This window comes from Amborella trichopoda, chromosome 11, assembly GCF_054954075.1.
Source record: "Amborella trichopoda isolate Santa Cruz 75 chromosome 11, AtrichopodaSantaCruz75HAP2 v2.0, whole genome shotgun sequence".
In the NCBI taxonomy this organism is placed as follows: Eukaryota; Viridiplantae; Streptophyta; class Magnoliopsida; order Amborellales; family Amborellaceae; genus Amborella; species Amborella trichopoda.
Window position 1 is genome coordinate 47061668 of NC_142346.1, and position 72089 is coordinate 47133756.

General features: G+C 35.0%; 6 protein-coding genes across 10 annotated transcripts in view; 3 read left to right on the plus strand and 3 right to left on the minus strand.

The window, feature by feature from the left end:
* The window catches only part of LOC18427734 (endoglucanase 9), an 8014-nt gene extending 7842 nt beyond the window's left edge, over positions 1-172 (minus strand). Inside the window, exon 1 of the mRNA XM_011622677.3 lies at positions 1-172. This exon is cut by the window's left edge and continues 224 nt beyond it. The gene's annotated coding sequence lies outside the window, so the exon portion shown is untranslated.
* A 7008-nt stretch (positions 173-7180) lies between these two features.
* On the plus strand, positions 7181-14986 carry LOC148779965 (pentatricopeptide repeat-containing protein At5g66520-like). 2 transcript variants are annotated; one of them, XM_088851126.1, is made up of 3 exons: positions 7181-7477; positions 9597-9784; positions 12912-14986. In XM_088851126.1, exon 3 carries the CDS (start codon positions 13059-13061, stop codon positions 14460-14462), a length of 1404 nt encoding a protein of 467 aa, XP_088707252.1. In that variant the 5' UTR covers positions 7181-7477; positions 9597-9784; positions 12912-13058; the 3' UTR covers positions 14463-14986. The 2 variants fall into 2 exon arrangements, with proteins under 2 accessions (XP_088707252.1, XP_088707251.1); XM_088851125.1 differs by lacking the exon at positions 7181-7477 and adding an exon at positions 8976-9018.
* Positions 14987-18494: 3508 nt separating this feature from the next.
* Positions 18495-32620, plus strand: LOC18427736 (uncharacterized protein At5g08430). Of its 3 annotated transcripts, none has more exons than XM_011622678.3 (11): positions 18495-18713; positions 19729-19808; positions 20476-20663; positions 24318-24954; positions 25061-25300; positions 25540-25661; positions 27087-27146; positions 30073-30123; positions 30480-30550; positions 30829-30959; positions 32057-32620. In XM_011622678.3, the coding sequence occupies exons 1-11, from the start codon at positions 18622-18624 to the stop codon at positions 32476-32478; spliced, it is 2094 nt and encodes a 697-aa protein (XP_011620980.1). In that variant the 5' UTR covers positions 18495-18621; the 3' UTR covers positions 32479-32620. The 3 variants fall into 3 exon arrangements, with proteins under 3 accessions (XP_011620980.1, XP_088707248.1, XP_020518982.1); XM_088851122.1 differs by having other exon boundaries at positions 24318-24933; XM_020663323.2 differs by lacking the exon at positions 18495-18713 and adding an exon at positions 19378-19610.
* Positions 32621-32876: 256 nt separating this feature from the next.
* Positions 32877-36470, plus strand: LOC18427738 (Tetratricopeptide repeat (TPR)-like superfamily protein). The gene has a single exon (XM_006836784.4). It carries the CDS (start codon positions 33922-33924, stop codon positions 36067-36069), a length of 2148 nt encoding a protein of 715 aa, XP_006836847.1. The 5' UTR covers positions 32877-33921; the 3' UTR covers positions 36070-36470.
* A 4431-nt stretch (positions 36471-40901) lies between these two features.
* Positions 40902-41748, minus strand: LOC18427739 (uncharacterized). The gene has a single exon (XM_006836785.4). It carries the CDS (start codon positions 41544-41546, stop codon positions 41085-41087), a length of 462 nt encoding a protein of 153 aa, XP_006836848.1. The 5' UTR covers positions 41547-41748; the 3' UTR covers positions 40902-41084.
* Positions 41749-46613: 4865 nt separating this feature from the next.
* Positions 46614-55302, minus strand: CLC-C (chloride channel C). Of its 2 annotated transcripts, XM_020663330.2 has the most exons (7): positions 54767-55302; positions 53785-53985; positions 52370-52547; positions 51411-51673; positions 49533-49802; positions 47720-48851; positions 46614-46948 (listed from the first exon to the last, which is right to left on the minus strand). In XM_020663330.2, exons 1-7 carry the CDS (start codon positions 54949-54951, stop codon positions 46859-46861), a joined length of 2319 nt encoding a protein of 772 aa, XP_020518989.1. In that variant the 5' UTR covers positions 54952-55302; the 3' UTR covers positions 46614-46858. The 2 variants fall into 2 exon arrangements, with proteins under 2 accessions (XP_020518989.1, XP_088707253.1); XM_088851127.1 differs by lacking the exon at positions 47720-48851.
* Between the last annotated feature and the right edge of the window lie 16787 nt (positions 55303-72089).

A 72089-nucleotide genomic window follows, 5' to 3' on the forward strand; every position in this document is an offset into this window, starting at 1 on the left:
ATGTTAGAGAGAGAGAGGGGGATATTTCCTTGGCTATAGAAGGTGCAGAGAGAGAGAAAGGGATATGAAAATGTAGAGAGAGAAAGGGATATTTAGAGAGAGAAGGAGTTGTAGAGAGAGAAAATGATAATTTCTTGGGTATGGAAGGCCAAGTCGGTTGCATGCATGCGATATGGTTGAAGATGGGAAGGTATTTTATAGGCAACGAGAAGGAAATAAAGAATTTAAGAAGGATTAAATGGATTTTATAAAGCAACGCAAATTGTGGCTTTTCTCTATTGCTTTTTTTTTGACCTTTACTCTTTTTTATTTTTATTTGCTTTTGGCGGTCTAAGTGGGGGACTGCGGCGCTGATTGCTTGGCGCAGTTCTGCGCGCCGAATGGGAAAAAGCCTAAAATGAGTGGTCTGGTTTTGAGAGAGAGAGAGATGGTTTAGAGAGAGAGAGAGATACTTTGAGAGAGAGAGAGAGAGAAGGGGGGTGCAGTGCCACAGGTAATTTATTGCAAGATTGATGTGTATTAGAGCTAGAAAGCATATGACTGAAGAAATTTCTAACACATGAGAGAGAGAGAGAGAGAGTTTTTTGGTGTTGTCAGACAAGGAATTTTGGAGCAAAATCAATGTGTAATGGAAGGAGAAGAAAAAAATAAAGGCATTTGGTGACATGAGAGAGAGAGAGAGAGTTAATCAAGGAAAACATAATTGGCGAGGCGCCAAATTTTGACAGATTGTGGTTGAAAACTTGAAATGTAGATAGAAAGCAAATTCCCCTCAACATTCACACTACTTAATTGCCTTGCCCACCATTAGTGCCGCAACTCTCTCTCTTCTTAATCCCTCTCTAGTTCTGGTCGATATCAATGACCACCACCCATTGTAGGAATAATCCAAATTGAACGAATAAATAGATATGGGGCAGGAAGTGGTTCAATCGGCCTAACTGAGTAATCTTTAGGGCCGTCTAAAAAGGTTAAAAAAATAAAAAATAAAAATAAAATCTAATAAAAAATGAACGTATGATTAAACAAAATACATCCAAATGAATTTGAAAATTAATGAAAAAAATAGATTTCAAAGAATCAATTTGTTCCCAAAAATATTTTTGAAATTTTTTTTAAAAAAAAGAAGGGAAAAATATAAAAATAATTACTAATAGTAAAAAAAAATTCAATCTATACCAAAATGATGAAAAAATTAAAAAAAATACATTATAAACAAAATTTCTTAATTTTTAGAATTGTATATATTTTTATAAATACAGAACTCGATCACCAAAACCGACCGCATACCGATCTAACCGAACAGTTAAAATTTGAACCGCGAGATTTTTCCTACACTGCCACCACCGTCCCTCTCACTCTTATTTGGCATCTTACCTTACCAATCAATCTCTCTCTCTCTCTCTCTCTCTCTCTCTCTCTCTCTCTCTCTCTCTCTCTCTCTCTCTCTCTCTCTCACACACACACAGCCAGCCGAGGATAAGAGGAAATGAAAGTATAATGGTGGTGTGTTTGTGATCGAGGAGGCATCAAGTTTTGCTGAGGTTATACCCGACCATGGGCATTGAGTATTTAGGGTTTGGTCGTAAGGCCCAAGGCACTATGCCCTTTAAATATGGATGCCTTTTCCCAATCCCCGCCGTAGATGAAGCCTCATCCTTTCCCTTATTCCCCCCTCAAACTGTTCAATGTATTCATTTATTTATTATTTTCTTCAACTTGATTCTTATATTTATTATTCAATGGATTCGTATTTATTTGTTAAGAGTCTTAGGAATGGGATTTGTTTGGGATCTGGCCCTTGAGCACGCTTCGACTTAGAGAGAGACAAGAAGATGTTTCCTTTAATGGAAAGATACACTTGTGTAGTTGAAGGGTCTCATAATGGTCTCAAGATTAAGTAGTTAGGGTAGTAGGGCGCCTTTGTTTTTGTTTTTGTTTTTTTTTTTTTTTTTGTTTTTTTTTTTTTTTTGAAATCATGAGTTTCTTTGCTACTATATGTAAGAGGTGTTTTTTTCTGCTGAACCCTTAATGGTGGATTACTATCTCAATACGGCTATCTATGTACATGCCGTGTGATGGTACAACGATAAGGTTTTAGTTCTATCTCTATAGACTATTCATCACACATAATGATCACACAGTCCCTCAGCTCTTATCCCGGCATACTCCGACCTCATCAAGAGCTAATCCATTAAACCCTCTTCGATTTTATCTCTATGCCCAGGTGCTTTGGGTTTTCCAACTCAGCTAGCCTGAATTTATACAATCTCTCTTAAGACCTTTAAAGGCCACATAAACTCAACATATATTGAAAATTTTTTCTATTTTATATATATATATATATGGGCTCAAGCTCTATGACATTCAATTTTCTGGACGGGTTAGCTTGGCCTTCAATGATATAGTTTGAGCTTGATCGGGGCCATAAGTCATAATTTGTTTTTGGGCCCAAGCCGAGCACAGCTAAAAAAAATGTGTATTGGGCTTGAGCCAGGTCTAACCCAGCCCAAGCCCAAGCCCAAGCCCAAGCCCAAGCCCCGCCTATTTGCAGCCCCGTATAGGTAGAAAAACCAAAGAGGTGTGCGTGTGCCAAAAGAGTGTGAAATTTATATGTATGCATGTACATGCACGTGCATGCACACGCACACATAGTGTGAGAGAGAGATGGTATGCTCATGTGTAAGAAAGAAAGAAATGCAAAACGGACATTCAATGTGTGTACATTCAACAACATGAAATAAGGGATTGAGATTTGGTAAAGTACTACATAGAAAAGAAAAAAAAATAAAAGTGCATATATGCATATTGTAAAGTACTATAGTAAAGCATGGGACGATATGGACCATTGTCCTCAACGATGGGTGGTGGAGATGATCCATCTCAACCCAACCATTACAAAAGTGCAATGAGCTTCTCGTGTCTCATGCTTGTCGCACAGGACGCATGCAAATAGTATAAAGAAACTCTAAGCAGTTAAATAATAGCAATAGTATCATTTTATTATTGTTATTATTATTAGGAAAAGTTGCAATCTTATGATATAGAAATAAGGTGCATATAAAAAATCCAATAGAAATGAGTATTATGAGGTTGGAAAACCCACCGGTTGATCATCTCGACCTCCAGATGTATTCATATTAATAGAATAAAGAATTTCAAGTTTTAAAAATATTATATTTTGTAATGATACAACCTTTCAGTTAATCATCTTGACTTCAAGATATATGGATATCAAGATAATAAAGAATTTCAAATCCTACAAATAATGCATTTTGTAACACTTTATCTAGACAGTTTCAAAATTGTAAGTGATTATAGTTCTCTTCGATCTACGCCATTTCAAAAATTTTAAATTTTATAATTACAGTTGAACATAAATTTTCAATCCGTTATAAGGTTTTTGACATCAAAACAGTATCTTTTGATAAAATTTATAAGGACACCTTTTATATATATATATATATATATATAGTTATACGGTTTAAAGTGGACACCTTATACAAAGTCACAACTTACAAACCTCACCCTATTATTTTTGTTTGTTGTTTTCGCAAAGAAACCATTGTATATAATAAACAATTGAAAGAGGCTCTCTCGAGTTATGCAACAATGATTTCACAACACTTTTCAAAAAAATTGGACCAAAGAAAAGGCGGGGGAAGACAGATTCAAAAGAAAGAAAAAGGAAAGGCTAATAAATGTTAAAGGAGAGCGGGTATTGCGTACTCCCGCCGGAGAATATGTACTCTTGCTCTCTCGGACAAAGGGCCACAATTTTTAAATCTTCAATTATGGGATCCATAAATGATACACTATTTGCAAACTTAGAATAATCAATGTTTCATCCAGGTGAAATTGGACTTCTAAAATCCGGTAGAAATCGGAGAATCCAGTGAGGAATGGGTCCATGAAAACAGAATTGATAAATAAAATACTAAAAATATAATGTGTGGGAATTGAGAGAATCTGACCGATCCAGATCCCCCAGCTCCTTACGGACTTACCAAGTTCCCTGACAGAACTGTGCCAATCCACTCAAGCTTGACATATACCTCATTTCGACAAGGAGCCTGGTTGTTAGTGACCAATTAACAATAGTTTTCGATGATTTGCCTTCCAGACTGGTGAGTTTTAAATCACTAATCATCCAAAAATTGGACTACCTCTATTTCATATTGAAGTGCTATACTTTTTATGCAGATAAACAAGATAGTTATTAAGACCAAATGAGATTGTTTGGTCCAACTGCTCATATCGTCACCTTAGCAAGTTTAGTCTCAATAAAAAATCATATTTACTTGAAAACTGATCAAAACCAATATTTGACTAGTTTGACCAGTCGGACCAATCAATTTTTATCCATTAAAATAACTAAATAAAATTGTAAAACTTTTTTGTAATATATTTTATAGCTTAAATTTTTATTCCAATTTTTTTTTTGTATGTTGCTTAACATTTGATTGGTTTTGACTAACCCATATCCTCATTCGCTAGTCTAGGTCAAACAGGTGAATACTTCTGGATAAAGAGTCAAGTTCGTCGAACTAGACTAATTCTCAGTCCCAAAAATTAAATGATAATTTCAATTTTGAAAGTAAAAAAACTAAAATAATAAAAATGGGTTGCAACCGGGCAAATCACCCCTTTCCTGACAAACTCGCTTCATTCTCTATCAAAACAGGGCCTGTAGGAATTTGACTCGATTCCCAATTCCGACCATGAGGGAAGACCATTTTTACAAAAAGGGAAAGATAGAGGATGATTGAAAATGGTTTGGCATGGAAGGGTGTGTTCAATCAAAAGGAGTGTAGCATTTCAACTTGAAACAAAGAAACTTAAATGGAAATCATGAGCGCAAAATATTGGAAAAGCAAATGTATAAGCATCAACTATGGAGTGTCATCACCAGTGTTGGTCAAATTCGCTTTTTTCAAATTTTAGAGTAGACCAAAGTAAACGTATGCGAAGCATGGTGCTATCACTTTGGTTAGATTTGGGCCGCTTCAATCAGATTTGGGTATCCTTTAGGTAGATTAGGCCGAAGTTTCGGCCTCTTCGTCCTAAGCAAAGAATTATCTATATAAAAGATTACTTTTTTTGAAATTTTTATTTTAAATTTTTATTATTTTTATATATTTTATATAATATGTAATTTATCTATATTTAAAAAAAAAAAAACCGAAGTCTTCCTTCAAATAGGCCAAAGCACCGAATTGTTTCATTTTTCTCACCAAGCTGAAAAAGATTCCGAAGTGAATTTGACAAGATTAGTTATCATACATGCTATTATTTAAAACGCATGCATCAATTATTTATGGAAAAGCATTTCATATAGCCATGGTTTTATGTGTTGTAACTCAAATCTCTTAGGAAAATTCAGTTTCGACACTGAAAAAGCTAGACATCAATCATCTCCACTTTGACAATCATATTAAAAAAGAGTAATGATCCTAAGATACCCTCCCACACCTATGTGTATATGATCCTAAAAGATCACCATTAAATTTGGTACAGATATTTAGAAAAGTCAAGTCTCACACCCATGTGATGGTTTTTTTAGACATTTGTGTCATATTTAATGGTGATTCTTTGAGATCCTACTCGCACGAGTGTGGGAGGGACTCATAGGATCATTACTCATTAAAAAAGGTGGACTTCAAGCTCTAAAAATAATATATTTTGAGCCTTCAAAAATCTAGATTTAGACAAAAGTGTGTGAACTTCCTTCGGCCAAGAGACTAACTTCAAGAAATAAATATATAAATAATCAAAAATCAGAACTCGATCTACATGCGCTTGAAGAAAATAATGTCTCAAGATTTGATGAGAAACCATCCAATTTTTGGAGGGTGATATATGGATATTAAACACTTCTAGAACCGCTCATTTTCTTTTTCGAAATTAATCATCAATTCTTAAGTGGATCCCAAAATTTCAAAAAAAAAAAGTGTTCCCAAATAAGTCTTTTGCCTGAGAGAGCAAGACCACAGTATACTCCAACAAAAGCATAATAAACCTGCTCATTTATAAATCTGATGTCTCAAAAGCCTAGGCAACTTATGAGTGTGTTGTGATGAACATTTATGGCTTTTCCTTTTTTGTTATACTTCATTAGTCAATTGCTAAACCTTGAGCACATCTAGTACAAGACCCACTTCCAATTAAATTTATGAAAGCCATTCATGGATATTAAACACTTCTAGAACCGCTCATTTTCTTTTTCGAAATTAATCATCAATTCTTAAGTGGATCCCAAAATTTCAAAAAAAAAAAGTGTTCCCAAATAAGTCTTTTGCCTGAGAGAGCAAGACCACAGTATACTCCAACAAAAGCATAATAAACCTGCTCATTTATAAATCTGATGTCTCAAAAGCCTAGGCAACTTATGAGTGTGTTGTGATGAACATTTATGGCTTTTCCTTTTTTGTTATACTTCATTAGTCAATTGCTAAACCTTGAGCACATCTAGTACAAGACCCACTTCCAATTAAATTTATCAAAGCCATTCATGTTAAAGATGTAAAATAAGATCCCCCACATTAGGATTATCTAAATCACTTTTGTATTCATAATGAAATTAAGGGTTAGACTAACTTAGTAACTTTAGCTGGGAGAAAAGATCAATAAAGCTGAGAAATGTGAGTTTTCTTAGTATTTTTCCATCAGAAAAATTGATCAGTTTGGATGTACCCAAATAAATTTCCACTTGCAAGACCTCAATGGGGGCATTTGGATGGTGCATAAGTGTGATCTATATGCTAGACTTATATAAATGGGTGAAAAATTATGCCTGTACCATAAATAAAATAGGAAATTACACTGAGGTCCAAATTTTTGTAAAATTTAGCTTGCATGAATATTGTGGAAGCCGAGCGCTAAGAGGTTTAGAAGCCCGGACAGGTCTTTAGACCGTGAATTTCACCGTCCAGAAACCTGTATGAGGTTCAGGACCTCAAATTCCTTGGCTGGTGTGAACATTATGCAAGCCAAAACAATCCGAGGTTCTAGACCTCATAATGGTAACTAGATTATGAAATTCACAGTCCACGGATTAGTACGAGGTTTTTTTTTAAAAAAAAGCCTTCATCTAATTTTCAGAAAAGGCATATCTAAGAGTTTAGGAACTCAAATTCGGTTTTGAACTACTTATATAATATGCACCTCGAGTTTTCAAATCGCAATAATCCTAAACTTATTCTCATATGATCCCCAAAACTTTATATCGAAATAATCCTATGGAGCAGCTCTTTCACCTGAGGGAGTAAATTTACAGATGCTCCCGCGGGAGCACACCATACAAGTTTAGGGCTTGCTGATTCAAGGACGGAAAATTTTCATTACAGCCCGAAAGTCATGAGCGGGATAAATCTAACTGCAAAATTACCATTTAGAAGAGCAAAAGGGTGAGAGCAAAACCAAAAAAACAAGAAAAAAACCTCTTCAATTATCCGATGAAGGCAAGATTTTGAGTCTGGTAAGACCTAAGACCTAATTTGCTTTACTTCTTCACTGAACGCATTTGCACGATGAGCTAATTTTTGCAGATATGTTTAGATGCAAGTTCAAAGGTTGAATGTTTACAGATATCAAAAGTGGTTTCTAGATCACCCAATGTGGAAAATAAAGCATAAATAGTTGAATTTCATTTAGAAGTTGTGGAATTTGAATGGTGCCAATTTTGCCAACATTAAAGATACTGCAATTTTAAAGTTTGAATGTTTAGAGATATAAAAAATGGTGGTTTCGATCACATCAATTGTGGAAGATAATAAAATAATTAGTTGAAATTATTCTGAATTTTGTGGAATTTGAGTTGCAGAAATGTTTTGGGGAGATGGGTTTTGAGGTTTTGGATGCGGGATGCTTGCCAAGTGTGTGAAAAATTGTCTCCGTGATGGTTTCCTTAAATGGAAGGCAAATTTTCATGTCAAAGCATCTCTATAGGTGCAATTGTACTTTGGTTAGATAATTGAACTCTCTCTCTCTCTATATATCTCTCTCTCTATCTCTCTCTCTCTCTCTCAATATATATATATGTCTGTTTGTTAATGGATTTGCATGCATTAGGCGCTTTATTTAGCTTTTCTTGTATCAATGATATCCTTCAAGTTTTTAGTTCTTTGTCTCTCTCTGCCATTTATTGACTTTGCACATTTTGGGTCTTTTATCTCGCGCTTCCTGTTTCACTGGCATTAAGGAGTGAATTACTGGCCCTCTTTCTCACCCAACATTCTGCTTAATTGACATGCATATAGTGTTTCATCTCACTTTTGATCTATCGATGGCCAGTTTATGGTCTCTCTCTCTCTCTGCATTTTCTTGAATTGCATGTTTAGGGCATTTCTCTTGCTCCCTATGTTTTAAAGACATACATGGTTTTTGAGTTCTCTCTCTCTCTCTCTCTCTCTCTTTCTTTACATTTTATCGAGTTTTATTGTTTTTGGTCACTTATCTTGCTTCTCACACTTCAATGGAATTCATGGCTTTTTAGTTTTTTTTTCTCTCCTGTTAAAATGTGTCCTCATGAAATGGGGGAAACTGATTTTCTGATGCAGTGTAGGCAAAAATATGATATTTTTCCTTTGTTATAAGAGAGCTTCTCTAACATTAACAGAAGGTATCGTCATTGAACATGTTGTTCCTGCATGCAATAGGTGTGTGTGTGTGTGTGTGTGTGTGTGTGTGTGTGTGTATGTGTGTGTGTGTGTGTGTGTGTGTGTGTGTCAGAGAGAGAGAGAGAGAGAGAGAGAGAGAGAGATTTTATTGGGGATTTTAGAAAAGAACGAATTTCTTGGGAGTTGGTTCACTGTTGAAATGTGAGTTACAATTGTAGCATATTTCATTTTCTATAGCTTGTTCCATGTGCTTGTTTTGCAATATCTAAACCTGAGATTCCACCGGTTTGTTCTCCTACTGTGATTTGTGTTTATTTCAGGGCTTGTCTCAAAGGGTACCATACTAATTGCATCGGAAAATTACTGGATTGTTTGGTGGGGAACGAACAGTGAAATTGTGGTAAAAAGATTTTTTTTTTCCCAATTTCGGTCTCATGAACCAATATGATCTCTAATGATATCATAGAAATATTGTTTGGTAGGCCATCCTTAGATAGGTCCACAATTTTGCATACAAATAGGTCCAAGCTGCATTCTCTATGGTGGAAATAACCATGACTGCCTTTTGTATTGGATGAGAGTTAATGGCTTCAGTTTCTAAGTATGAAAAATCCAATACTGATTTTTGATCAATTGCAAACTTGTGTTTGTATTTTGTGAAAGCCCTTCGTCCTGCACACCCTACAAGTGGATTCAAACTGAGCTCTTACATTAGCGTCTCCTGCCAGTGGAGAGAGAGAGAGAGAGATTGCAATATGTACTGTTTAACACCTTTGTATCTTTATCAAGGTTTCTGGTAGTTTTACTTTTCTTCCTGGAAGCAGTGCTAGCTCATTCATTTGTGAAATTTTTTAATGTTCGGACCATTTTGGGGTCTTTACATTCTTTTGTATACTGGTCTTTTCTTTTCTAAATATGTTCGGACCATTTTAGGAGTCTTTACATTGTTTAGTAAACATGAATATATTTGTTTTCTAGGCTGGCATATGTACTACTTATACAGGAGAAGTTCGAGTTTCTAGTGTTTTTACTGCCCCTTCTCTGTATGTGATGGCTGTTTTAATGGGACAAACTTTGTGCCTGCCAAGAAAAAAAGAGGGTTTTGTGATTACTGCCTAAAGCTTGCTCTTATGATAGAAGAAAACTTAGATGCTGACTCCGGTGGGGTATGTTATCTCATGAACTCTGGCTCTATTCAGTACTTTGTTTGTGCTACATGTATGTTTTGTTAGTTTCTGTCTTTGTGATGTGGGGATCGATACCACTTTTCCTTCTCATCTAGAGTGAAAATGAACTTGATTTTTAGCTGGTGTATTAATAATTTTGGCCTTTATCTAGATTTCATTTGGTCAATTGTAATATTTCATAATAAATTCTCATGCTCTGTATTACTTCGATTAATGCAAAAAAAGTCAAAGAATACTTTTTCTCAGTGTATATTTGATATGTTTATATCTACCTTGGAAAACTCAAATATCTATATGTATTGTATGGGGATAGGTAGAAAAGTTTTCATAGGAGAATTTATGCTATTGAATATTTTGTTAACCAGTTCCTTAGGTAACGAGGGCATCACATTTCATTTTGACCCCCTGGGATAATAGGTCACAGATGAATTGGATGGTTATAATGAGCTTGCCTTTAGTTCTCAAAAACTTACAAGAGCTGTGAATCTCGCAACCCAAATAGTGAGTTCGAACCTTTGCATTTGTGGTCCTGGAGAACTAATACTGCCAAAATTGTAACCCTGACCTGCATTATGGAAGTATGATTCTAGTACCCTAAATTATAATCTTCATAAACCAAAATTGAGACTCCCCAGATATTAATTTGTGACTAGTGTCTGCCATGATTGATGATGTAAGCAATGAATGGTGGGTTGATCAAGGGATTCCAAATCCTATTGGGCCTGGAAATGGTTGATGGACGAGTGGTGCTTGATTTTCAGTTTGCATATGACACGAGCCTTTTCTTCCTAAGGGTTTGTGTTAAGCTGCGTTAGTCTCATGGCTGAGGATAGACTTGAGAAGAGCTTGGTGATGGGTTTACAGGGTGGAACTGGCACTCACTGCATTCAGAAAAAAATGGCAACTCATTCAAAACTATTAGACAAGCAGGGAGCACTTAAAGTTGTACCATTGCACCAATTGTGAATGATTTTTTAATAGAGCAAGATCTTGGACTAGTTGCAGGGACATAACTCCATTGATGTTATTCATCTCTGCATCTAATGAGGGGTCCTTGATGGACCCATCCTCTATTGGTTATGAATAGTTGTTTGTCACAAGGAGGCTCAATAAGTTCATATACATGTCATTTTAGAACAGTTGTATCAGCATAGCACAGGAATCTTCTGTCTAAGGCGGTAGTCCTACTCCTGGATCATGGTTCTGTGGTTCATAAGAGGGACCATGTTCATTCTCTAGGGAACACATTCCTTGAACTCTTTCCTTCGATGATGTCAAGGAAGAGCCCATTCTCTCTTTTGGTGAGCTCTACTGTGGGGCTTACAGGATGCACCATAAGGTAAATTTTGGGTTTTAAAGAAGAGGGAACATTTTTATTTGTGACCAAATTTGAGGGAGAACCTGAGCATTGCAATTTTTTCAATCATCATAATCATCATCCATGCCTTATCCCAATGATTTGGGGTCGGTTCTCATGATAAGATGTCGCAAAGTTTTACAATGGCTGCCTAGCTTACGCAACCCACCTCCTTTACCCGAGCCCATGATTGGTTAAGGGAAAGTTTAAGGTCCTCACCCTTTTTTGATCGTTTAATTTATTTCTATTTATATTATTCTATTTATTGTATGGACGCTCCCATGGCACTCCCAGTTTGGAAACTTTTAACAAGCAACAATCCCCAGTCCCCCCTCCTGCCTACCATTGTACGGGCTGATTCACCTGGTCCATGGTGAACCAATGACTCCCATTTTGTTATTTATGGACCCCTTTTTGTTTTCTAATTTTTTTCATTTCTTGGCACCTCCTTTCAGGAATCTTAGGCGCGCGTGTGCAATATACAATGGAATTGGCTATTAATATTGGCAAGTCAAACTTGTCTTTCTTTTTCATGACGTAATTGTCAAACAAATCTTTCTTTTAGCTCTGTATGTGAAACTAATCAACTTCTCTCTCTCTCTCTCTCTCTCTCTCTCTCTCTCTCTCTCTCTCTCTCTCTCGCTCTCTTTATCTCTCTCTCTCTCTCTCTCTCTCTCTCCATTTGCCTTTTTAAAAGCCCTCTTTTATTTCATTCATTCTTTCATCTTTTCAAACTTCAGACTTCTATGTAAAATTTCTTCTTTTTCACCTGAGGTTTCAATTTTTCCTTTTTCGATAAAAAAAGGGGGCCCAACCAGCTTGAACATCATTCCAATTGCGAAAGACTGTACCCGACACTCAATGTGCAATCTTCTGATTGCAATACTATTGCAGCCCTGAGTAAGAACATGCTGTCTGGTTCTCATAAATCGTTTCCAGACCTGAGTAAAAATGTTTTACATGAGTGGCTAAGTATTCAACGATCCATTTTTTTTATAAGTAGCTTTGTTTCGTTGCTTGTTTAGAATTCCACTTTCCATTCCTGACAATAAAATTTAGACGATTTTTATTCCGTCCATTCGGATGTTTCTGGCCCTTCTCTTATCCTCCGAGAGTCAGGATCAAGCTATTATGGAAATTTTTCTGATGATTACACTATAGATGGGTTTATTTTTTAAGTGGATGTTTGAAGTCTGTGATGTATTTGTTGCTTTTATTGAAATGGCTGAAATTCAGTTTGAAGAATCTATGAAAGTAATGCATACTAATTCTAGTGGTAATTATATTGCATGATAGATTAGGTTACATTATGAGTATGTCCCTGATTAAAATGGTAAAACACAAGACAAACATGGACATATCATATAAACTACATGTTCCTGACTTTTGCCATTCCGTGTTTGAAGTAGTTTGTGGGCCAGAGTGGGTTTACGTAATTGAAGGAATTTCAATAGTTATTTACCTGATTATGCTCGTCTTTATGTTTTTGGATGTCAATTGTTTGTTGTATCCCATAACGTAGAAGGTCGTTGCTTTTCAGTCAATTAATTGCTTATCTATTGACTATTTAATGGATCGAAACTGTTATGGTTGCTATCCAGAACATTATAAAAAATTTCCATGTCATGTGCACTTTCCGGAATTAGTTTTCTACTTTGAATTCTATTGTTCTTGTGATGGCTAGGTTTTTTCCTTATTGCCTATGTCTGCTAAAATAGATGACAAAAGTGCTACCTTACTGTTAAATAGGTACTCACAATTTACATATGTAAAATGGAATGTACACAAAGTATATGAACAACTGTGGAGCAATTGTACTTTGGTTAGATAGTTGATCTCTCTCTATCTCTCTTTCTCTCTCTCTCTCTCTCTCTATCTCTCTCTCTCCATGAACCTATGCACCGCATCCGGCAAGCGCATGCGCGCCTCATCGTGTCTGGCAGTGCATCCAACCCCTCCCACATCGGCCACCTCCTTGCCTCCTTTCCCCCCTCCCCTCCCTTCTCCTACCCTCTCTCCATCCTTTTCTCTCTACCCCAGCCCACTCCCTTCCCCTTCAACTCCCTGCTCTCTCTCCTCACACCTCCCCTCTCTCTCCTTCTCTATTCTCTCATGCTCCGCCGCCTCGTCGTTCCCAACCGCTTCACTTTCCCTCTCCTCCTTCGCTCATGTGGCCGCCTTTCCAACCTCTCCCCTATTCGGCAACTCCATGGCCATGTTCTCATTCTCGGCCTCAGTTCAGATTCCTACGTCGCAAATTCTCTCCTCCACCTTTATGCCACTCGAAATGAGATTGAAAATGCTCAACTGGTTTTCAATAGAGACCCCAACCCAGACACTGTGTCCTATAACACCATCCTCTTTGCATACGCGAACTTTGGCATGCTCGTCGAGGCCTGCAATTTCTTTGACACAATTCCAACAAAGGATTCCATCACCTGGAGCACAATGCTAACTGGATATGTGAAACATGAGTATTTCACTCAGGCTTTGAACTTGTTTCGAGATATGGCACGACAGAGTCGAGCATTGATCACTGAGGGAATGCTCGTCTCCGTGTTGACGATTTCCGCTAAGCTCGAGGCACTGGAATTCACCCACTTGGCCCACGAGTATATCAATCGGCAGGGCTTCCCCTTGACTCCCAGTCTAGGGACTGCTCTCCTGCAGGCGTATGCCACGTGTGGCTGTGTGGGTCCTGCATCAGAGGTTTTTGGGGCCATGCAGACTCGCGACCCACCTGCATGGAACGCGATGATATGTGCATGTGCCAGGCACGGGCTAGGGGCATGCGTGTTGAGCCTATTCAAACAGTTCATCCTGCATGGGTTGGAGCCTGAGGGGGCCACACTAGTGGGCGTACTGCACGCCTGCGCTCACAGTGGCCTCGTGAGGCTCGGCATGCACTACTTCAGGGCCATGACTGTGGACTACCATCTGGAGCCTGAGATGGAACACTATGGATGCATAGTTGACCTATTGGCTCGAGCCGGGCTCCTGGAGGAGGCCAAAATGGTCATTTATAAGATGCCATTCGAGCCGGACACCGCAATATGGGGCTCGTTGCTGAGCGCGTGCGGGACCCACGGGTGGACCGAACTAGGCATAAAATTGGGAAATTTTCTCATCGAGATCGAGCCGGAGCACGATGGTCACTATGTAATGCTGGCTGGGCTCTATGCTCAGTGTGGGAGGTGGGAAGAGGCTTCACACGTAAGAAGGTTTATGGATGAATGTGGAACTAAGAAAAAGACGGGGGTTAGCTTGGTACATACCAATATCAAGAGTTTGCTGCTATGAAGCTACATGGCCAAGATGTTAAGTGTGGTGTGACTCGAACTCGCCCGGTCAAACCCAAGGATCAGCAGCCAAGTGATTTCAAACGAAAATACCATAGAATATCCTGAGTCTCAATTTTTCATATTTTTGAAATTCTGTATTAGAAATTCTTTGATCGAACTTGAGCTCATCTGAGTTGGAACAGTGGCACATTCGGGCTCGAGCCCTCCAAGTTAGAGGCTGAGTGCGACTTTTTAATCTCTGGCTTGATGGGGATTGACCACAAAGCTATTAAGGAGGATCATCATCTTCTTTTTCATCATCCAAGCCTTATTGCAACTATTTGAGGTCGGTTACACGAGTCCTGCTCTTTCATTCCGCTCTATCGTTCCCTTGATACAAAGCTAGTAGGGTGCACCATGTAGCTAAATGAGTCTCTTGAGCTCCCTTGACTTCATTCTTTCTTCTGGTAATAATTAAACATCTTGTATTATTTATTTATTGCAAAGACTTATAGAATTGGAAGCGTCCCCCTTGATTTCAAATATTGCCATTTCCCCATAAAAATGGCTCTACTTTTAAATTTCTTTTGGTGGGTAAGGTAGGATCTAAATAATGGCCATTCGTGTGCTAGTTCCTAGTCCCTGTTACCTGACTTTGCAACATACGTTTCTTGTTCTTCTTTTTTTTTTTTGTCATAAAAATGTTTTGCAAATAAAGAGTAGCCATTAATTTTTAAAATGAATTTATGGATTTGTAAAGGTTACATATTACGTGCTCCTGTGGGAGCAAATTGGATACTTATTCCAGCAAGCAAAATGGCCCGTTTGCCGGGTTTTCTTGATGCGAAAGTCCGTGAAATATCTGTGATTTATAATTTTAAAACAAAGTTTTTAAGTTCTTAAAAACCTAGATTTGACCTCCTATTGATGAGGGATTTGAGTTCGTTGTTGGAGTGAAGTTTTATTTGGATAATTTTTGTGGCGCAAAATTATTTCCTTTGTTGAAGAATTTATTAGTGAGATGAACAAGATCTAAAGCGGCAATGTAGGTGCAGAATTTGCTCCTATGGGAGCACCAATACTTTTCTTGGTATCTGTATTTTATAAAGCCGTTTACTTTCTGTGCAAGGAGGTCACTAAGTACTTTAAATGTGAAATCTGACGGGTCGGAATAGGTAAGAAGTATGAGAAATTTCAGTTTTGGACCTTCTGCCCGATCAATAGCACAAATAAGTTTTAAATTTTATGGTCAACCTTAATTGTGACCTCGTTACACTAAAAGTAAATAGTCATATTGTACACTTTTCTTTATCTTTTTACTTTAAATTTCTAATATTCATTTTTATACCATCTTTTAATAGGAAAGGGTGGTACATAACCTGCATAATGAAGTTGAATTTCATTTAAAAGCAAATAAAATTTACTAGCACCTCTATATTATATAGCTCAGCAGTTGCCATTAGAAGTTTTTTCTTTGTAAAACTCGTTTTTAAATATGGGTGTGGTTTGTATAAGGTTGCAACCTTAAATAATGTACATTTCTCAATTTTATCATAAACATAATTTTGGTGTAAAAAATTCTTAGATGGCTTGAGAATCTATTTCATCTCTAATTATAAAATATTAAACTTCAAAAATGGTTCAAATCAAGTAGATCTATCAACCCTTGAAAAGTTTGAAAATGGTAGGTTTAGATGATGTGTTGCAAGATACATTATTTTTAGGATTCGAAATCTTCTTTTTTTTTTTTTTTTTCATATTCATACATCTCGATGTTGAGATGATCAATTTGAGAGGTTTCCAACATCAAAACAACCTTCTGTGATATGTTTTTGAGGTACACCTTAATTCCACATTTTAAGTTTGCAACCTTTTATGAACTTTTTTCCTTTGAATAAAGTCATTTATGATTACTTTGTCACTTTGTGGTGGTATGAAGCTATTGAAGAGTAAAGCGCAAACCTCAAGAACTAAGTAATGTGGAGAGGGCGGTTATCACCAAACAGGGTACTATCTTAAGGAGGATTTTAAAAAATGCCAACTTCAATCGGAATCACCTAATCTAGATTGCGAATTGTTGGTACCATTCTAATTCTCACCATGTATTGTGAACTGTCTAGTTGCTCCTAGGAATTTTTGTCAGAGTACCGGCCGGCCTTACCTTTTGTCTTTTATAATTTTTAAATTTTTTAACTTTTTTTCTATTCTTCAATTTTTTTAATGGCCAGTTCACTCTATTGGATCACTAATCCAGACTAATTTTTCGGATGGGGGATCTAGGTCACTGATCTGTTTTTTTAAACACGGATCCTGATATATTCTAAAAATATATATCTACACATGGAGTAAAATGAATATGCCATTTTTCCTTATCCGTTTTATCTCTTCCCTTTCAATCTTGTCTATCTGGCCTACGGGCATGATGCCAATAGAATCATTTTCTTTATAAAATTGATCACTTAAGAATGTTAGATCTATGCTTGCAGCATGGTTTTAACATTTTGTTAATTTATTTGTCTTTTTTTTTTATTTTGGGGCTTTTGTCCCATCCATACTTTGTGCTTTCATTTTTCTCAATGAAATCTTGGTTCAAATTTTTTTCTAAGGAACAAAAAAAAACTTGAAGATGATATATAATATTAAACTTATACCTCTATTGTATCTGATCTACAATTATATAAGAAGGAAAAGTGTTTGGCGAGTCAGAAAACGCATGCGTCCCTCGAATCTTCAATTTAAGATAGTTTACACAAATTATTTTTTAAAAAAAATTGATTTTTTTATTTTTTTTCCAACTTCTCCATCATTATGGTTGTGATTAGCATAGATCTAAAATCCATCTTTATGATAAACTTTAGAAAGGAAAATATTTTAATAGGGTTGTAGCCCTCCCCTAAAAACTCACCAAAAATCATAATTCTAGTGTTGGAAAACTTTTAAATTGATCATCTTGGGCTTGACTATCATGATTGTGAAAAAGAAATCGGATTTCAAGTCCTAAAAATAATATATATCATAATACATTGTCTAGACTACCTATTTCGCCCTAAAAATAAGTATTTATAGATCTACAAGATCTGTACTATTTTTTGAGCTTCAAATTTCATAGTCAGTGTTGGAAGTTTATTTTAAATCCACCATGGAGATTTCAATGCCCAAAGTACTTTCCGAACAAAGATTCAAGATAAGGCTTTATTTTGTTTTAAACTTTTAATAAAACTTAAGCTTTTTAGAAATTACATCTTTTTAGAAAAAGACACATCATTATCATCATTTCAACTTTTTTTTTCAATTAATTACGGTTAGCTACATGAATCCCATTCTACTCTATTAAATACCTTATTCTCAATGAGGCCACAAGTCCCCCTATCTTTTGAGAGAGAGAAGGACACACTTGAATAAATGAATTCATGGGTTCACCAAAAACCAATCCCTATATGAAAGCGTTGGCACGTGACATCACAGCCGCACAATTATTTTGTGAGCAATTTGCATGTGAAGCCTTCACATTGAAAGCTCATCTCCACCATCCAAACCTTTCAAATTTGATAATAATATAGGAAAGTCCTAACGAGGTTTAATCATCAATTAACCCTAAAAAGGTTTTAAAAAGAAAAAAAGTCACCCGGTTTCTATGTGGCCAAGCCCGCAAGTGTAGAAATGCGGGCTTCTTAATAAATATATTTTTAAGACGGATTTTAAGAGTTAATTTTTAAGTAGATGTAATATCTAATATGGAGATTATGAATACAAAAAAATAAATTTAAAAAATTTAAAATAATAATTTTAGTAAAAAAACATTTGGACCATTAGCTTTCCTTGCTTGTAAATGGAACACCTACTTGCATCCATCTTGTTTCAAGATTAAAAAGAAAAAGGGGTCGAAAGAAAAAAAAAACTCTTTTTTTAAAAAACATTTTGCCCTTTCCACTTCATTGAAGTGCCGACTTTCATTAGTAGTTGAGGGGGGGAGCAAGCACAAATAGAGTACTGCAACTGCCTCTCTCTCTCTAACTGTCTACTGTTTATATTATAAGCTTTATAAGAACATGTTTCTTTCTCTCTCCATTACTGGGGGTGATTTCATTTCCTCATCTCTCTCCATTACTGGGGTGATTTTCTTCTCTCTCTATTACTGGGGTGCTTAGAGTTTACTGTTTAGTAAAGGAAAGGGGGAAATGACGAAGGTGAAGAAGAGAAAGGAAGAGATTGCAGAGGATGTCTGCTTCCTCTGCAAAGATGGTGGGGTGCTCTTAGTTTGTGACTACTCGTGAGTAGCCCCCCCTGTCCTCTCTCTCTCTACAATTTGTCGAAATTAAAGCGTTCTCTCTTTCTCTCTCTACATTTGTTGGAATTCTCTCTACAGTTTGTTCAAATTAACGCCTTCAATCTCTCTCTCTCTCTCTACATTGTATATTGTTTGCATGTTGTGGTTCCTTTATCTCGCTCTTCTAGTTTCAATGGAATCATTGGTTCTTCTCTCTCTCTCTCTCTGTTAATGGAATTGCATGCATTGGGTGCTTTATCTAGCTTTTCCTGTATCAATGGTATCCTTCAATTTTTGGGTTCTTTGTCTCTCTCTCTCTCTCTCTCTCTCTCTCTCTCTCTGCGATTTATTGATTTTGCATGTTTTGGGTCTTTTATGTTGCGCTTCCTGTTTCACTGGCATCATGGGGTTGGGTACTTTCTCTCTCTAAAAATTATTGAACATTAAGCTTTTTTCTTAGAATCTCGCCCTCTTTCTAACCCACCATTCTACTGAATTCGCATGCATATAGTGCTTCATCTCACTTTTGATGTATCGATGACCAGTTTTTGGTCTCTCTCTCTCTCTACATTTTATTGACTTTTATTTTTTTTTGGGTTACTTATCTTGCTTCTCACGCTTCAATGGCATTCATGGCTTTTTAGTATATTCTTCTCTCCTATTAAAATGTGTCCACATGAAATGGGGGAAACTGATTTTCTGATGCAGGGTGGGCGAAAATATGATGTTTTCCCATTGTTATATTATAGCTTCTCCAACATTAACAGAAAGTATCTTCATTGAACATGTTGTTCCATGTGTGTGTGTGTGTGTGTGAGAGAGAGAGAGAGAGAGAGAGAGAGATTTTATTGGGGATTTTAGAAAAGAATGAATGTCGTGGGAGTTGGTGATGATCAAAATGTGAGTTACCAATTATAGCATATTGCATTTCCTATAGCTTGTTCCATGTGCTTGTTTTGCAATATAAACCTGAGATTCCACAGGTCTGTTCTCCAACTGTGATTCGTGTTTATTTCAGGGCTTGTCTCAAAGGGTACCATACTAATTGCGTCGGAAAATCACCGGATTTTTTGGAGGGGAATGAACAGTGGCATTGTGGTAAAATGATTTTCTTTTCTTTTTTCTTCCCCAATTTCAGTCTCATGAACCCATATGATCTCTAGTGCTATCATAGAAATTTTGTTTGGTAGGCCATCCTTGTATAGGTCCACAATTTTGCATACAAATAGGTCCAGGCTGCGTTCTCTATGGTGGAAATAACATGACTGCCTTTTGTGTTGGATGAGACTTAATTGCTTCAGTTTCAGTAGAAATCTCCAAATTAGTGTTTCTATTTAAGTATGTTGATTTTTATAAATAGCAAACTTGTGTTTGTACTTTGTGAAACCCTTTTTCCTGCAAAGCCTACACTCTCTGTCATTCATTTGCCTGCGGGAGCTGCACTGTAAGGGGTGTCGATTCAAACTGAGCTCTTAAATTAGCTTCTCCTGCAAGTAGGTAGAGGGAGAGGAAGCGAGAGAGAGAGAGAGAGAGAGAGAGAGGGAGAGCGAGAGAGATTGCAGGATGTACTGTTTAACATCTTTTTAACTTTTTCAAGGTTGCTGCTAATTTTAGTTTTCTTCCTGAAACCAGTGCTAGTTGTTTCATTTGTGAAAACCTGTTTTATTTGGGTTTTCCTTTTTATATATTGTTTCTTTTCTAAAATATTTAACGTCTGGACCATTTTGTACACTGTTTAGTAAACATGCATATATTTGTTTTCTAGGCTGGCATTTCTGCTACTTATGCAAGAGAAGTTCGAGTTTCCAATGTTTTTGCTGCCCCTTTTCTGTATGTGATGGCTGTTTTAACGAGACAAACTTTGTGCCTGTCAAGAAAAAAAGAGGGTTTTGTGATTACTGCCTAAAGCTTGCTCTTATGATAGAAGAAGACTTAGACGCTGACTCAGATGGGGTACGTTGTCTCATGAACTCTGGCTTTATTCAGTACTTTGTTTGTGCTGCATGTATGTTTTGTTAGTTTCTGTCTTTGTGATACAGGGATTGATACCATTTTACCTTCTCATCTAGAGTGAAAATGAACTTGTTTTTCAGCAGGTGGATTGATAATTTTGGCCTTTATCTAGAATTAATTTGATCAATTGGCCCTTAAAATTTGATGACCTGGCCTATAATATTTCATAATAAATTCTCATGCTCTGTATTTCTTCAATTAACGCAAAAAAAAAAAAAACAGAGTCAAAGATTACTATTTTGCAGTGTATATTTGATATGTTTATATATGCCTTGGAAAACTTAAGTATCTATATGTATTGTATGGGGATAAGTAGGAAAGTTTGCATAGGATAATTTATGCTATTGAGTGTTATGTTAACCAGTCCCTTAGGTAATGAGGGCATCACACTTCAGTTTGACCCCCTGGGATAATGGGTCACAAATGAATTGGATGGTTAGAATGAGCTTCCCTTTAGTTCTCGAAAATTTACAGGAGCAGTGAATCTCGCAACCCAATAGTGAGTTCGAACCTTTGCATTTGTGGTCCTGGTGACCCAATCCTGCCAAAATTGTAACCCTGACCCTCATTATGGAAGTAAACATAAACATTCAGTCATGGTTCTAATAACCTAAATTACAATCTTCATAAACCAAAATTGAGACTCCCCTGATATTAATTTGTGACTAGTGTCTGCCATGATTGATGATGTAAGTAATGAATGGTAGGTTGATCAAGGGATTCAAAATCTTATTGGGCCTGGAAATGGTTGATGAACCAGTGGTGCTTGATGACATGAGCCTTTTCTTCCTAATGGTTTGTGTTAAGCTATGTTAGTCTCATGGCTGAGGATAGATAGACTTGAGAAGAGCTCATTCAAAACTATTAGAGAAGCAGGGAGCGCTTAAAGTTGTACCATTGCACTAATTGTGAACAATTTTTTAGCTAGAGGAAGATCTTGGACTAGTTGCAGGGGCATAACTCCATTAATGGTATTCATCTCTGCATCTAATCAGGGAGCCTTGATGGACCCATCCTCTATTGGTTATGAATAGTTGTTTGTCACAAGAAGGCTCAATAAGTTCATATACACGTCATTTTAGAACAGTTGTATCAGTATAGTACAGGGATCTTCTGTCTAAGTTGGCACTCCTACTCCTGGACCACGGTTCTGCAGTTCAGAAGAGGGAACGTGTTCCCATTCTCTTAGGAACACATTCCTTGAAATCTTTCCTCCGATGTTGTCAAGAAAGAGCCGCCTCTCTCTTTTGGTGAGCTCTACTGGGGGCTTACAGAATGCACCATAAGGTAAATTTTGGGTTTTAAAGAAGAGGGAACATTTTCATTTGAGACCAAATTTGAGGGAGAAACTAAGCATCACAATTTTTTCAATCATCATAATTCCGATGATTTGGGGTCGGCTATCATAATAAGATGTGGCAAAGTTTTATGTTGGCTACCTACTTAATGCAACCCACCTCCTTTCCTCGAGCCCAGGACAGGTTAAGGGAAAGTTTAAGGTCCTCACCTTTTTTCGATCGTTTAATTTTTTCTATTTTATTCTTTTTATTGTATGGATTCTTCCATGGCGCTCCCAGTTTGGAAACTTTTAGCAACCAACAATCCCTAGTTCCTGCTCCTGCCTACCATTGCACCGGCTGATTCACCCAGTCCATGGTGAACGAATCACTCCCATTTTGTCATGGAAAATTGTTTCATGCGGGTTGGACCGCATTTCTACATATGTGGTCCAGAGGTATAAAGCATCCTTCTTAAAGATGGATGTGCAAATAGGTGGTCCATCTAAAAACAATTGAAACTAACGATCCAAATGTTTTCTTAATAGAATTATTATTTCTAATTTTCAAATTTTATTTATTTTTTCATATTCATGATCTTCATGTTAGAGATTACATGTCGTTAAAAATTAAGTCCAAAAATCTATCTCAAAAATAGATTTTTAAGCGGTGCCTCATTTCTTCATGGACTCATAGAAACCGCCGGGTCCTTTTGTCATTTATGGCCCTTTTTGTTTTTTAATTGTTTTTCCTTTCGTGGCATCTCCTTTTTAGGAATCTTATGCGCGTGCGTGCAATATACAATGGATTGGCTATTAATCTTGACAAAGCAAACTTATCTTTCTCATGACATAATTGTCCAACAAATCTTTCTTTTAGCTCTGTATGTCAAACCAATCTATTTTTCTCTCTCCATATCAGTTGAACAACTCTATAATTGCCTTATTATTTCCCTTCTCTCCCTTTCTCTCCCCACCTCTCTCTCTCTCTCTCTCTCACTCTCTCTTTCTGGTTCTCCCTCTTTTCCTCCATTTGCCATGTTAAAAGCCCTCTCTTATTTCTTTCCTTCTTCCATCTTTTCAAACTTCAGACTTTTGTGTAAAATTTCTTCTTTTTCACCTCAGGTTTCTATTTTTCCTTTTTTGATAAAAAAAAGGGGGCCGAACCAGCTTGACCATCACTCCGATTGCAAATGACCGTACCAGACACTCAATGTGCAGTCTGATTCTAATACTATTTCAGCCGAGTAAGAACATGCGGTCTGGTTCTCATAAATCCTTTCCAGATCTGAGTAAAAATGTTTTACATACGTGGCTAAGTATTCAACGATCCATTTTTTTGATAAGTAGCTTTGTTTCATTGCTTTTTTAGAATTTCATTTTCCATTCCTGTGAATAAATTTACGCGATTTTTTGTTCCGTTCATTTGGATATTTCTGGCCCTTCTCTTATACTCTGAGAGTCAGGATCAAGCTTTTATGGAATTTAATTAAACTATAGATGGGTTTATTTTTAAAGTGGATATTTGAAGTCTGAAATGCTTTTGAATCATGTTTATATGCATGGCATGATAGATTAGGTTACATTATGAGTATGTCCCTGATCAAAATGGTAAAACACAAGACAAACATGGACATATCATATAAACTACATGTTCCTGACTTTTGCCATTCCGTGTTTGAAGTAGTTTGGGGGCCAGAGGTGGTTCACTTAATTGAAGGAATTTCAATAGTTATTTACCTGGTTATGCTCGTCTTTATGTTTTTGGATGTCAATTGTTTGTTGTATCCCATAACCTAGAAAGGTCGTTGCTTTTCAGTCAATTAATTGCTTATCTATTGACTATTTAATGGATCGAAACTGTTATGGTTGCTATCCAGAACATTATAAAAATTTCCTCACATGTGCACTTTCTGGACTTAGTTTTCTAATTTTCATTCTATTGTTCTTGTGATGGGTAGGTTGTTTTCCATACTTGCTTATGTCTGCTAAAATAGATGACAAGTGCTACCTTACTTTTAAATTGGTACTCACACTTTACATATGTAAAATGGAATGTACCATCAACGTAGACAAGTACATGAGCAACTGTGGAAAAGAACATGTTATTTAAAAACATATACCCTGTATGATATGATAAGCTGACCCCAAATAGTTGGCAAAAGACTCTGATGATGATGACGACTCTGAATGATATGATAACTGTTCTATACACATAAATTCTTTCATTTTCTTGTGTATTAGATGGTTCCTCGATATTCAAATTCTTTTTAAACTTATCTTCACCCATTTATCTGACCTTCAGTACATTTTCACAGGGCAAAGTGGACTTCAATGACACAGAAACTTATGAGTATTTATTCAAGGATTATTGGGTTGGTTTAAAGCAGAAAGAGAACATAATTTTGGAGAATTTGCAGGCGGCATATGACCGTTTAAAGAAGTCTAAGTTCATAATGGATGGAAAATATTCGAAGGACATGCTACTTAAAAATCGAGGAGAAGAAGACAAGGAATATAAATTAGACCTAGAAAGTGATGGGTTATCAATGGAAGAGAAAACCAAGAGGAAGAAGATGGCACCTAACTCTAAGAAATATGGAAAGAAATGCAAGTCTGGTAAAATGGTGTTCATTGGTTGGGGCTCAAAGGAACTCATTAGCTTTCTTAAATCTATTGGCAAGGATACTGAAAAACCCTTAGATCACGTGAAAGTCTATGAAATAGTTAGGGAATATATTCACGAAAACAAACTTGTGAAACCCAACAAAAAGAGTAGGATATTATGCGATACAAGGTTGCGTTCTCTTCTTGGTAAAAAGTCACTCCACCGTCTGAGACTCTGCGACTCTCTAGAGCGTCACCTTGCTGCAAGTCAGAAAGAGGAGTCAAGCTCGGAAACATCTTCTGATGAAGATAATCCTGCTGCTAGTAGTAAGAGAAAACGCCTCTCAGGTTTTCTCTCTCTCTCTCTCTCTCTCTCTCTCTCTCTCTCGCTCGCTCTCTCTTGCTTACACACACACACATGCACTGACACTGGTAAACGTATCCTGTTGTTCAGATTCTTGCCATGAAACCAGAAGGCCAGGAAAGAATGCTGATGAGGATCTGGAAATACCTAAAGGTGTTTATGCTCGTGTTTCAGTAAAAAATATCAAATATATTTATTTGAGGAGGAGTTTACTCGAGAAGTTCTATGACAACCTTGAGACATTTGAAAGTAAAGTTGTTGGGTGTTTTGTACGGGTCAAGAGTGATGGCAAAGAGAAAAGGAATAACTATGAACTTGTGCAAGTTGTTGGTAAGCACTTTAATGACTTGTTGCCCTCATCCACCCCCCTCCCCCTTCTAAGGTGAAGCTATGTTTATTTAAATAAAAATCGTCGGGCAAGAGTGGCTTTTAGATCTTGTGATGTACTTCAGCAAAACCAACTCCACAAGTGAAGCAGGAAACATGCTTTTATGTTGTTTAAACTAATTAAGTAGAAACTATCCTGAGCCTAATTTTAAATATAAAGTTTACTACTATATTTTTTTCAGGCATAAAAAGGTCCTTGGACGATCTAAAAGTGGGGATGACCAGTAAAGACATTGTCCTGAAGGTGTCTAATTCAGAGAAGGATGTTCCCATTTCCCTGATATCAGATGACGAATTTTCTGAGGTTGATAAGTTTCATTCTTTTCATTTGCTTTTGCTTTTCTTTTCTTTTTGTAATGAATATTTTAGAATTTGACACTATATTTTGTTTTTGCTGGTTCATATGTTATATTAAAACAATTACAAAAAACACAAGCCAATGTAGGAGATGCGAAGCCAAACTGATGCTTCATATGATATCTGTATTTAAAAACCTGGACTTGGCTTGGATCTCCAGGGTCCTGATCCCGAGTGTGACGCCGTCTCGGTTGAGTAAGGCCACACGAAGCAGCTGTGTCTCAATATAAAAATATAGAAGAATCTTGTAATTCAGAGAAGCCAATATTACCTTTTATTGGAAGATTTAACATAGATGTAATTCACTGGCTCTCATCATCCGCAAAAACCAATATAGCTGCAATCTCTCTCTCTCTTTCTCTCTCTCTTTCTCTCTCTCTCTCTCTCTCTCTCTCTCATTCTGTGTGTGTTGGGGGAGGGATCCTGCATCTACATGTTTCCCAGTGAATTTTTTAGGATGCTTTATATGAGATTTAATCCTGAAGTGTTGATGGTTATCAAGAGCTTGTGCATACTAGAAATGACGATTGGGGATGATGAGCAGAAATTTAGTGCCAAGGAAACATTAAAAGTGATATCTGCTAGTCTTTTTGCTGGAAACATTTTTCCAAATGGTATTGTTAGTTTGACAGTCTTTTGAGGATTTCTCTATGAAGTCTATGATACCAAAGGATTGTGGTTATCACTTTGGAACTGCATGTATTCAACGATATATGATGGACATTACGATAGGATGTCAATTATCAAAGATCAGATTATAATACACACCCCTTCTAGTCTGCTCAGGATGCCATTGAGGTTTTGCTTCCTGACTAAAGATTGCGTTGGTAGAGAGCTGCAAATTATTGGGCATACAATATATTTATATTATAGCCATTTTTGCGTTCTATCCATTTACATTTAAATGCAAGTTGCCTATCTGAAAATGAAACTTGCATTAAAAAGAAGATCGTTTCTCTTTGATATGATACAAGTTGTTTAATGGATGGTGTCGTTGGTCATCATTATAATATCGAGGTCCTGGTAAAATTATTATCCTAACTTCTCATTAAGTAAAAATAAAGAAATATTTTTGTTGGTTAGGTTCTAGTTGTTGATTTTGGAACTGCTTCTAAGTTGTTAGTTGCATATTCACTTATTCCGTCAATGTGTTCGAATCAAGAAAAATGGGAATGGCTATATGACACGAAATTATCGTTGTTATCGCTCTTGTCAATAAGATACAATAATTTGTGTTATTACCTAATAAAAGAAACAGGAAACTATTAATGATTGACCACCCTACTTTCAGAATTGAACTACGTAATCTTTTACTCATATTCTCATACAAATTGCCTTTTAAAATCTTGCTCTTTTCTATTCCTTGAGACAGGAAGAGTGTGAAGAACTGCGCCAGAGCATGAAAAAGGGTCTTCTCAAGAGGCCAACTGTGGTACGATTGTTTTGCATCTTTCAGTTACTAGGATTATCTTAAGGCTATGATAGTAATATGGTTTTATGGGTTGATGTCAGTGCATAAAAATTGATATCATTGATTTCCAATAACTAAAGTATCTTCTCTGCCTTTTTGTATGCATGTGTGCATGTGCATGCATATGTGTTGGTGCGTTTGCCTTTTTGTATGCGTATACATGCATGTGTGTGTGTCTGCCTTTTTGTATGCATGTGTGTGTGTGCGTTTGTGTGTGTCTATGTCTGTGTGCGTGTGTTCTTAATTTAAAATTATTTGGTTTTTTTTAAGTGTGTAAGAAGGGCTTCCTAGAAGGTCCCCCAACGTTGTACCATCCCTGCCAAAGAGTTTGGCTGGCATCCATTGTCCTAGTGCTTGATTAAAGGAACCTACTGTTATTTGTTAGAATATGTCCATTTATTGAATGTAGTGCTTGTGTTACGTGAGGTAATTAAATGTTTCAATAGAAATTTTCTGCCTTTCTCGTTTCCAATGGGCAAGAATCCAAAACTGCTCTTGATTCTCTCATGATTCATTTAAGATTAAAGACCCTCCTAATGATGCATCTCCTTTTATATTCAAATTGCTAAAATGATCCTGTTCTTGTTTAATGAACATCATTATTGTAGATCTTATAGAATAAGGGAAAGTCTTGCAATCAATTACATAAAATACGGGATATATAATGTGTGAATCTTTCTTAATATTAGGCAGTGTTTCATTTGGGGGCATATATGCTATGCTCCCGTGGGAGTATACTGTACACTTTTTTCCCTGGGGTGAAAGAGTTACTTAGGAAGACCTTTTTGATCTAAAGCTTTGGGATCCACCTAAGAATCACCAGTGACTACTTTCAGGGTCAAGGGAAAAATTGGATTTTGAGTTCTTAGATGCTTAGATATGACCATCTAAAAATTGGACAGTCACAATTCAACCATAAGATGCTATTTTTTCAGGCACATACAAACTGTGTTTGATTCTTCTTTTTCTTTTACTTTCTTTTTTTGTCCCTTCAAGGTTGGTCGCTGGGTTGGAGAGGTTGCATCCCTGGAATTTGGGGGCTTAAATATGCTCGTAGATTGGGTTTTGCCCGAGGGAGTGAGTGGGAGGAACAGTCAACTGTCACAGGAAGTATATCCAATTTACTTATTGTGTGCACAACATGCATAATGTTTGGACTGTCCATGGAAAGATAAACAAGGCTTCCAAAAATGTCTTGGTACTCTATAGAGAATGTGATATCCTCTATGCTCTCCATCCTCCTTGGAGTATGAGATTCAGTTCCAGAGGCCTATCAATTATTCTTTTGATATGTGAGATGAGCAAAATCAGTAAGCTCTTAGGCCTCCATGTGCCAACTCATGAGATTACTTCCGTATGTTGAGTTCTAGGATGACCGGATCATTCATAATAAATTCTGAAGCATGTTCTTTATGTAACAAGAAAAAAAAAATTCTGGATAGGTACCATACACAAGTAAAAGGACACTACTTGTGATATGGCTTGTGAAGTGGGATAGTCCAAATCATTCTAGTGATATCCAGCCTCACAATTGTCAATTTTTCCAGCCAGGTATGATAGGCTGGTTGGAGACCATGCAGTGCCTTCTTTTATGGTAGTCTGGATTAGAACATTTAACCAGGAGGCGTAGATACCTTCTACAGATTGCCATAAAGGAATATATTTTTACACATCTATATGAAGGATTATTTCAATGTCTAAGTGATCCCAATGCCTCCAGAGTGCATGCTATAGTCAGTCTGGCAATGTGAGCAAAATTCCCCCTCATAATCCAGTTCCCTGTCTTGGCATTGGCCTTGGCAACCGATCTTGCCTCTCTTCATTTAGGCATATACTAAAATGGTAATATGAGCATCCAAACATACCGGGGATGTTTTTTCAGAAAATACAGACTGGGGATTTAAACAAGAAAAAGTGAATAGATGTACAAAATTTGTGCGTGTAGAGTCCAAACAAATTAGAAGAAATTAAATTTGTATACTTAAGCGCAAACAATGGTACTCCCAGATACCAAATGAAGAACAACAAGATAGTTAGCAATAGATGTTCAAAACAAAGAAACACCCACATGGCCCAGTATGAATTGCTTGAAGTGCTGCTATTAGAAAACTCCAAATGAAAATTCCCATAAGATCCTGAAAAATATCTCAATGTAGGTCAAAGCATGTCCAAATTTCACCCCAAACTTTGCTGGACAGGCTATGAGTCACTTGAGGCCTTAACTTTTCCCAATGGACCAACTATTCACAAGCAGAATTAAAAAAAAAAAAAAAAGTCTCGCAATGGACCATCCCTTGTGCATAAATAGTGCTTTTTGTTCGAACTTCCACAGCCTTTGACTTCTTCAAAAGCTATTGAGTCTTGCTTCAGTACCATGTTAGAGATGTCAAGAGGAAGAAGATAATTGTTGGAGGAGATGCAGAAAAGATAATTGTTGGAGAAGATGCAGAGAACCCTCAAAACCTTGCAGATATCTTTCACCAGAATGAAATGGATTACTGATTAGAAAATTTTCTTATGTATTGCATTACAATGCACTGTGACTAAGCTACGCCTAGGAAACTACAGAAGTGTATAATTACTGATGTACCATTCAAACTGTACATAACATACATATATACATCATAACATAAATTCATACACATGTAGAACAACCAACCCTATTAGCACAACTCCCATTCTTGTATTAAACTATTGTCTCCCTAATCATGCATTGAAGTATGGAAACATTTGCAAGGCGAGTCAAAGCAGTATAAATTCTCTTGATGGGATTGGAATGCAGTCTGCATCATGCTTCTCCGCATAGTTTCCTTTGGCAAAAAGAAGGTATATTACATACATTCCCAAAAGTGCTTCTTATTAGAAAATTCATTATGCTTTTCTGCAGGAAGAACTTCAAAGAAAGGCTGAGGTTCTACATGAGGAAATAACCATTCATGTATGTTCTCAACTCATCCATTTTCCAGGAATATTATAGTAACAAATTATAACAAAGGATTTGCTAGAATACTCCTTATAAGGTCTTGCACTTTGAAATGTAGTTGATATTTGCCCTTAGTTTCATGAAGGTGGTATTATGTGTCCAAAAGCTTTGGAATATTTTGAAAGCAGAGTCCCAATAAAGCGTATCAGTGCTAATCTTATTTTATAAAAACTGAAAAAACGAGAGAGGGAGGCTGGGAGGGGGTAGGGGGGGGGTTGTTCTAAAATAATGAGATTGATTATTTCCATACTATCTTGCTTGCTAGTAACGTTTCTATATATTTGCAATAATGATTATGCTTTGATTTGCAGGGAATTGGTAAAGAGATTGAAATGCTCAAGAGAATAATTGCTAGAGCTAAAGAAAAAGGGTGGCGCAGGGAATATCCTTTGCGACAATATTGGAATTGAATCATTCATTCAGAAAAAAAAAAAAATCATTCAAAATATTGGAATTGAAAGACAAATAAAGGAGTGCAAAATAAGTTGTTCAAGCTGTCTTCTCTTTATTTTTCTGATTATTTCTGTGCCCGAGAAGGCTGAACACTGCTTTGCGATTGCTTGAATGCAACAAGGAAACCTCTCCCTCTCCTTTTCCGTCTCTCTCTCTCTTAAATGTTGAGAAATGTGATTCTTAACCTGTGCTTTGTGATGATTAAACGCTCTTGGAGTGCATTGACAGAGTGCAGCAGCTTTCATCTCCTGAAGAGCAGAAGCGACAGCTGAGAGAGACCCCTAATATTGTTGCAGATGCAGAAATGGACTTTGAAGTTGTGCCAGTTGATCGACAAGGTAAATTACTTAGTGTCGTAATTCAGTTCTTTTTCTTCTTATCTTGTTGAATCTTTTTTCTTTTTTCCTTTTTCTTTTTCTTTTCTTGTGTTTGTGGAGTGGGAGGTTGAAGACTTCACTTTTAAATGGAAACTAATGTACAACATGGTTGTGGAAGTTATTACTGGATATCGAGAGTAGTCCGTAGCCTTCTTTGACTATATTACTATCATTTGGCTATGGAAAGAGAACAACTATTCTCCTTGGTTGACACAGCAAAATAATCTTAATCCTTTCAAAAGTCACTTTCTTCGGTTCATCTCTCTCTCTCTCTCTCTCTCTCTCTCTCTCTCTCTCTCTCTCTCTCTCTCTCTCTCTCTCGTTGTGAATTTTTAAGCATGCTTTCACCATTAATCTTTTCCTTGATGAAGCTGCAACTGTTTATTTTTTAACAGTTTTATATGATTTGACAGTTTGGGCTTGCAATTTGCCAGGACCCTATGCATTTTGTTTTTTGTTTTAATTCACCAGATTTAGATGTAAGCTATGAGCAAAGTAATTTGAAATCCTCATAACTGCCTCGGATCTGATCATGAGGGTCATCACCGTCCCATCACCCAGGAGTGTGATAGCCAAAAAATCTTTGGCAGGTCCCACGCTCTTCATTATAATCCGACTTTTGGATGGAAGGTGTCGACCCTGAAGACACATTCACTCAATGGCCGTGACTTGTTAGGATTTTGCATGTTGCCTATAGAAAATTAGTATATAATTATTGGCCCTTTTCTCTTCTATCCTTACTTTTTCTTTCACTGTTAAGCCTCATGCCTTTAGCTGTTTTCCCTTTTGTTTGCTTTTCTTTTGAATTTTTGTTTGGCATTTTTCTTGTCTTTGCTATGTGCATTCCTATCCCTGACTCCAATTTGTGCTCTCTTCTTTCAATTTTCTTTGCATTCTGGTTATTTTATCTTGACTGCACTCATTAAACTCTCTCTCTCTCTCTCTCGTTCATACACAGAAGTGTTCACCTTTTGAATATGTTTCTTGCATTTGATTATTCATTTCCTTATTGTTGCTACTACTCATTTTGTTTACGATTCCAATTCTTGGTTTCACAGGAGACAATCAAAACTCTGTTGAAGTAGAGAAGGTGGCCCCTGGAACTGAAGCTCCCGAAAATGCGGAGCCCAAACCAAATCAGGAAGCTGACCCCGAAAACCCGAACCATGATGAGAAAGAAAATGTTAAAACAAATAGCGAAGAACCAAAGTCAGTAGAACAAGCACCTTCGAGTAATATCATAGATGTAGAATCCAAAGAAGACTATGATGGAACTGAGGAAGAAGTATGGCATTACGAAGCCCCAAAAGGAACAGTTCAGGGCCCATTTTCTCTCTCATTGATGAGAACATGGAGTGAGAAAAATCTTTTGCCATTAGACTTGAAGGTTTGGAGGACCGATCAGTCACCGGGAGATGCCGTCTTACTAACCTGTATGCTGTACCAGAAACCGGTACCCGAGATAATTGAGATCGACTGATAATTGCAATTTGATAATTTTTTTGTGTAGAAAACTTGGAAATTTCGTATTCCTGCATAAACAGTGAAGATCTTTTTTCGGATTTGGTATCATGAGACAATGGTGCTGTACTTGGGAATGGGAAATTTTGTGATATTAGCTATTTGCCTTTTTGCCATTAAGATGGGAAAATTGGTCTTGCAATACTGAAAGGAAAATGGTTTGATATTACTCCTCAAAAATTACAATTCAAGCATTAAAAAACCTTTAAATGGATCATCTCGACTTGAACATTATGGTTGTGAAAAAAAAAAAAAGGGATTTCAAAGCTTTAAAAATAATGTATATTATAATATAAATTAACTAGATTGTCCAATTTGCTCTAAAAATAAGGATTCATAGATCCTTCGGTCTGTTATTTTTTTAGTTTTAAATTTTATTTTAGTGTTGAAAATTGATTTTAGAGCCATCATGAAGATTTACATTGCCAAAATGCTTCGGGATTAAGATTTAAGGTGAGGCTTTATTTTGATTTCATAAAGCCTAGGCTTTATAGAAGCTTCATCCGTGTACTAAAATGATGAGAGAGAGACTCTTCAAACGTCCAGAAAAGATAAAAACAAAAAAGAAAAGGGAAATTCGTGCTAATATCTGCCAATTTTTTTCAGAATTAAAAATGATTTTCCGTATGTTGAAATTTATGCCCATGTGCATAATTTGTCGACTTCTTTGGTTTAACCTAAAATGCCATTAGTACAGACTTTTGAACCAGAAATACTAAAAAATTGACTTAGAAATTTATATTTAGAACTGGTTCTTAGTGAACCAACAGGTTTGGTTTTGAAACTATGAACAGGTTTATTTAAGTTTTGGGTCTGGAATTGTAAAATCCAAACCCCACTCCTCACTTACTTGAGAAAACGAAGGGAGAAGAGAGCTCTTACTTGAAAAAACAAAGATAGAAGAGAGAGAAGCCAAGAATCAAGTTAAATTATTAAGTAATGGTGTTTGGATTTGAAATTCCTAACCTAAAATTCAAATAATGGCCCAATTTTTATGCGGCGAACTCGCATATGTAGAAATACAGGCCCATTAATAGAGATGAATTTTTGCACTTAATTTTTAAGGACTATTAATCTTTAACACGGAAATTATGAGTATCAAACAATAAGTAAATTTAAAAAATTAGAAATAAAATTTTAGTAAAAAAACATTTGGACCTTTAGTTTTTATTGTTTTTAGATGAAACACCTACTTGTATCCGTCTTAAAAGATGGATGTTTTACTCTCTTTGGACCGCATATGTAGTCATGCGGTCCAGCCCAATGACCAGAATTTCAATATCCGAACCAAGTTCACAAAAATTTAATTTAAAAATAGAAGAAGAGGGCAGCCAAGTTCCCACTGCTTCTCTCTCAGTTGATCAAGTATGTGGATGTTGTTGGGTTGTTCACCATCTTGCCCATGGCGCCTCTGCAACTCCCCAAAGCCCAATTTTCATTCAATGGAATCAAGCACGCTTCCTCTGCTTCTCCAATTTCTCTCAGCAAGAAAACCCGAGCTTCGCAGAAGACCCTTCCTCTCATGGAGAAGAAGAAAACCCATCGCCCGATCAACAAAGCTTCTCGCTCCATATCCCAACTCATCAACGAAAACCCCTGGTCGTCTCAGCTTGAACTCTCTCTCATGCCATTTGCTTCCATTCTCTCTCTAGACACTATAACCCGCGTTCTATACACCATTAAAACCCCATCAAAAGCTCTGCTTTTCTTCAAATGGGTGCACAGTCGAGGCTGCGAGCTCGATGCGAACACCTATTTCAGGATGTTGGAGATTTTGGGTCGAACGGGAAACTTGAATTCAGCAAAGAACTTGATTTTGAGCATGCCCAAGAATGGGCTTTATTATGAAGATCGATTCTTTAACAGTTTGATGAGAGGCTATGGAAGAGCAGGGATGATTCAAGAGGCCATTAAAGTTATCAGAATGATGAAAGAATTCAGGGTAGCCCCATCTGTTTTGACATACAATAATCTCTTCGGAATTCTACTGCGTCGAGGCCGAACAAATATGGTGAAGAAATTGTATGAAGATATGGGGAGAGAAGGAATATCTCCAGATGTCTATACTTTCAATATTCTGATAAGAGGTTTTTGTATGAACTCAATGGTGGACGAAAGTTTTTGGCTTTTCAACGACATGGTTTGCCATGGCTGTGTACCTGATATGGTCACATATAATACTCTCTTGGATGGGCTTTGCAGAGCTGGGAAAGTCGACAACGCCCGTAAATTGTTTGATGGGTTGTTAAGGAAAGGAGATGCTCTGGTTCCAAACGTTGTCACCTATACTACTTTGATAAGAGGTTATTGTGAGAAGAGATTGATTGGAGAGGCAATGAAAGTTTACGAGGAAATGGTGAATGGAGGCGTAAAACCCAACAATGTAACCTATAATACTTTGATTCAAGGCCTATCCGAAGCTCAAAAACTCGATAAAATCAATGAGATTTTGAAAGAGATAATGCACAGTGCTGAATTCAGGCCAGATACCTGCACTTTCAACACTCTGATGAATGCCCATTGCAATGCTGACAGATTGGAAGATGCGCTTGCGATATTCAGTAAGTTTTCGGAGATTAAAGTCGAGGCTGACTCCGCGACCTACAGTGTTCTTATTAGGAACCTGTGTCTTAGAGATAGGTTTGAAGAGGCAGCGGAGCTCTTAGATGACCTTGTGGACGGTGGTGTTTTGTTAAAACCTGGGGGGTGTATTCCTCTTGTTGCCGGTTATAAACATATATTGGAATATCTGTGCAAGAATAGGAAAACAGAAAAAGCTGAGATTGCATTCAGGCAGTTACACAAGAGAGGGACTCAAGACCCCTTTTCCTTTCAAATCCTGATTCTTGGACACTGTAGAGAGGGAAACCCGAAAAATGGGTTTAATCTTCTGGTCTTGATGTTAAGGAGAGACTTTGTACCTGATGTGGAGACATATCTTGCCCTGCTTAAGGGATTTATAGAGATGAGGGATCCAATTTTCGCTCTCAAGACTCTTGAAAGGATGTTGAGAAGTCGCCATGTTCCTCAAACATCTATATTCTTTTCGATAATCGACATGCTTATGAGAGATGATAAGGTGCGAGAAGCTGCAGACACCATTAAGATGATGCTAGAGAGGGGGATTAGACAGAATATTAATGTATCCACAAATCTTGTCGAAGCTCTCTTTGATGGTGGTTTGTCAGATGATGCATTTGAAATTCTTCAATTATTGTATGAGAATGATTATCTGGTGAAGATGGAGAGATTGCTGAGTTTTCTTTGTGAAGAGAAGAGATTTTTGGAGGCAAAGCAATTGTCATTGTTCAGTCTGGAGAAGCATGGGGACTTAGATATTGGGCCTTACAGCAGGGTCATAAGAGGCCTTTGCAAAACCAAGAGAACAAAAGATGCATTTTCTCTCTACTATGAAATGGTGGAGAGAGGTAGGCAACCTGATGAGGGTTGTTTGAGGGAGTTGATGGCTGCCCTTAATTCTGAGGGAAGATTGAAAGAGGCAGAGTTTGTTGCTAAGTTGACATCTAGGAGTAGAAAGGATGAGCAGTAATTTTTGCATGTATCATACAAGAGTAGGGCTGGCAATGGGCCAGACGACCCAGCCCGGCCCTAAAGAAGTAGGGCTTGGGCTACAAATCGTGGTCCGAGGGCCAGTACCAGGCCTGTTCAGCCCACCCCACCCTCTTTTTTTCTTGTTTTTTCTCTTATTCTTTCTTCATTTTTTTTTGGCCCGGCCCAATGGACAAGGGCCGTGGCCAGGGGATCCCTTGCCCGTTGCCACCCTTAATACAAAGTTTATTTAAGAGCCCTAAATGGAGTATATAAGAGTCCTAAATGGAGATCCAAAGGCTGTAGTTGCATGCCCACTTTGTTCCCACTCTCTCTCATTGTACTTGTTGTCTGTTGCCTTCTGGAAAAAGTTTATGCAAGCCTTATGAAAGGCTTCAAAGACCTGCTTGAAAAGGTTGTTCTGGCATTCCAAAACCATCAAATTGATCATCTTAACCTCAAGAATAATAAATATGAGAAAAAAAAACCAAAAACAGAACAAGGATTTCAAAGCTAATAAAAGCGCATATTGTTGATTATTATTGGGACCCATTTTGCCGTATATTATTTGGACCCTCTATTTTCAAATGCTCCTAAATCTTTCAGATTTGTATCATTTTTAGAGTTTTAAATTTCATAGTAAAGGGTTGAAATGGACTTTCTAACCATCTTAAAGGTTGAAGCCGCCAAACTGCATTTCCAAGCAGGGTTTTAAGGTGTGTAGCTCAACCTTTTTCACAATACCAGCCCCGTACCTTCACGACGGGCCAAGCAAAACCGTCAACAAGGGTAATCCATACTTGCAAACAAGATGACGAAACTCAGAGAACTTCCTAATATGACATAGAACTTCCCTGATAAAACTCTTTCATGCAAATTCTTCCCTGCTCTTAGATAATCAACTATGAACTCATCATAATCGAGTTCCAAGGGCTGGGGCAATTTGTCAAAAAAAAAAACAATATATATACTTACAAAAAGGACTTAGGAGTAAACTATAAAAATTATGTGACTATTTTTTTAATTTTAAAAATACTGTACGTTAATTTCCTGAGGTCTACTAATTCCCCTTATCAATAACAAGACCACCATCGATATGTCCCCTTGCTTTATACTTATTCAATTTTTATTTAAGGAAAGTTGTTTCATGCAAGCTGATCCGCATTTCTACGATCCAAAAAGTGTAAAGCATCCATTTGACAGATGGATGCAAATAAGTGTTCCATTTAAAAACAATGAAAGTCCAAATGTTTTTTCTCTAGAATTATTATTTTTAGTTTTTAAAATTTATTTATTTATTTATATCCATGATCTATATGTTAAAGATTATATGTCCTTAAAAAGTAATCACAAATATAATTTTATCAAGAGATATGTGGGCTTGGCATTTCTACATATGTGGGCTTGGCATCATAGAAACCGGGTCAGTTATTTATTCGAGGTTCAGAGTATTGTTTTGCCAACCAAGCTTGCTTCCTTTTTTTTTTTTTTTCTTTTTTTCAGTGGTAGGAGTCGAGCTTGAGATGACGCGTTGCTAAACAGTTAACCATTCATGCCCAATCCCCATTCCTAAAAAAATGGCAATCCCAGCTGACATATATACGAGAGAGAGATGTCAGCACTATATACATATAGAGAGAGAGGTAAGCATTTGGTACATCACATGCTAGAGAGAGAGAGAGTGTGTGTATACAAGCATTTGGTAAAAATCAGAAGCCAAATGTGATTGAAAGAGGTCCACAAGGAGCCAGGCTTTCCTGTAGATCATTACCAATATTCTTTTGTTTTTTATCATTAGGTTTCAGTTAATTATTGCTTGTTGGTGTCCCACACAATAATTTCTCATAATAAAATGCCATTGCTCATACTCAAAGCAATTGAAAATGGAGTTGAGGATTTAGTTCCAAATGTTTAAATAAGAAGAAATTCAAAGATTCATTAGAGCACAGATCATGCCCAAATGTTCAAAGAAACTTCATGGGTTTGAGGAGGCAGAACCGAATGCACACAAATTTTTTACAGCTTCACATGGACACACCCATGCATGCATACATAGGTTCATGCATGCATGCATACTTGCATATATTGTACCACCAAACATTGTTTTGGTCAAGAGGAGGAGAAGATTCCAAAACTTTTTGCAGCTGAACTTTGCATTCCTCAACATGAAAGTTTATATAAACTGCATACAAGTAGACTCTATAAAAAGTTTATATAAGGGTGAGGCCCTAAACAAACAAAATAAAATAAGGAGCACCTCAAAAATTCATTAGAAAATGTTGTTTCAATGCTGATTGACCCTCAATTCGATAATCTCAACCTCAATATGTATGGAGGTTGAGAAAAAATAGATTTCAAATCTCAAAATAATGCTTCTTGTAATGTATTATCTAGATCGTCAATTTTCAAGATTTTCAAGTGTTCATAGATATGTTCAATCTACATTGTTTTTGGACTTTAAATTTTATAATTAGAGATGAAAATAAATTTTCAGACCATCCTAAAGATTTCTGATACTGAAACTAACATATTTCAGCATCATTTGAAGGTGCGCCCAATTTGATTGTTTAAGGCCTCGGCCTCATATAAACACACCCTAAACTGAATATATGAACCTTAGACTACACCTATGTGAAATCTCAGGGGACTTGCCCAATTTAGTTCGACACAGCAGGCTTTCGAGTCCTGACCAAAATCATTGAGAACAGACCAAGTCCCAAGGTTTTATTGTTAAGTTTCATAAGACTTGGCCGAGTGGAGTTACCTGACTCTAGCTCAGGACGTAGAGATTCCTGACCGGAGTTGTTGCTTTAAAGCACCAGTCTGAACACTTCATGTCTCTCCCTCAAATTGGTGGACAGTTATCATCCCCCTCAAACTGGTGTATGGCTGTTGTTTTCCAATAAAAAATACATTGGATATTCATGGGTGAGCGATAAGCTATAATTTCCAAAGAGCAATCACATTACCTAAATCTAAGGAATAAAATCAATAATAATCTAGAGAAACGGCTCAACAAGAGAGAAAGGAGGAAGTGCGCATCAGCACCATGGCTGGGCTCAAAACCTTAGAACTGGAATATAAGCAAAATCGCATGTTTCTTAAGCGTACTTCTTAACCAAGTGGGTATCACTAAATCTAATGAACAAATAAAACCAATGGTATTTGGGAGAAGAACCTTAATGCAAGAGAGGGGGAAGGAGAGGCAGGTATCGGTAAGACTGCTCAGCCTAATAAAACCTTAGAGCTGGACTGTGAAAGAACTAGCATGTTGCTTACGACTACATCTTGTGCCAGCTGCATGGGCATGGAAGGATTCAGAAGCTGGGGGCTTGAGTTGAAGCGTATACCATTGTATGGTCACCATAATGTTACCAGGTAACTTAGAAGCTCATATGGGCATGCGTATCGGCCAGAGCAGGGTTTCCTAATTTCTCAAGAAGAAGAAAGTGCAAATAAATCCACTAGAAAGGATCAACATTCTCTTAATTTCGATCAGTGATATAGAACTTGGTGAGATCAGTGACAGAAAGCTTCGTGAGTCCGACTCGCCCAACTTATTAGGACTTGGCAGCATGCCAAATCCGAGCCTAGAAAAAAATCCATGGAACCGGCCAAGTCACTCTGGTCTCGGCCACATCAGTTCACTCGGCTTGGGACTCTAGCGCTTCTGGAGCCAAGTCCTTTGTTTTGAACAATGGTTTCAATTACAAAATGAAACAAAACCTGGTTGTTGAAAATTGCCTAACATACCTGATACATGTGAAACATGCATTGGCAATTCTAGAAGATGGATAGTAAAAAAGCCCAGTGGGAGGACCGGAGTCATTACTTCATGTTCTATGCTTACTGAAGATCAGTTTTATATTTAATCAGGTTAGAGCAAAACCTATAACCTAGCCTTCTTTTACTTACAGACAGTCCTAGAGTTGAGTTTCATGCTTTGCAGTATTCACATTGTAATTCACTGATGGAACCATAAATTCACCTAAAAAAACCGAATTACACACAATTACCTCAAACTGAAACAATCCCAAGCATCAATTGTTATCATTCCAACCAGTGTCGTAAAACAAGGACTCTGGTCTGCTAGGGCCCCGACTTCAAGTTGGGTCAGACTCAGCCGATTCCAAGTCCAAACCAAAAACAAAATAAAAAAAAATATACGAAACGGCAGACTTGGCCAATTCCCGTGGTTTTAGTTCCAGGCGGCCTGCAGAGTCCGAGTAAAGACTCGCTGAGTTTTACTACAATGATCCCAACAATAGACAGAACATGGCCCACAAACAATAACCAGAAGACTGCTGAAACCCAGTATAAATTTGGGCAGCCTGCAGAGTCCGAGTAAGACTCGCTGAGTTTTACTACAATGATCCCAACAATAGTCAGCTGAAACCCAGCATAAATTTGACACATACTACAAAATGCAACCGAGATCATCATAATGCAATAAAAAAAACAATTTTTCTAAGCTGTATAATGCAATAAAAAAAAAAAAAAACACGAAGAGGAACCATGTTCAAAAGAAACAATTTTTCTAGGCTATATATGAAAGATCTCAACAAGAATGGGTTTCTAAGACCAATTCATGGGACTCTACATACCATAGGAATGGTAGCAAGTTAGAAACATATAAACGGCAAATTTTCCATGTAATATATGAAATGAACATTCAAAAGGAAAAAGAAATTCTAGTTGCACATGCAAATGTGTGAACCATTCCATATCTTATGAATGAAAAAAACAAATAAACAGCAATAATTTTCCATGTTATACATCAGGAAAACCCCACAAAGAAAATAAGAAAATTCAGGAAAAATTACACGAACCATAGAAAGAAAACCCAAATAAATAGCAATAAGTTTCCATGTTATATACTAGCAAGGACCCACTAAAAGAACAAAGAAAGTTCAGGTGAAATTACACGGTCCACAGAAAAAAATCCAAATCGTTACCAAATGTCGCATGTCATTCATGCAAGAAACCACGACAAAGAAAGGATTTTTACATCACAGTTTATGCATCAGCAATGGGATTAGCACAGTTAAGGCCGCATCCACAAGTCGGGCACTCATCAAAGTTCGAGAGAGGAAAAGATGCAGCGAGAGGGCCAACAAAGAAATCCAATTGATCCTCTGCTCTACTCACCTCTGTGATCCCAATCCATATGAATAGGATCTTAACACTCACACCCTGAAGTTTTTTCAGGGACCCAAGGCTCACTTGACCTGAGATTTTGCTTCTGTAACTAAGAGAATAACCACCATCAACATTGAAGTTGCAGGGTCCAGAGAGATGGACCTCGAAGCTTCCATCTTCATGGAGTTTATAGCCCTTCACACCTTCGGGAAGAATCCCTTTGGGGAAGTTGAATTTCTCTAGCATCTCATAGGCAGTGGGTGCTTCAGATCGAGCTGAAACAAGGAGGACAGCCATGAAAAGGAGGAACCCAATTAGGGTTTTATGGCAGAGAGCCATTGTTGATGCCTTGACGGGGGCTCTGAGTCTCTTTCTCTCCCTAAAATATGAGTTTCTCTCTCTCTGAGGCGAGAAAGTTCCCCTGCTGAGTCGGTTTCGAGTTTGAGAGAGATATGTATGGAAAAGCGGGTTAAATAGAGATAGATGGGTGCAGGAGTAAAGGCTCTAAACAATCAAAGTCAAGCCTAGCTTCAAATTGTTCGAAGATAAATGTGGTGAGAAATCTCCTTAAAATATTTATTTATTTTTAATTATAAAAATTAAAGTTTTAAAATAGTGTACATCGAAAAGATCTAATAAAACTTGAAAATCTAAAAAATTGAAGCTAAAAAAAAATATGTTACAAGATGTATTATTTTCAAAATTTAGAACCTTTTTTTTTCCATGTCCATCATGTCGAAATAATCAATTTGAAGACATTTAAGCATCAAAACAACTTATTGTAGTGATATTTTTTAGGTGGGCTATAATTTGATTGTTTAGAATAGATGCCCTATATAAACTTTTTAAGTCAAACCAAAATGGGAAGGAAAAAGTTTTTAGGAGGATGCTACCTTATAATGTAGAACTACGAAAGCCCCTAAAAAATCCATCAAAAAAGGTAGTTTTAATGTTGAAAAGTCATTTGATTGATCATCTTGACATCAAAATGTATAACTATAAAAAATAAAAAGATTTTAAATCTCAAAAATAGTATATTTTACAACATATTATCTACACTGCCCATTTTTTAAATTTTCATATGCTTATAGATTTATTTGATTTTAACCATTTTTGAAATTTAAAATTTTATAATTAGATATAAAAATAACTTCAGAAATGGTTAAAATCTATAAACGTATGAAAATTTTGGTGCAAAAAGTTCTTAAGATTATATGAAAATTTATTTTTATATTAAATTATAAAAAAAAAATCCAATATTCATACATCTCAATGTCGAGATGTTCAATAAGAGGATTTTTCAATATTAAAACAACCTTCTCCACTAGATTTTTGAGGTGCATTTTTAATCCTTTGTTTAGAGGTTGCAACCTTACATAAACTTTTATTTACGTTTTTTATCTCAAATTTTGAGGATGTAATATGTAGAATCTAGCAAATGAATATAACCTTAATTTATCTCAAATATACTTTAATTTTTGCATATTTAGAAAAAAAAAAAAAAACCTTTAACTTCATAAACCTCGCCCACACCTTTCGTCTTCAATTTTAACGGCTTTTTTACCAAAATAATCCTCACAGTAGTCGTATTACCGTGAAGCACAATTACGTTACTTAAAGTACCATAAAACTAAAATAACTGACCCATATTTTACAACATTTTACGTACAGTAAAAACTAACCCATGTTATACAGCGTTTGAAATGTGGTAAACCTAAAACTAAAATAACTAACCCATATTTTACAGCATTTTAGGTACCGTAAAAACTAAAACATGTTCTACGACACTTGAAATTAGACGGAGCCAGGTTTGTATCGCGTTGGAATCGTATTTCTTGAGTTGATGAAGAGAGAGAAAGAGAGTTAGTGAGAGAAAGAAGAGATAAATATTAAAAAGAATTAGAGAAAGAAACAAGAGATAAATATTAAAAAGAATTCGAGAGAGAAATAATAGATACACATAAAAAAAATGAGAGACATGAAACATATAAATATGAACATAAGAAAAATGTTTACGGCATTTTGAGTTTCGTATAACGTGAGTTAGTTTTTTCGGTACTTAAAATGCCGTATAACATGGGTTAGTTTTTACGATATTTAAAATGTCATATAATATGGATTAGTTTTAACGGTACTTAAAGCATCATTTTATGAAACGAGTTTTTTTTCTAAATAGATACAAATTAAGGTATATTAGTGATAATTTTTCAAAAAATAACTCTCCATGTGTCTAGAAGAAAAATATCATCTCAAATTTGTACCAAAACGTCCAATTTGTGGAGGGAATGATCTAGGTGTTTATATATTCAAAATCTAATTTTTTATAAAAATAATCATCAAATTATAAGATTAGATGGAGAGGGAATGATGTAGGTGCTTATATTCTTCAAATCTAAATTCTTTTCTTTGAAAATAATCATCTATTTATAAGTAGATGGATCCAAACTTCAAATTAAAAACAAAAAAAAAAGATTTATTTTTGCCCGAACCACAAGCTTACCCACAATGCGAATGTGCTAAGTGTAAAGTTCGCCTCGAGCTCCTTGTGGTTCCTAGATCACAAGTGAATATAAACTCATATTTCAACATGGTTTTCCTTAACCTAATTTTCAATGCGGAATAAATAATCTAATGTAACTCTCTCTACAAATAAAACAAAATATATTTTTTAAAACACTATATTTCAAAAATATATTATTTTAAAATAACTCAAGATTTTTCATAAAAAAAATACACCACCAAAATACAACACCATTTATACACCACACTCCTTTGTAGTTCGCATAATGCATGTGATGCTCAACGTGCGTAAACCAGGGGATTTGGGTTCAATAGATAGACCTGGGGGCTGTAGCAAATACAACAGGCCCCAAGAAAGCAAAACTCCAGGTCCTTGGCTATATCTAAAGAAACCCCTAAAACTAGAACTAACAACATAGCCTAGAAATCATCCATTTAAATTGAGTTTGAGTTTGAGTGCCATGGTGGTCATAGGACGAATGCCCCCAACATAATATCCCACCATTAAAATATCAAAAATAAAAAAATAAAAAATCAGGGACCCCAACTAAAATTCGCTACAAATGTGAATTCAGCAGGAAGTCCAATCTTGAGAGGCTTTTGAATCCTTCTAGCATGGCCAAGGCCATTGGCTTTGACATTCTTCCAAAATATCCCTGAGAATCGTCATCATCAAAGTTTTTTTCTAACTTTTTAGGGTAGGCTACACGAAATTTTTTAGGGTTGACTGTACAAATCCCAATGTGTCATTTTGCTCTAACATGGGCTATACTCTCAATAAGACCATAAGTCATCATATTTTTATTCACTACTTCTAACCAACCTTCAAATCTCTCTTTTACATTGACGTCAGATGTTCCAATGGGCAGCAATGACTAAAATCCTCCGGAGCGTCAATCCCAAGAGGCGGAAGGGAAGGGAGAACTAGGGCATGAACAGTTTCTGGTGAAGCCTAGTGCTCTCTCTCTCTCTCTCTCTCCTTATATATATATATATATATATATAAGCAATAATCCAATGCATCGATTGTATCATAGTATAATACAACAACACTTCTAAAAAACCATGTTTGTGATATTTGTATGACCTCAAATTTTGCACACACACTCTCTTCATCTCAATAATCAATCCCTTAAAAAACAAAGTTCAATTTGAAGCCTAGATACGGTCAAAATAAGTCCCCTCCAAAAACGATTCTAGACCGTTCATTTTATAAATTTCAAGATCTTAGTCTTAATAAACTCAAAATCATTTTTTTCTTTTTTAACATTGTTCATCTAATTATAATAAAGCCATCTAAAAAAAAATCCTTCAAAGGCCTAGATTTAAGCATCTTATCAAAATGAACAACCTATGTTAATTGGGCTAAAAAAATACTTTTGAAGTTGTGTTTTCAATTTTTTACTTTTTTTGTCATTAGAATAAAAAAAATGTATATTTCAAAATTTGTATCGAACAAATGGCCATAAGATAGTTTTATAAGGTTGTTGCATCATATTATTACACAACGGTTGCATGAAATCATTGCTCATATATATATATATGGCCAACAGCCTCATGCAGATAAGTTAAATACGCCAACAATATGGGCCGATCTGACAATTACGGATGTCTGGTAATGTTTGAATTTTAATTATATTTCTACAAATCCAAATCACTTGAAATTTTTAGACATGTATTCTTCAAAAATAAGTAAATCTACGAAAAATATTTTACAAGAAAAAAATTGAACAAAATACCCCTGAAACTTTGAGGAGGTAGTTTGGTCAATTTGTTTCATGTAAAATATTTTTTTAATATTTTTCGTAGATTCATCTATTTTTTAAGAACACACGTCTAAAATTTCAAATGATTTGGATTAATAAAAAAAAAATTAAAATTCAAACACTACAAGACACTATTGGACATCCGTGATTGCCAGATCGACGCGGATTCAATTTGAGGCGTTGGCACATTTAGCTAATCTACATGAGTCTGCTGACCATATCTTTTTTCTATATATATATAATAACGATCTTATGAAACCTTCCCACACCCATGTGTGTAAGACCCTAAATTTACCATTAAATTTGACACAAATCTCTAGAAAAGTTATTACATGAGTGTGGGACTTAACTTTTCTAGAGATCGATACTAAATTTGGATCTTTAGAAAAGTTATCACATGGTGTGGGACTTGACTTTTTTAAAGATCCATGTCAAATTTAATGATATATATATATATATATGGGATATTCTAAACTTTACAACCCTTCAAATTACAAAAGTTCAAGATAAAGAGAGTTGTGAATAATGGATTTATTAATTTTGTTGTCTATTTTTTACAAAAAGTTTATTTTTGTGGGGCAAATTTATAAATATTATTATAAAAAAAAAGGTATTTTTATCATCTTCATAAAAAGTAAAATTGAAATTTTAACTAAAAAACAAGAGCACTCTATAAATAAAGTTCTTTAATACTAACTTTCAAAATGTGTGAAAATTTCAAATTTATCCTTGTTTAATGATAAAGTTATCTATTTAAATAATTTTTTAATAAAAAATAATGATTATTTTTTATAAATACACCCATCAGAACCCTATTTAATTTGAACTTTAGCATTTTGAGTGATTGTTAACTCTAGACAAACCCCATATATATGTGGGTAAATTCAAACGACTTTAAACGGGCATAATTCGAACCTGACTCCAAATATGCCACAGTGAGCAGCGGAGGGGACAGCCAGTAGATTCCTTCTGTGCTTTTTTATGCTTTCAATCTAATGACGTCGTTGTTGAGTGATTATATGATTGCTACGCATTCTATAATTATGATTATCTCCAAAACAAATATATCAATAACAATAGTTTCAACCATGATGATGGTGCTGGTCATGCTCCAGGCAAAGATCAACAAATTTGAACTTCATTATTGGACAACGGACATGAAATTCAATCAATGACACAAGAGACACCCACTTTATTTTGATTTAGATTACAGCAATTACAAAACTGATAAAGATCATATAAATGGTAGAATAAAAAGGAAAAAACTAAAAAAACCCTGTGTGTAAAAGGATGTTTAAATTTGAATATGAAGCCGACAAGGATCGAAAATTCATTGTAGGTTCGAACGAGGTACCGAAGAAGTTCTTATTTGTGGGGTCTCAAGTGAGGGTAGAGTCCGATGATGTGCTCTGGCATGAAGTCATGGCGGGTAAGAATTCCGACAATCGGGGCCCCCTGCAACACACCATTATTTGATTCATACACTGTTCATAGCATATAAATATACAATTTTCTCCTCATGTATAGCTGGAAATTTAATTTCCGACATGCGTACCAAAAGTTGGGCCTTAATAATGAGTTAAAACAAAGATATTATGTCACTTTAAGAAGAAAAATGGATCTCCTAATGGCAAAATGCTTGGTTAAAGACAAGGTTTTAAAAGTCGGGCTCTGGGTCCAACCTGCTAGGGCCCAAGCCTAAATCCACCCAGTCTGACTGGGTCAAGTCCAAGTTAGACCGGAACATCTAATAAAAATATTTAAGAATTATGAAAAAATAAGGAGCCTTAAGTGATCGCCGGGTTTTTCAGCCCAGAAGCTCTTGACTCCCGATCTGGGCCGACTCCGGCAAGTCCCAAGTCCTCCAAGCAATTTTAAACCAGTGGCTAAAAATACAATTGGGGTTTTAGCCTTTTGTAAGGTTCTTGAAAACTGCTTTTTATAGGCCTTCCAACTCGTGCAAGGATTGAAAAACTTGAGAACAAGTTTAGTGAATGGTTTGCATTTGATTTTTATTTCCTCACAACCAATTAAATCTTTATTAAGATTCTACCAATTTGCCCTTTTCTTTTACTTCTTTTATGATTTTAACCTTTACATTTTAGATATTTATTTCTTTGGAAAGTCAATTTTTTTAATAAATATAGACAAATATAACCATATTGCCATTCAGACTGCATCAACCCTCCCCTTGAAAACATCAGATAACATGCAATGCAAACTCACCCCTGGAGTCTTGGGCATCACGCACAAGTGCCTGAGCCCGAGCTGCCTGAATAACATCGCGGCCTTAGCCAATGACATTGTCTCCACCACGGTGTATGGTGATGAGTTCGTGATCGGGTGCAAGTCCACATACATCTCCATCTCCTTATCGCTCAGCTCCACATCTTCAATCCTCAGCCCCTTCCCCAAACCCGCCTTTGCAAAATCTGATGCCCCAAATCTCCTCCCAAACTCCTCCATTCCAACGCTCCTGCTCCCCTCAGTAAACATCTTCCCTTTGAGAAGAACCACAAGGTGAGCCCTCAGGACCAACCCGCAGAGCTTCGGGACCTCAGACAGTGGAGGCTCATCAACGACTGGGAACCCGTTATGGCCTGTGGCCCTGAGCGTATGAACCACATTCCCCACCTTCTCAATCCCTGAAAAGCCCATCAATGGCCCTGAGACCACGTCACTGGCTGCCAATTGCCTCATGTATGGCTCGGCATGGTCCTCTAAGAATGGAAGGCCCTTCATTTTCACTATTTGATCATATACACCTCGGTTAAAAACATCAGCCACGGTTTTCGAGATTAGAAGAACGAGCATCAAAAGGGGGAGCATGTAGAGGTTGTTTGTAAGCTCCAAAAGGATTACACAGACAGACACAGTCATGCGCATGGTGCCTCCAAGGAAGGAAGCAGCTCCCAAGAGAGCAAAGAGGCCAGGGTCAAGGTCAGGAAGGGAGGAGCCTATGGCGCGACCAACTAAACGGCCATAAGAGGCACCAGCGAGAATAACAGGGATGAAAAGCCCAGACGGGAGAGCGACACCATAGGTTAAGAGACCTAGTGTATAGATAGAAACAAAAAATGTGAGGATTGTGGGGATAGTGTACTCGTGTAGGGTAGAAGAGAGGAGATTGCGGATAGCATCATCATTAGTGTTGAGGAAGAGAGATGCAAGGCCATTGTAATGGCCAGGAGGGCAGTTGAAGCTCTTGAAGTTGCCTGAGCGACCAACAGTTGGACATGGCTCCTTGAGGCTTTCGGGGCAGGGGGTGCAGCTGGCAAGCCAAGGAAGGCCATAGGCGCAGCATGAGGTGAGGAGGGAGATGGCACATGTTAGAAGTATCTTGAACACCGGGCCCTTCCTACAACAAATAGTTGGTAGTTATTACTTTTTTTTATCAATAAGATGTTGGATTTGTTATCATTATTCCAACAAAAAACAAGCTGCATGTTTTTCTCTATCCTCACATCGTATGAAATTTTAGAGGGGAAGGATACGTTAGTACTTATAGGATACTCTTCAATAAGCTACATGTACATCAATCATCAGTTGTCAATGACGGAGGGTGGATGTGAATTATTCCTCCACTCAAATATCTCAAATTCTGCTTTGAGTAGAAAAACAGCTCACATCAGCCATGAATTGTTGGCAATGAAGTGCTGATGGTATATGTGCCATAATGTACAGAAGAATGCAAGTACAATAGAATAATGCAAGTATAATAGCTCATTAACCAAAATTTAATTACTCCTGCACACACACACTCACAAATTGCACATGCATGTGCGCGTACGCACACACATACAGAGAATAACGGATTTGTCATGAAGTCACTGTTTGCTATCTTTACCTTGAATGAGTTATTACCTTCGCATTTAGAAGAAAAAGAAAAAAGCAGACGCTGATAGAATAGTCATGTCATGGTAGCATAAGAGATACAAACGCTGATTCTCTCAACTATTCATAAGATTCCAAGCTCTCCACTTTCTCAAACTCATTTTCACAACATCTAATATTGAAGATTCAGAGGGGAATGACTTACTCATTGATTATGCTGTATGTTCGAAGAAGCTTGTCCAAAAGACGGTTGAAAAGGCTACCAAAGATACCACCGATGACTCCAAGAATTAATACAGGTACCAAATCACGTAAGCTGTATGAAACATGAGAGGAACTAACATCAAACATGATCAAGCCACCCCTTCCAAACAGTCCACATTTTCCACTGCGACAAAAGTCTATGAGGGTCCTAAGCACCACAGCCACTATTGCTGTAGTAAAGAATGTCCTCCAAAGAAGTGCACTTCTCCACCTGTGAATGCAAGAAACAATTTAGTGCTGCTCCTCCCATTGCAATTTTTGGGCATTATAATCTTTCTTCCGATTTTTCTTTTTGGTAATCATGGTAGTCACAAGTGGCATGGATTAATAACAGTTAATACTATTTGATAGTGCAAGTATGTACAGTAGATGTTAATATTTTATTATAATAATAATATATTTTTATAGTTCATAGTAAGTGTACATAGCATAAGTGCACATAGCATATAGTCCTCAGTCTAATATTATGGATTTTGGGGGAAAAAACAAGCCATCTCAAATCCAAATGGCTAACTGATCCAAAATAGAATATTTGGCACTTTCTGCAGTTGTATGTCCCTTTAGATTAAAATTAGGATTCATTTCTGAATAGACTAGCACATTTCATTCCCGTCTTTGCCTTTTCTTTTTTCTTCCTTTCGTAAAGTTTATTCCTATACTTATTTTTTTTTGAAAGTTTATTCCCATACTTCCCACCCAAAAAGTAACAATAAAGATAGATACATAAATGGAATATGGTGTCCTTGTCAAGAAACTAGTACATGAATTTTCAATTATGATAGTCCCCACAAGCAGTAGACTGATACGTTTGTCTGGGAAAGCTCTTGTAACTAACTAGTGTGATTCATGAAACATAAAAAAACTAGTGTGATTCATGAGACATAAAAAAACTGCAATTCTACAGAGTTCTCCGAGGAAGCATCACACCTTTGGGTGGGTCGCAGGATATCAAACATAGCCATCTCTGGTCATTCAAAAAGGACTAGCATGGCTCTATACCAAAACCGCCATTAAAAAAATAACAAGCATAGCCCTATAGATACATCAACACAAACTTTTGAAACACATACATAATATTTTGGGTGCGGTTTCTATAGAGCCTAGGCTCTAAACCATCAAATTAGAGCCTACCTTCAAATGGTGTCAAGAAATGTGGTTTCAATACTGTAAATCTTTGTGATATCCTTAAAATATATTTTCATCTTTATTTGTAAAGTTAAAAGCTTCAAAAATAGTGTAGATTGACAGATCTATGAAAACTTGAAAATCTTGAAAATTGACGATCCAAAAATTCGTTACAAAATACATTATTTTCAAAACTTGAAATCCATTTTTTTTCATATCCATGCATCTTGATGTTGAGATGATTAATTTGAGGATATTTGGGCATCAAAACAACTTCTTGTATTGAAATTTTTGAAGTAGGCTCTAATTTGATTGTTTAGAGCCTCGGCTCTATCTAAACTTCTCCCTAATATTTTCCTGACTTGTATCTTAACAAGCTAAAATAATAAGCATCCATCTATAAAAGCTCACTCAAATAATGTTATTCATGGTTGAAACCATACATTTTACTTTATTTTAAACAAGATTAACTAAAAGTATCTTAAGCAAGGGTTCATGGAAGCCTAAAATCTAAACAAGGTGAATGGGTGATGCCAACATTTTACTTTATGTAATTCTCTGATGAACAGATTTCTTTCTTCTTTTTTTTTAAATTGTTAACTGAGTTCTCTGATGAATGGATTAATCAATTCATTTGATCTATTAGTTACTATTTTATTGATTTCGTTATTAGTGACAAATAAGGATGCGATACCATGATGCTGCTTCTTCAAGGGCAAATAGGACGCCACCAACTGGTGCCCGAAATGCGGCAGCAACACCAGCTGCTGCACCACAGGTGATGAGGTCCCGTCTGTCTCGGTCATTTTTGAAGTATCGAAGCCATCTCCATGTAAGATTGTACTTGCGGGAACCACCTTGCCCCAATAAGGAGGCTATGCAAGCCCCAGTGTGCACCATTGGCCCCTCTTTTCCCAAAACAAAGCCAGCTGAGACCCCACCAATGGAACCAAAAATCTGTTGATTATAGATTGACTGATTATAATGGAACCAAATAAAAGACAAAATGACAAGACTGCATGCTAAGTGATAGATAAAAATTTGAATAATTATCTTGGATTCCCTTCTCTGCTTTTGGTGTTTGGTTGGTAGACGTCATGAGCAGTCAAAAGAAGTTAACTGGTAGTTCAGCAAATACTGGTCATACATACGAAAAGTAGGAAGGCAAGGTCAAAATGATAGAGCAGGATGCTAAGGCTTTTAGTCATTGAACGTCCAAATTTGGTACATCACAGAGACCAGCTCACTTACTTAAAAATGAAAAAAGAATAACTGAAGCTCACTTACTAAAAAATGAGAACAGAATAACTGAATCCTTTGAGAAACAGGAGCCTTTGATTTCTTCAAGATAAATGAACACACAAACTTCAAAAGATAAGGGAAAGTACAACATAATACAATGGAATACGCTATAAGGCACTTCAAGCCATCATTGTTTCCACGATGGATAGTGTGTAATCATTAGTCCCACCAGATCACAGTCCAGTTAATCTTCAACCATTTCTCAGAGTAAATGGACAACAGATGTATGATTGGAGTATCATATACCACACTTGGTGTATGGTATGCTTTCCCATAAAATAAATGAACAGGGATTCTGTTCATTTTTGCAAATTCAATTACCAAAAAAGGTGAGATTGAAATTGAACTAACCTTCACAAATAGAGTGCTAGGTGCCAAAATAGAATGAGCATCAACACCATTTAGATAGGCTTTAACCTCTGGGATACCGGAACCCGCAGCAGCTGGAGCAATGTAAGCACAGACAGTGGCAGAAACTGCGGCCAAAACCAAATTACAACCAGCATAGGCAAAGAAAGCTAGTACATACCTGCACTGGATCAATCATTAAGCAATATTACTTTCTATCTCATCCCCTTAAGTACTAAGTGTTTGTTTCTGAAGAAAGTAATCCAGTTTCGAAGATTCAACGAATCCATTTGGACTCCGCTGAATAACTCGACATCAGCAAGGTTGCCGAGGCAAGTTACTATGAACAAACTGGGGTAAATGGGAATATGAACAACTTGGGAGAGTACTGTACACTCGCCCAAGTACTGTCAAACTTGTATTTCTGGACAAAAGAGGGGGATGGGGGTGGATTTCCACCCCCTTCTCTCTCTCTCTCTCTCTCTCTCTCTCTCTCTCTCTCTCTCTCAATATGGGGGCAAAAATCCGCCGCCATTTTGATCTCTCTCTGTAAATCATGTTCTCTCTCTCCCTGGGCCTCCCCCTTAAAAAAATCTATTTCCACTTTTTTCTAAAGGAAAATTCTATCATTTTTTAAATAATGGGGATTTTTTTCTTTCTTTTTTTTTTTTTTTTTTGCTTTTTTTGAGGCATTTGCATGCATGTACAGAGGATTCGGTTGAGTCCACTCGGACTCCCGCGAGTTACTCGGCTCGGGTAGGGGAGAGTCGCATACCAGGGCCGAGTATTTCAACACTGAAGTACACTACAATGCATGGGAGTATCGTTTTGAGAAAGCATACTGTAGTCCATAGGACTATGGAAATCCATAGTCTATTGGGTCATCTCCATCGATGAAATGGTGGACAGGGATGGACAGAGAGGGCATCACCCATCCGATAGACGGTGTTGTCCTGTTCCGATGGGTCTCACCCTTTATCCATCACCATCCAATGAGATGGATGGTGATGATCCCATTGGACTATCCAATAAACTATATGATACTTCAGCTTTCCTTTTGAACACTCTAAATGCTGGCCAAGATTACCCAAAAAAAGACTCAAAAAAAAAGTCTGCATACATGCATCAATCATATTTGCATCCGAAACCCAAACAGTGGACTTTGAACTTTATTTAAGGAAAAATAAATAAAGATAAATTTTGATAGAATATTAGGAGCAAATCTGAACTTCTATTTCTACACCACCTGATTCTGGGCATACTGTAAGAAGGCACCTAAGTGTTAGAGAAACAAACAATATAATGCAAAGTTCCCAGAGCTTCAAAACATGATTGCTAAAAACAAATACAAAGCCCTCTCTAAATGAAACTTAAAGCACAGAAAAGAAAAGATAATGAAGAAGAGAGTTCAATCATACTTCTGTTGGAGCATAAGATTATTGGTCAGTAACAACTTAAACCCAGCAATATTTTCCACGGCTATATTGTTGAAGAAGCCCACAAACCCAGTGCACAGTCCAATGAGAAGAGCCAGAGTCCACTTGAGAAATACATATTGGAATATCTGTACTCTCTTCCTCGATCTCCAGTCCTGCTTAAATGTATCATTCTCGATAATCCTGATCCAAGAGAAAGAAACCCAAAGAAAGACAAAGAAAAAGAGGAATTAAATGACCAATAAAACCTCTATAGTTGCATTTAAATTCTTTTGCAGTACTAAATATGGTAATGCCAAACCAAACAGTGAATGACCCAATCCAGAAATTTGAAAATACAAAGAGGAAAGAAAATGCTCTGCCACTCACTATAGTAATCAAGGTCTTAAATTTTGTCCCACGTTTACGGTTTGGGCACAGGTTAAACTATCACAGGAAGCCTTCTTTTGAACCATTATAAAACTACATAAAGTGCTGAGCTTCAAATTTTTGGTTGAATGTTTGGTTTCAAATTTGGAACACGTACCAAAGTCAAACGAGAGTTGAAAATTTCAGAATTCATCATATCTAGTTGGGTCCTTTTGGCTAATTTTAACCAGTAACTGGAAGATAAAAGTTCATCATCATAACAAAGAAATGAAAAGATGTCCGAAATTCAGGCTTTTACATATTTTCAGATTCAAAATTTTGATAACCAACAAATAATTTAAAGAGTCGAAATTCAAAATTCCAAACGACTTGTCCATTTTTGTATGTTTTGATTGAAATTGGAAGAATAAAAGCCCCATCTTGAGTTTAATCCCCTGCCACTTTTCCCCACCTCCATTTTTAGCAAGCTCAACTTAGTCACATAGCACATGCTTCAAATCTAAGGGCTATGACATTTGTCCCTTATATGGCTTTCCTTCGAATGAAAAGGCCACAAAATGAAAAAACCAAAGGAAAAAAAGAACAAGAAACTTACTCGTAGTCCAAGCTCTCCACGGGGCACACATTTGATCCTACTATGGCCAACTGTGAAGTGGTGTTCCTCCTTTGTTTCAGCAGAGGCACCCTCAAATGCTTTCCTGAATGTGCAGATTCCGACCTCTCTATACCCTTCTCTGCATCAAGTAAGCCAGTCTCTAAATCCTCCAAACCCAGATCCATTACTGCAACTCTTTTACCCGAAAATGTAAATTCCCTAAGAAACACCAAACATGTACAAGTATGCTGAAAATGATTTTAGTATTGCATCTCAGTCATACCCAGCAAAGCAATTCTCTACCCAATCAGAAAAATATTAACTTTTGCTGAATAAAACTTCCATTTAGCACTTCAATAAGAATAATGCACGGTTTTTTCCCTTGGTGAGTACATAAGTAAAGCCAAAAGCATTCCCTGCCTTGTGGACTTATTCTCTAAATCTTATCTTCCCTGACAGAGATCCCCAAAGACTGTTTTGAATTCCTTATGTATTTGAATGGAATAAACCCAAATCTTCTTTCTGAATTGTTGATCATATAATACAATCAAACCCCAAAGTAAAGAAAAGTAGAGCTTCTAATAAAATACTTTTTATGTATGTACTTTCTCTTCTCCTCTAAGTTGGCCTCCTAGGACTTATATTATAATTCTCTTCTCTCAACCTCAGATTTAAATATCTGAAAACCTGCAAATCTCTTATGGATTTTACTCTTTCTTAACCTCAGATTAATATATCTGAAACCAGCAAATCTCTTATGGATGTTACCTTCCTTTAATACATGCAAATCCAGAGCTTTAATAATCAAAAGTTGTCCCCAGAACCCTATATATGAAACTTCCTTTAAACCACTTTGCAGTTTAATGACGGTGAGGCTATGTAATATGATCAAACTCTGCAATTTCCCTGCCGAGATACAATTTAACTTATGGAATCAACTGGAAAGCCAAAATCTTCCAAATAAAGAAATTAGTCTCCAAAATTCAATAAAATGACCAAAATTTTTGTATCCCTGTAAGGCCTTCTTTTCCTTGAAGACAAACATAGTTGTTTCATAGATTGAGAAATCTGATAACTTCGCTACTATAGTTCAAAAATATTCACAACTCAAACATAACTTGATCATTTGATCTGATTCTTGGATTTCCTTCATTTGATGTGATTCTTGGATTTCCTCTCAGGGTCCATGAAATGGGTACCAAGAATAATTAAGAATTGCAGCCTCTGTAAAAACTTTTGCACGTTGGATCAAATATTCAGCTATTTATTGAATAGCTTCACTCGTTAGCACTTATCCTCGATGTTCTTAAACTGGCAGCTCAACTAGAAAACAGGAATAGTCCACTAAGGAGTACAGATCTACCTCAATTCTTCACTTGATCTATATGTTTGGCTCATTGTGATTTTTTGATTTTGAATCCTCCTAACTTTGAGCTGAAAATACTGAAAATCTGCCAAGAAAACAAAGAAATAAAAGAACCCAGATCAGTTAAAAACATGAAATCTAAATTTACCAATAATTGCTGCGAAAAAAGCAGTATATTTTCAAAAAAAAACCTCGGAAATAAACAAAAAAAGAAAAATGATCAATAACAAAGAACATAAAATGTCTTTTGGTGGTATCTGACGAAATTTATATCAAATTTATGCAAAAAACCCACTGATAAGCAAAAACTAGTTCAAACAAAGCTACAATACTGTGTTTTTTCGATTTACCATTGATCATGAGTTACAATTAAAAAAAAACAATTGAGCACTGCAAAACTATTTAACTTCATTTCTTATTTTTTTTCACGAGCAAAAAATTGTTTAGCTAAGGCAAAATAGTGCAAAAGTTTTGAGCATAAATTCAAATCTTCAAATACTGCAAACATGGGAAAAGAAGACGTTTCCTTGGTCTTTCTTTTTCCATTACCCTTGATTTAACAGGAAAACCAATTGAATATCAGAAAATTTGTCACAAAATACTTTTAATGGCATCCATTTCACCATGAAATTCATTATACATAGAAATAAACCAATTATACACTGTAACAAAATTCAATACCAATTTATTTTTAATTGATACTGCAACAGAAGAAGCAATTTTTCGTATTTTGCTAACTTCAAAATGAAATCAATTCTGCAATTTTTTACCATGAAACATCATTTAACGAGCAAGAGAGAGCAGGAAACCAATAAAAGGGCGTCATGAAACATCATTTAACAAGCAAGAGAGAGCAGGAAAACCGACAAAAGGGCGCCAAACCCATTCCAAAAAAATAAGCTTTTAACTTTCAATCATATCTCAGCAACACCATATTTTCCCGAATTTCCTCCCAAAGAATCTTAAAACCATTGCCCATATCAACCAAAACAATCTAAAACAAATATGGAAAAAAAATTTAAAGAAATACTTTTTTAAAATTTCTTATCATTTCTTTGCCACAAATCTCCAGTTCCCCCTCCAATCTCCATAAAATAGAAGAAGAAAACCGGAAAAGGCCAAGGCTTGTTAAAAAATAGCTTAAATTCTCAAACATCAAATGCATGTCTCAAAATCAAGAAATAAGAATCGAGAAAGCTCTGAAAAAAAATTCTACTCATTTCTTTACCATTGATCTCGATTGGAAAGAACAACAAAACCAGAAAAAGGTTGAACCCCGTTCAAAAAAAACTTGAATTCTCTCTCAAATAATACATTTCTCCGAATCTAGGGTTTCTTTGTCCATGTCTACGAATCGAGAAAGCTCTGATAAGAAGAAGAAAAACACACGGAAAATGACGAGAAGAAGGAATCCGCCTCCTCTTTTGTAAGGGAAATCTCGGGTATAAAGCCTAGGCTATATATGAAAACAAAATAAAGCTTCACCTCAAATCCTTCTCGCGAAAATACTTTAGGTAACGAAAATATCTTTCATGGATCTAAAATCAGTTTCCAATTTAGACAACAAAATTTGAAACTAAAAAAATGACATAGATCTTGTAGATCCTAATTTAGACCATAAAATTTGAAACTAAAAAAATGGCATAGATCTTGTAGATAAATAATTATTTATTTTTAAAAGTAAATAGACTGTCTAGATAATTCGTTACAATTCACATTAAAAAAGTAATTTTAGGTTAATCTATGAATTAAAGAAGTTATATCTCCAATGTTTGAGTTCTTTAAATCAAGCTTAGCTGCAGTTCTACTTGAGCAAGTAAATGAATAATATACTCCTGAAGGAGTATAATATCTTTTGATAACGCTGCCCTGAGGTTTAAACAAACACGTGCTCATCTAAAAAAGGTATTGGGGGGTGTTTTTTCTCTTAATTACAAAATAAAGATATGTGGTTTGTCTTTTAACTTATCACGTCAAAGAGAAATTACAAAAACCACGAAATTTAGGATGTCCAATTATTTTCAAGATAATAGAGAGAGAGAAATTACAATAACCAAGAAATTTAGGGTGTACAATGATTTTCAAGATAATAGAGAGAGGTAAGCCACTGAGGACCACAAAATTTAGGATGTCCAATGATTTTCAAGATAATAGAGAGAGGTAAGCCATTGAGGAAAGAGAGATTACCCTGACCTACAAAATTAATGATGTCTTAGGATTTTCATAAATTTTAAAAAATAAATTATATGATTATTTAAGGGGTGTGGCTTTTACAAGGTTGCAACTTTAAACAATCTAATTAAGGCGTTCCTCCAAATTTTATCATATAAGTTTGATATAAAAATTTCTTAGGATTTTTTCAAGATCTATTTTCATATTTATTTCTAAAATTTTGAACTACAAAAATGGTTAAAATCAAGTAGATCTATAAGCATATGAAAATATTGAAAATGGACATCTAGATAATGTGTTGCAAGATGCACTATTTTTTAGACTCAAATTTTTTTTTTCATATTCATACATCTCAATGTCAAGATCATCAATTAGATGGTTTTTCAACATTTAAACAACCTTTTCCGATGGATTTTTTACGAGCATTTTTAATTCTATGCTGCAACCTTATATAAAAAAATTTTCATATTTTAAGATATAGGTAAGATAAAATTAAGAGGGAAAAGAACCTTCTTTAAACATAAAAATATATCTTTCAATAGAGATGGTTTTCTTTTCTCACTACAGTGTACCTATTATTAAGGAAACTTAGTTGTGAGATAAGAGAGTTTCCAACATGAAGAAACCAAATTTACATGGAAAATTTGAAGAAAAAAAAAATCGCTTTGAAATTTTTAGACCTATGATTTGATTGGTTACCAAATATTATAGGGTTAAGACTTTCTTTTGGGTAATTATAGGATGGAGAGTTTAGAGAGAGAGAATGATAACTAATATATGTATGGGGTAATCTAAATACTCACATCACAACACCTTCTAACTTTAGCTTTTGTATTTTAAGGTGTTGTTAACTCTAGACAAACTTTATATGGGACAATCTAAACTTCACCACCCATATATATATATGTGCGGATAATGACAATCTGGACGATCACGGGTCCAGCGTGTTCCCCGAAACGGCTCTTCCTGGCCTTGGCGGGTACTTTGTATAGACTTGTCCGTTCGTCTCTTGCCTTAACTCTCGGACCAACTTTTTTAGATGTAAATTTAAATAGGAATCTTAAAGGTAATACTGCAACTCAATCTCAAACTTTAAGAGTTAAAAATAAAGAGGAGATTATTATAAATGATATTGAACATCATATCCAAAATTGGAATATTCCTAAGGTACCAATAAAAGATATTTATCAGAAACGATCATTTAAATTCAAATTAGGTTATGCTATAAAAACAGTAGAAGAAAGTCTATCTGTAACTCACAACCAAGAAGACTTTCAATTATTATCAAGAAAAATTATTGAAAAACATAAAGAAAATAATTATAAATATTTGCACATTGGATTAATCCAAATAGCAATTAAACCTTTAACCCGTCTAGAGTTAAACACTTTAGTGCTTGTATGACTAAGAGATACAAAACACAATAATTTCTCAGATTCACTCCTGGACATGGTAGAATCCAGCCTATGTAGTGGACCTATATATTTTAATTGCTTTCAAAATTTTTCTGTTTCTTTAACAGATCCAAATATACTAGATATATTAACTATAAATTGGAAAACTCATGGATTTAATATGATACATGGTTCTCAGAATTTAGCAATAGTATACAAAATTTATTATAAGATAATGAATACTCTTTGTCTTAATATTATGCAAACTGATAAAAAGGATCAAATTATATTATTTCAAATAAATATAGAAAAATCAAATACAATTATATCAAAAACAATTACTTGGTCCGACATTATTCTACCTCAATCATGGGCAGTGCAAAATGCAAACCAACCCAGGGAAGTACCTAGAAATAATATTCCAAACCAAATAATAGAACATCATGATGGAAATATTGAAATAAAATTCCAAAAACCTATAGTACAGGATGATATAGATATTAATAGGAAAAGAAATAAAAAACCATTAATACCTGCTAGAAAATCTTGTCATACTACTCCCAATGTTATCATACTGCCTTCTTCTTCAACACGTACACCATCTTCAGACTTCCAAATACAAGGAGTCAAAAGAACAGTTGATCATGTAGTCATTCCTATATATACATCTGAACCGGATATAGAAGAATTTCAAATACTTACATTACAAATAGAAGATGATATAGAAGAAGAAATACATACTAATAATGCATATGATACATATATAGCAACATATTTAGCTGCTAAATTAGAACGAAAAAAGAGAAAAATAGATTTTGATTATCTCAAAAAAGATTATCTTTCTCCAGAAAATCAAGGTATTAGGGAATGGTATCTTCAAACCTTCCAATCTAGGTTAATAGAATTATTTCATCAAAAATATAATAAATTTTTTAAAAAAGAAATAGAAACAAAAGGATTTTTTATATGGCTACAAGAGATATGTACTCAATATAAAATAAACATTCCTCCATTTAATACTCTTCAAACCATAGAAGAAAAAACATATATTAGTACGGATGGAACCACTACTGCTAGTACACACCCTCCTGAAAAAAGTATAATACTCAAAGGTGCCATAACCCCATTAAGCAAAGGAGAACCACCACAATCTCTACATGATATTATTGCAACACCATATAAAGTCATACCTAAAGAAATAGGTAAAAAACAAGAGCTAATACCACATATCGTGGAACAAAACAATTATACTAATTTATATATGCAATCTTTAGGAAAACAAGCAGAACGTATAAAACGATTAGTTACCCATCAATCTAAAGGAATAACTCCTTATCTTCCTAAAGCAGTTCTGTTTAAATCACCTCCTGAACTTAATAAAAATAAATTCCATATCGGCGAAAATAATAAAACCTTAATAGATCAGTTAATAGCTAAATTAGCCCAATTAGATATTAAAGGAATTCCCTCTCCTAAACTCAGTATTCTTATACCCAATATACCTGTTCCTTTACCAGAATCTTCAGATAAGGGAAAATAAAAAATACCAGAGCATGAAACAATGATGCTCCAAGAAGTAGAACCAGTTATAGAAGATACCATACAAAACCAAGAGTCTGCTTTTATGGATACTACACCTATTGATATAAACAGAATAGCCTATGGTAAAACATGGAGACCAATCACAGCTTTACCATATTATAAGAGACCTACACCTGTTGATGTACAGCTTGAAGAAGATGTCATACAACAAGCTGTTTCATATTCAAGAAAATCAATAGTTAATTGGACAATAGATGGTTTATCTGAATTAAAAATATTACATGTCATGAGACATATGACAATGTTTGCTTCGGCAAACAAAATGGCAGGCAATTCAGACCAAGAAGTTGCTAAAGCAATAGTCAATGGATTTACTGGCTGGTTAAGAGGCTGGTGGGATTTCTATATGGATGATGAAACGAAAAATAGAATCTTTACCAATACAAGACAATGGACCGCCAGAAATGAACTAAATCAAGAAATAATTTATACTGAAAGTGATGCAGCAAACACCTTAATATATACCATTACACTATATTTTGTAGGAAGTACAGCCTTATTGGCAGCAAGATCAGAAGATCTGCTATCTAATCTTCGTTGTCCTACATTATCCCATTATAAATGGTACAAGGATGTCTTTTTCTCAAATACAGACTTAGAAAGAAACATAATGGAATTATAGTATACTCAGCATATACACTTGGAGAACTCTCAGCAGAAATATGTGCTGAAGGATTAGCTTTATGTACTGATCTTAAAATCAAAAGACAGTTAGATAAACAGCAAATTACTAAGCGTAAAGAACTTGGTGATTTCTGTGAACAATTTGGATATCATTTAGATAGAAAAATAAATCTGAAAAGTTATATAAGAAAAAGAAAAAATATAAAAAAGACAAATATAAATCCAAATCTAATAAAGTACATAAACAATATAAGAAAGCTAAACAAAAATTTATAAACAAATTCTCTCCAAATACAAAACATAAAAAGAAACTTCCAGTACGTTATAAATGTGGAAAAGTTGGTCATTACAAACACCAATGCAAATTAAAAAAGAAAATATAATCATTACACTTAGATGAAACAATCAAATCAAAATTATATAATATAATCAATTATGATTCTATTTCTTCAGACTCTACTGGATCACATATAGAACATATTCAAGATGATGACTTTTTATGGATAGAATCATCTGATTCTTCAGATTCTTCTACAGATACAGAATCATCTCATCCAATGAACGAATCTAATTGTACCTGCCCTATACCTACGCATAATCTTCATATGCTTACCCAAGAAGATAATCTAATATTAGATCTTATTGAAAAAATTAAGGATCCAGAAGAAAAAAGATCTGTAATTACCAAATTTATTACTCTAACTAAAACAAAAGCAAAAATACCTCCGGTTAATAAAACACCTGATGAATACAATTTTGCCGCTATTATGAAAAGAGTGAGTGAACAACATAGTACTCAACAAAAAGAACCTTCTATTTCAGACTTGAAACATGAAATTAACGAAGTTAAAAAAGAGGTTCACCAATTAAAACCCTAGAATTACAAAATTTATCTCATCAAGAGTCTGATACAGTTGAACTAGAATTCAATCATCTTATTACAACATATAGTTCTGATCCACCAGAAGATATACCAGAAACCTCAGAAGCTAAACCACTTCTGATAACAATTCCTTCTGTGAATCTGATAGATAAAATTATGACTAAAAAATAGTTTGTTCAAGTCACTATAATAGTAGCAGAAGATTATCGTTTTCAAACATCAGCTTTAATAGATTCAGGTGTTGATCTTAATTGCATCAATGAAGGATTAGTACCATCAAAATACTTTGACAAAATAACTCAGATCCTAAATACTGCAGATGGCAGTAGACTCTTTATCAATTATAAATTATCTAATGCTTCTGTTTGTAATAATCACCAATGTATCAGTACACCATTTATTATGGTCAAAGGACTAAGCCAAGCAGTTATACTTGGAGTCGCATTTCTTACAATGCTATATCCCTTATCAATCGATCAAACAGGAATATCTTCGAATTATCAAAATATACCAATACATTTTGATTTTATTCATAAACAAAAATTAAAAGAAATCAATAATGTCAAAAGTCAATTACAAAATAAAAAAAAAATTCTTTGTACTTTAAAACAAGAAATCAAATATAAATATATAGAAGAACAAATACATAATCCTTTGATCCAACAAAAGATTCAATCAATTCAACAACAAATCGAAACCTCTATATGTAGCGAGCAACCCAATGCTTTTTGGGAAAGGAAAAAACATAGTATTAGTCTACCATATGAACAAGGATTTGATGAAAAACAAATACCCACGAAAGCTAGACCAATACAAATGAATACTACTTTATTAGATATGTGTAGAAAAGAAATTATTGATCTCCAAACAAAAAAGTTAATAAGACCAAGTGCATCACCATGGAGTTGTGCAGCTTTCTATGTCAATAAAAATGTTGAAAAAGAACGACGAGTTCCTCGATTAGTCATTAATTGTAAACCCTTAAATAAAGTATTAAAATGGATTAGATATCTTATCCCCAATAAAAAGGATTTATTAGATAGAGTAGCCAATGCTTGTATCTTTTCCAGATTCGATATGAAATCAGGATATTGGCAAATACAAATTCAAGAATTACCTTTTGAACAATATGAATGGAATGTAATGCCATTTGGCTTAAAAAATGCTCCGTCAGAATTTCAGAAAATAATGAATGATGTCTTTAATGCTTATTATCAATTTATGATCGTCTATATTGATGATGTATTAATCTTTTCTAAATCTATAGATGAACATATTAAACATATTAATACTTTTATTCATGCAGTCCAGAATGCTGGATTAGTTGTATCGGCAAAAAAGATAACTTTATTCAAAACTAATATTAGGTTTCTAGGACACAATATTCATCATGGCACTATTATTCCTATAGATCGATCTATACAATTTGCTGATAAATTCCCTGATCAAATACTAGATAAAAAAAAACTTCAAAAGTTCCTAGGATGTTTAAATTATGTTAGTGACTTTTATCCTCATCTTGTTATAGATGCTAAACCTTTACATAATAGATTAAAAAAGAATCCTTCACCCTGGACGGATATTCATACTAAAGCAGTTCAACTAATCAAACAAAAAGTTAAAACCTTAGTTTGTCTTTCTCTTCGTCATCCTACTGCTTTCAAAATCATTGAATGTGACGCCTCCGAATTGGGATTGGGAGGTATTCTCAAGCAACGCATTGATAGTCATGAACAACTACTGTATACCTCTAAAGCCTGGAATCCAACCCAACAAAACTATTCTATGGTCAAAAAAGAATTACTTGCCATAGTCCATTGTGTTACAAAATTTCAAAGTGATATTCTCAATCAAAAATTCCTTATTCGAACTGATTGCAAAGCCGCTAAAGATATTCTGCAAAAAGATGTTCAAAATCTTGTTGCCAAACAAATATTTGCTCGCTGGCAGGTTATCCTGTCCGCTTTTGATTTTACGATTGAACACCTTCTCGGGTCTTCTAATTCTCTTCATGATTTTCTCACCCGTGAATTTTTGTAGGGGGGCAACACTGACTCTAACGACGAATCACCACTATCACTTGCACTACAGCTCTTTGCGGCTAATAGAAATAATACTACTCTATCCAATCCACTTAATCTCATGGGCTCTCGTAGCAATTCTTCTCACAATGAGAAACGCCCACTGACTATAATACCATTTGAAGGTGAGAACCCGCCTTTGGCAACCCTTTCACCTTCCATTTATCCTATTCACCAAATTACTTACCCAGAGGCTAATACATCCACTCCCGCCTATACGCCAGCACAATCAAAATCAAACCAGAGGCTGAATGTTCGTAGATCAGCATATATTGAAAAAGCATATCTTATGGACCCAATCAAACTTGCTCCATTATACTTGATAAACCATCTGAATCCAACCAATAGAGTCAAAACCAGAGAATACTATGAAGCAATTCTCATGGAAACAGGATCCATCTCTGTTGTCCATTATTATCAACAAAATACTAGAGTAATTGCATATTCCAAAATCCAGATCAAAAAATTACTTTCTTATGATGAGTGGGGTTGCAATCTTGCCCAAGGGAAAAAACTACACAATCCTGATTTTTCATATAAATACTACAAGTATGCCGAATATATCGAAGCATGGCATAAAATGTTTTATTACCAAAATCCAAAAAATACCCATAGTTGGTATATTCAGTTCCGTTTACCTATTTTCGAAAGATTCCCCAACTGGTTTAAAAATTGGTTTTTAGTCTAGGGATCAACTACTGCAATTTTACCTCCTGCTTTCCAAAAAGTGCAAGAACAATTTGTGAGATTCAATAATAGTGATAATAATATAGATAATCACTTATACTTTATTGCACTGTACCAACTCCCATGGATCATGAAATGGGAATACTCAATCTCTATCAATAATACAACCGACCATACCTATATTCCAAGACTGGGCAAAACCATCTCAGTTAAATGGTGTGATATCTTTAATATGGATCCCACAACCATAGTCCCCAAAAGAATACCTCCACAAAAACCCATATATAACCCAAGTCCAAGTGAACATAATACAGCCAATACTTCATTTGACTTCCCCACATATTTACGAAATATGCTCCAATTAAACCCAAATGCTTCCAAAGAAACCTTGGAACAACAAATGAATGAAATCTTTACAGAAGCAGGAAGAAAACTGGTTGCATCGGATGAAACCGTACAATCCTCACCAACACACAACAATAGATATTTCCCATTGGAAGAAACAGACCCAGAAGAAGAAGATCCCAATGAATTCAGTCAAAGACCATAAAGATGCTACACCGAATACTGTATCAAGATGTTGTACGTACCATATGTCATTCTCAAGTCACTGTATCAAGATACCCTCCGTACCAAACACTGTGGCCACCGACACATACGACAAAGCAGACACTGTGGCTGCCGACACATACGACAAAGCAGACACTGTGGCTGCCGACACATACGACAAACTCGACACTATGCTGCCGACATAAGACGACAAAAATATTACTGTTTAAGATGCTTCTGTAAGCATCTTTCTTTTTCGTTTTTGTTTTACGTCTCTTCTTCCCTCTTTTGGAGATGCTTCTTTAAGCATCTTTCTTTTTCTTTTTTACTTTACGTCTCTTCTTCCCTCTTTTGGTCAAATCAACTCACTTTCCTCCTCTTCCTTCTTCGCTAAGCTACCTCAGCCTTCTCCTATATAAGGAAGCATCCTTCCTCATATTCAACAGGTCTCTCGGAGTTCTCTTCCCTCTCTGCTCTCTCCTACTGACAATCCTCTTTGCTTTCTTCATCTCTCTGCTCTCTTCATCTCCCTACTCTCTTGATCTCAAGACCACGACTACCATATTACTCCACTCCACAGCAGCTGTCCTGACCTCACAGCTTGAACCTATTCCATGCTATCCAGGTTTTTTCCTATATTTTTATGCTCCAAAACCAGGTTCTCTCTTATCCTCTTATTTTATATTTCTCTGTATAAATGTGTGACTAAAACTTCCATAAACTCCCGTCATACTGTCCTCACAATTAGAAGTTATTCTCCAGTTATTGTGTCTGTAAGCTGTAAGTATTTGTTCATGTTTTTGTTTTATACAAATGATTTGTAATCTTTCTATATAAATATGGTATGAAATCTAATGCAGTTTAAACTTGTATTCAGCATTAAAATAGGTAATCACACACACACTTCGTGGTTTGTTATCGATATTTCTGTTATTCCTTTCATCATAATAATCTTATTTTGCCTCAATTATATTCGAATATTACAAGAATTAGTTAAATATAATAGTATGCTCTTTGCTTATCTCTTATAAAATACATGGCTTAAAAATCACTGTAGATCTTGGCGCGTTTTGGGATATAGAGGAATTTCAAATACTTACATTACAAATAGAAGATGATATAGAAGAAGAAATACATACTAATAATGCATATGATACATATATAGCAACCTATTTAGCTGCTAAATTAGAACGAAAAAAGAGAAAAAGAGATTTTGATTATCTCGAAAAAGATTTTCTTTCTGCAGAAAATCAAGGTATTAGGGAATGGTATCTTCAAACCTTTCAACCTAGGTTAATAGAATTATTTCATCAAAAATATAATAAAGTTTTGAAAAAAGAAAGAGAAACAAAAGGATTTTTTATATGGCTACAAGAGATATGTATTCAATATAATATATATATATATATATATATATATATATATATAGAAGATGTTACAGTATGTCAATTCGTGTACCGCTACAGTAAACGCCGAACGGCTCAGATCGAATCTGGGTCGAGCTCAAAAAAAATAGATGAATCTACGAATATGGCATTTCGAGGGTTTTAGGAAATCCAATTGATTAAACCTAAGCAAATATTTTCTACTATAGATATATTATTTATTAGTTTTTTGTTTCTTTTCCCAAAATTATATTTTCCACCCACATCGTTCTATAGATCAATAAGAGATTATGAATATAGATAAGGGAAGTATAGAGTGTGACTATTTACCTTTGGTACAAGATGGTCACATTGATCATGACCATTGGATATACAATTGGGTGGCTGCAATTATTCTATTGACCAAACTCAAACTTCAAAAAAACAAATCTCGAACTTTGTGATATATCCATGTTATCAAATTTCATATCGGATGATTGTAAGTAATTATGATCACCTTGTATCAAAAGTAAATGGCTCATTATATACAATCCTTATAGATAAATAAAGACAAAAGGCAGAAAGGCCTAAGAGAGATAGAGAGAGTGATTGTTTCACGTATCCATGAACCTTTTCCTCTTCCCCATCTCATTGTACTTTCCCTATTTTCCCTTCTCATCACCCTTAATGTAGTATTTTATTATTTATTATTATGTCTTCATTTATTTTGTTGTTTATAATTTTGCTCTATATTTCTTTAGAGGTGTATTTGTTTATTCATCTGTTTTCATAAATTGTTTTATTTATTTTAATATTGTACAGGAATTCGTACTTAATTCCTTGTGCTTACCAATGCTCATATACATCTTTAATGGTATATTATTTTATTTATTTATTTTTTTATTATTATTATGGGATTATCTATAAAGAGATCATTTATCTTTTGCATATGGAGCTCACGATCATTCTCACTCACTAGATGTCAAATTAGATGGCTTGAGGTCAGTCACGAAGTCCGAGATTTAACAAAAAAAAAACTTTATGTCTATTCAAATATACTCTTACAACCATTCATTGTGAAATTTAATGACTCATTAGATGTCAAATTTGATAGCTTGGGGTGAGTCATGAAGTCCGATATTTTTTTTAGAACTTTGTGTTTATTCAAAGACACTCTTACGACTATTCATTTTGAAATTTAACGGGCAAAAATGATTGTGACTTCCATGTGCAAAAGATAAATAGTCTATTTCTAGACAATCCCTATTATTATATATTTATTATATTTGATTTTTATAGCTATCTCAATCTAATTTATTAGTTTTTTATTTTTTTGGGTATTAGTTTTATTTTTATCTTTGCACGTTCTACTATAATTTTTTATCGTGTAGTTTGATAAAATACTCTCAAGTTTTTTTATTGAATATTTTTTATTATCTAATTATTTTATTTTTCTTTTTTTTTAAAAGAAATATATCAAACATCACATAAGAGATCAACCATTTAATATTGTACCGATACATTTTTATTAATTTGAAAATACATCAAAATAAAAATAAAAATAATAATGAGATGAAATATTTAGTAAATGGTAAAATGTTAAAAAGTAAGGTGTATTTCCATAAAAAAAATAAATTAAATATCAAGGTTAGCATATGTTTTATTAGTTCTCATTATTTTTTATCGTACAACACATGTAAATCTACTAATCTTTATTACAGCAAGTTCTTCATTACTACTATCCGTCAAATATCAAATTAGATGGTTTAAGATGTATCATTTAGTTTAAAATCTTTTGTTTTTTTTAACCGTGAGTCTAAACCAAGGATACACTAACAGGAACTTAATTTGAAATGTGACGTGTAATGAAATGTGACGGAAAAGGGCTCTAAAAGTCAATAGTCTCTTTATATAATTTAAACGTTTAGTTCATGTTATTCGTCTCTTGAGTGGACCTTAGCCCCTTTGATGGAAAAGGGCTAACAAAATATCTTTCCATTCAGTTATAAGGATTCCAATGAATGAGCTATAAAGTTTTATTTTCCTTTTTACCTAAAAAATTGTTATATTCACAGACTCTAGTTCATAAAAGGATTACAGTGTTTAAACAAAGTTTCCCTGCATTTTAGAATTGGAAAAGGTTCAAAATTTGTTAGAACAAGGAATAACACTCACAAACTTAATCCATGACGATTATGTTAGTAAACAAAGTAGTCCATGTCCCAAAAGGAAAATGGTTTGATAGGGCTGCATGCCTATCAAAATAAGTAAGGCCTCACTCTATAACTCATCGAACATTACAATTCAAACATTAGAAAACCTTTGCATTGATCATTTTGGCTTGATTATTATGGTTCTAATAAAAACAAAATATTTCATTCTCTAAATATATGTTTATGGTAATAAAGTATTTAGACCGTCTATTTCGCCCTAAAAACAAGTGTTCATAGATCCACAAGATCTGTACTTTTTTTTAGTTTCAATTTTTATTGTCGGTGTTGAAAATTGATTTTAGAGCCATCATGAAATTTTCTTTACCGAAAGTGCTTTGTGGCCTAGAATTTGAGATGAGGCTTTATCTTATAGACCCGGTTTCTATGCAGCCAAGCCTGCATATGTAGAAATATGGGTCTCTTTATAAATCCATTTTTTATATGGATTTTAAGGCTTGATTTTTAAAGACATGTAATCTCTAACATAGAGATCATGAATATAAAAAATAACTAAAATGTTTAAAATTTAAAATAATAATTTTAAAAAAAAAATATTTGGACCGTTAGTTTCTATTGTTTTTAGATGGAACACCCACTTGCATTCATCTTTAAGATGAATGCTTTACACATCCAAGACCCCATATGTAGAAACATGGTCCAACTCTCATAAAACAATTATTCTTATTTTATTCTCATAAAATCTAGGCTTTATAGAAATCTCGTATTTTCCTAGATTAGAAAAGATACAATATTTGTTGCCCCTTTCTTAATCATTCCCGTTTTTATAAAGCAGACGTGTAATGATGACCTGACTAATCTCTTTAAAAACAAATAATTATGATGAAATCACGAAGAAATCGTCATACAAACCTCATTGATTATTTTGTTTACAGAATAACCACGAGCATGCACCTGGTTATATTACAATGTTATGCATGTAATATTTTTTAATAATAGTTTTTAAGAAAAATAAATTAAAAAATTTTAAATTTAAAATATAAAATAAAATAAAAATTCAACTAAATTTTACAATAAAATAAAAGTAATAGTTTATCATACATGTAGGGAGAAAGTGACAGATATATGAAATACTTTTCATAGTGAAAAAGAGATGAAATACTTGTCATAAAAAAAAATGATTGAAATTCTATTTGATTGAATCGACATAAATTTAGCGAAATGAATAAATTTAAATTTTAATATATCAAATTAAATAATATAGAAAGTATTTTATTGTGATTATTAATTCAATTATAGTTTAATTGAGAGAAGGCTAAAATGATGATTAATTCAATTATAGTAATATTTATTACTTGTAAAAATAAATTCAAATTATATAATTATTCACATAAAATAGATTAATATTATTTAGTTAAAATTTGAATAGTATATAACATAATTGTTGTATCTATGACTAATCAAACTATATTTAATTTCATTATACTAAATGAATTATTGTATTTTTTCAATTATCAAAGTATAATTATTATTATTATTCATATGTACATACTGATCACATTTGTAATGCTGCCCAAAAGTATATCCGAAAATAAAAAATTTAATATGGAATAAATTTTTATATATTTTTATTATAATATATAGTTATACTTGTAATAATGCAATCTATAATTATAATTATTTGTGTAATAAATATGATATTTAGTAAAATATTACAATCATACTCTTGCTATTTTTAATTAATAATGATAGTTATTTTTTTGTAATGAATATTATAATAGTTTTAAATTATAATTAATATAATCAAATCAATTAATTATCACCATGTTAATTATTGTTGACAAATATTATTAATTGATATAAAATATATAAAATTTGTAATTTTTTATTTATGATCAATAAATTTATGCAACTGTAATTTATTAATAATACAACGAAATTAGAATAAATAATTATACAATATAAAATTAAAATAAATTATAAAGTTTCAATAACTTTATATTTATGCATGTCAATATCATAATTATGTTTGAATCTAAATGTTTGTTATAATATATTATGTTCATTGATTCCTTATATTAATTATAAGGCATATATTTTTTATATATATAATTCGTTATTACTAATGAACGATGCTAATACATTATGTATGCAAGTGTCAATATATTATTATAATTAATTATTATTATTAAATTAATATTATGCTAATCAATTAATTAAAATATATAATTGCCATTAATGTATACAACACTATTAGTTGTAAAAATAACCACAACAATTAAAAATACCATTATCATTATTCAAATTACTCAATAAATGATATTCTTCTTTATTTATGATCCACACAATAAATTATATTTATAAATTTAATAAATAAAAATATAATTAGGTTAAATGGCAAATATCACAAATAAATATAGTACTAAATTG

Coding starts and splice junctions, on each gene's coding strand:
- LOC148779965 (XM_088851126.1), top strand. CDS start 13,059: ATGCACCGCATCCGGCAAGCGCATGCGCGCCTCATCGTGTCTGGCAGT.
- LOC18427736 (XM_011622678.3), top strand. CDS start 18,622: ATGACGAAGGTGAAGAAGAGAAAGGAAGAGATTGCAGAGGATGTCTGC. Junction 25,662..27,086: donor CAGATGACGAATTTTCTGAG/GTTGATAAGTTT, acceptor TCCTTGAGACAG/GAAGAGTGTGAAGAACTGCG. Junction 30,960..32,056: donor TGTGCCAGTTGATCGACAAG/GTAAATTACTTA, acceptor TTGGTTTCACAG/GAGACAATCAAAACTCTGTT.
- LOC18427738 (XM_006836784.4), top strand. CDS start 33,922: ATGGCGCCTCTGCAACTCCCCAAAGCCCAATTTTCATTCAATGGAATC.
- LOC18427739 (XM_006836785.4), bottom strand. CDS start 41,546: ATGGCTCTCTGCCATAAAACCCTAATTGGGTTCCTCCTTTTCATGGCT.
- CLC-C (XM_020663330.2), bottom strand. CDS start 54,951: ATGGATCTGGGTTTGGAGGATTTAGAGACTGGCTTACTTGATGCAGAG. Junction 53,986..54,766: donor GTGGAGAGCTTGGACTACGA/GTAAGTTTCTTG, acceptor CTCTTGGATCAG/GATTATCGAGAATGATACAT. Junction 52,548..53,784: donor AATCTTATGCTCCAACAGAA/GTATGATTGAAC, acceptor GATCCAGTGCAG/GTATGTACTAGCTTTCTTTG.